Below are 72,089 nucleotides of genomic sequence, written 5' to 3' on the forward strand. Positions count from 1 at the left end.
GTTAAGACTTGCCCAGGCTCACACAGCTAATGAGTGTTATGTGTCTGAGATCAAATTTGAACACAGGTCCTCTTGAATCCAGGCACCATCTAGTTGCCCCTGAGATTGGTTTTAATGAAGAAGTTTTAATGAAGAAGTTTTAAGCAGCAATAAAAAGATAAGGCAAGTGAAAACTCTGCGTAAATTGTGATATTATACCTCCATCTAGGCACCATCCATCTCTGGGCCACTAGTAAATGTTTGTCACACAAGAGGCAGAAAGCATCCTTTAATTGTTTAGCCTCTTCAAATCCATACTGTCTTCCATATATCATCTTATGTGACTCCCTGTGTATAAATTGACATACTTCTCCCTACCCCCTCCCAGGCATTTTTCTGCATGTGTTGTTGTTTGTCCTTCTCTCTCAATGAGGACCAATGACATCATGGATGATGCAAGATGTAATGATGATATAATGAGGTAGCAGAGAGGCAGTGTGGTATAGCAGGTAGTGGGCCAGCCTCGGAACATAGGAAGATACAGATTCAAGTTCTCCCTCTGACATTAGCTTTGTGATCATTAACAAATTACTGCACCACTCAGGACTCTGGGAGTCCCTATAAGGCCAATCGCCAATTGATGTGGAGAGTTCCCTAAGCTAATGAAATCGTAGGTCCAAACTCCCCCCAAAAAACTGAGGTGACAATATGTGGCTTTGGAAAGGTCACCAAACTTGGAATGATAGGATATGAATATGAATGTCGCCTCTGCCTCCTACTGCACTGTAACACTGAATAAGTAGCTTAGCCTCGCTGGGCCTTAGTTTCCCAATCTGTAAAATGGGGAAGTTGAACTTAACTGACCTCTAAGTTCCCTTCCAGATCTAGCTTTATGATCATTTAACCTATTAAGGTCTACTCTTTACTTTTGCTTTAGTTAAGAAGAGAGACATTGCACTCAGGTGAACAGAGTTATTTTGGAGTCAATAGGCCTGGGTTCAAATACATCCTTTCATGATTACTACCTGTGTGATTTTGGGCATGTCACTTACTTTCCTTGTCCCTCAGTTTCACCATCTGTATGAGGGGTCTGGGGCAGGGAGGGCTTGAACTAAATGGTTTCTGAGATCCATTGCAACTTTAAATCTTTGTTCCTAGACAAAAACCAATGGGCCATTAAAATGAAGTGCATATTTTGACCCAAGGAATTTCTTACAAATCCCTGGACTGCATTTCACAGTAACATTGTATTAATATGTGTGGAGTTATTAGTCCTGGCTCTGACACTAGCTACACCTACTTGAGCAAAGAGCACATCAGGACCTCAGTTTCATCTTTTGCAAAATGAGGGAATCAGACAAAAGGATTTCTCCTTCCAGACTCTTCTAGCTCTAACTTTCTTTGTCCTATGATTAATCGAGCAGTGAATGCTTTATGTAGTTGATTTTCCCAGAACGAAAACCACTTAAATACTTATAAAGCCTGAACACATTTAGACTTTTGAAATCAAATGTGCAGTGTGAAATGCCATCTTATAAAGTTTTTTCAGTGCAATGTGGTTGAGCTGGAAGGTAAGATGTAAAGGTTTAATATCTGAAATACCCTCATCCAAAGGAGTTTCATAACGAAGATTTACTTTTGCATTTGTTCATCAGAAAGCAAATAAGAGCAGCCTTCTCTCCCCTCTGCACCCCTGTCAAGCAGACTCAGTGAGAAGAAAGACAGGACATTAGAGCAGATTACTTTACATTCATTTTAATAATGTCATATAAATAAAGACAGAAAACCCATTATGTTGCATTGGCAGCACACACTCATTCTCAAAGGTTACCTCAAGCACAGTCGCGTTTTCAAGGACATCCTGCGGCAGTACTTTGGCAACCTCATTGGTGAGGCGTTGCCGAGACGATCTTGCGCATTCCTCTGTGTTTATCTGTCTTGCCTTCCCCTGCCTTGCTGACCTCACATCTCTAGATAGAAAAGACAAACGTTCTGGAGCTGCTTTGGAGGGCTCTGTCGCCTGGTATAAAATAGACCACTTTGAAATGCGACAATTTTGCAAGAACAGGAATAACAGAATAAAAAATATCCACAAAACTAATAGAACAAACCTTCCCCTCAGTCTCAGGGGGGGAAATAGAGAGAGAAGCCCAGTGGGGGTAGGAAGACTGGCCCAGGTGTCCCTGTCCTGTATTAAATCCTCAATAAGGGTTGGGGAGAGAGTGAAAAAGAGGTGACCCTATTATGCCAGCAGACAATCCTTTCTTTGAAAAAGAAGAAATGGATGCACTCTGATGATCGAGGTGAACTGAACTTGATATAACCTGAAATTGACTTTTTAACCCAGATTCTGAATCCAAACATTAGCAGTGCTTGGGAAAATATAGGATTACAAATACAGCAGGAGATCTGAGCAAATATGGTAAGAGCAAGAGAAAAAACTTTCAGGCCTTATAGGTCAGGGGCAATAAATTTTAAAGAATCTTTATTGGGACCTGACATTGAGATCCCTTAATCCATTCTCATTGATCATGCCCACAAAGGATCGTTTCTTTTTCTGTGGCACCTGTCACCAGAAACCAGTCATAAACCTACAAGGAAAGGATGGATCTTTCCTTTTAGTTTACCTTGCTTTTCTCTACCTAGAGGCACACATCCTCTCTCCCCATGACTAATTTTGTCCCATGCCTACACCCAATGCCTTTCTATGATCTGTACTTTTTCAATATGTCTCACTCACTCCCAAAACTTAACTGTTTCAGCAAGGATACTTGATTTTAAATTGTTTTGGTCCATGCGGAAGTTAGGTGGATAGAGCACTGGCCCCTGGATTCAGGTAGACCTGAGTTCAAATGTGGCCTTAGACACATAACACTTACTAGCTGTGTGACCCTGGGCAAGTCACTTAACCCCATAGTGTAACCAAAAAACAACAAAAAAAATTCTTTTGGCTCATCTGCCAAGGAACATTTATTAAGCAGGGATCAGGTCACAGGACTGTGTTAAGAGTGGGAAATACAAAGAAAAACAAAATGAGTCTGCCTTCAAGGAGCTCACATTCTAATGTGGAAGAGAACTTACAAACATCCATGTATGTAAAAGGTACATTGATTATAATTAGAGGTTATCCCAGAGGGAAGACCTAGAATTAAGGAGGGATCAGAAAAGGTTTTGTTGTTGTTGTTTTGTTTTGTTTTGCTTTCTTTTTGCCGAAGTGGGATTTTAGCTGATGTTTGAAGGAAGCCAGGGAAGCTACCCATCTATTAGGCATGGAAAGACAGGAAGTTCATATGACTTTTCTTTTTTCCACATGTGTGGAGTTTTGTCTTTTGTTAATTATGAATGTAACATAGCTTCAAAAAACAGGATTTTTTTTTCCCAATTCTCTTCTGGGTTGAAAAAAAATATTGATACTGATATAAAATGTATCAAATCACTGAATTTGAACCTGGCTCACAAGTTTCCATAGGCCTAGCACCTCAGAGAAATAAGGACTAGCCTAATGAAGGTCAATCAATGAAGCGGCTTCAACACATTTCGTTTTCCTTGGGGCTTGATTAATAAACCCTGTATTAGTAAGAACTATTCCAGACTTTCTTTGTTTTGTTATGGTGGTATGAGCCCAGTGCTAGGTATATGAAAGGCACTCATTATAAACTTGTTGAATGGAATTTTTCCCCCCAAAAAAACTTTCAAATTTGTGACTTGAGAGGCATAAGGAAGGGAAGAAGAGATAGTGATATCTCAGGGTATTTCTGCTAGTAGGCACCTCTGTTCTTTTAGTTCAGCCACAAGAGAAAAGGAAGGAAGGAAACACGAATTTGTTAAGTACCTTACTATATTCTCCACATTGTGCTAAGGAGATTTGGAGAAGCAGTTGGCCCAAGAAAACGAGATAAATAAAAGGAATTCTGGAGGCTGATGAGAAGGTTTATATACCAAAAATTGCATTGTTATTTATGTTGGTTTATTTTTAAAGTTTATCTGAAAAGTTGCTTTTAGCCAAGCTACTCTTTTGCACCACTGAAATTATGGAATATAGTCCCAGTTCCCTAACTTAATTTGGTATTTGCTCAAAATTTTGAATGTACCATTGGTTGAATGGGAGGAAAATTGTCAGGAACCAATTACAGAGAAAGCTCTAGGCACTCCACTCAACCTCTTCAGAATAATAGAGATAAGGAAGGCTAAAGGGACCTTCTCTTGCAGCAGAATCTTGTGCTCCTCTGCCCCAAATTACTTTTAGCAGAGTAGTTACTTCTTGGTCATACCACTTTAAGACTTAAAAAATCTTTTATTAGAAGCAATGGATTCATTGACCAAAAGAGTGAATTCTAACTTGCTAGTAAGGCATGGATTTAATATCAACTACCATATTGGTGCAAAGATTAAAAAAAAATTCCTTACAAACACATGTGAATGGCAAAAGTCATATGACCCTCTCAAGACGTTCAGTGTCTTCAAATCATTTAAATCACAATCCAATACCTAAAATACTTCTGAATTTCTACCCTCAAAAAATATATATATATTCATTTATTTATAAATTCTACATATGTACTACTATACTAATAATCATAAGCATCACAAAATTCACTCCAAAATAGAAATAATAAAAAGACAAAATAATATCTGATCGATGCTAGAATAAACAGGATGCCACTGGGGTTTATTGAATAGGGAAGTGACACGGCCCATTTTAAACTTGAAGAAAATCACCTTGACAGATGTGTGGAGCATAGGCTGGATTGGAGAGAGACCTGAGAAAGGGAGCAGGTAGCTATGGCCATGAATATCATAGAATATATCCCTATGTTGGGGAGGAGATAAGACAAGTTGATCTCTAAGACCAACTCCAATGCTTACATTCTATGATTCTATCAGATTTTCTTACCTCATTAAAAAACAGTACCCAGCAAATGGAATGTAGAATAAGAAAAGTTTGATCACACCAAGGAGTCAGGTGTGTCTAGGTGATATCCAGCATCAAATGGAACACCAGAATAGAGCGTAATATTAACTCAAGAGGGTTGATATCAGGAGTTGCATAAGGCTATAGGGTAAACAGAGAGACATGTTAAGGAAAAGTTAAAATTCCACTAAAAACATCTTAATTTTACCTTTGATAAATATAGCCCATGTGCTTATCATACAATCAGTATGAGAGATTCTCATAGTTAGAAGAAACTTCAGAAACCATCTAGCACAGTCTGAACAAAAATCTTAGCAAGATGATGAATCTGCTAATTCCAAAGGCATCCTATTCCAGTTTACCTTCAGCTAGGCAGCTAAGTGGCTCAGTAGCTAGAGTGCTGACCTGAAAGGCAAGACCTGAGTTCAAATCCAGCCGCAGACATTCATTTGCTTTGTGACCCTTAATCTCTCTGCAGTTTTCTCCTCTATAAGATGGGGACAATCATAGCACCTATATCCCAGAGTTATGAGGATAAAATGAGAGAGTATTTGTAAAATGCTTTGCAAATGTTAAAATGTTTTTAAATTGTTGTCTATTATCATTATCATTATTATGATTATTTCTATTATTATTATTATTATTACTACTACTACTGCTACAGGGCAACTAGATGGCACAGTGGCCTAGAGTCAGGATGGCTCATCTTCTTGAGTTCAGATCTGACCTCAGACACTTAGTAGCCTTGTGACTCTGGTCAAGTCACTTAATGCTGTTTGCCTCAGCTGTAAATTGAGCTGGAGAAGAAAATAGCAAACCACTCCAGTATCTTTGCCAAGAAAACCCAAAATGGGGCCACAAAGAGTCAGACACAACTAAAATGACCGAACAATAACAACAACATTACTACTGCCAGAGCTCTAATTCATAGGATGTTTTTCTTCACATCAGCCAAATTTTGCCTCATTGGCACTAATTCTGCCCTCTGGAACCAAGGAGACTCCTTCTCTTTCACATGAGAGCCCTTCAAATACTTGAAGACAGTGATCACATCCCTGTCCAGGTTACACATCCCCATATACAGCAATTTTCATTTCACTATGTATTTTTCTTACAATAATACAGTGAGGCAGGTAGTACAAGCAATATCTCATCAATTTCAAAGAGGAGAAAAACAATGCTAACATGTTAATGAACTTGCTCATGTCCACAGAACCGTTTAATGTCAGAGTTAGGACTGAAGCCCAGCTCTTTGGCTTCTGAATCCCAAGCACACTCTACTAGACAACATTGTCTTTCCTCAGGAAGTAGAAGTAGGCTGTGCTACTTTTGCCAAATGAACTGTCCACATTTTGCATCACAAAAAAAAAAAAGACATCAATCCCAAGTATTCTCAGGCCAGAGCAATCACCATGACAAACAACCTTAGAGCAAACAGTTCATTCTGGGCCAAAGCCCCAGAGGAGAACAATTCAAAATCAATCACAGTCTTTAAAATGAGTCATTCCCATAAAGACCACAGCAGTTTCTCTTCAAGAATGCTGTCATGGTACTTTCCATAATTTTAAAATGTTACTTGCAGATCATAATAATTTCTTAGAGCCTCTCAACTTCTAACTTCATTTTTGCGTTTTGTTCCTTCTCACTTGTAAATGGGCTTGCTTTAGAATCCCACTAGGTTGCGGGCTTTTTAAATTCTGCTTTTCCTAGCAATTCTTGAGAGAGTTTTTTTATTATTAAAAAAAGAAAAATGCATTAAAGCTTTTGTTCTTTATGGTTTTTCAAAAGAACATGAGCTCAGCAAGCAGATTTAGTTTTAAAAGTAACTTATCAACATTGACAGCCCTCCTTTAAGAGCAGCTGTTGCCTCATAGAAATACCACTGAATTTAGCAGCAATTCTGCTTACACAGAATATGGTGTATTTAGCACCCTCCCCTTAATTACTAAAGACATTTGCATGAAAGCCCAAGCTTTGTTTGACAACTTCACCTCCTTATTTCTTATTGGTTTTTAAATATAAGTTCCTAAAGGTGTCATTCGATAGGGAGTCAGTAATGATGAGTTTGGCTTGTGAAGGAAGAGGCAGCTCCTTTTCATCTCATGTTTCAGTCTAACAGCCAATTTTTGACTTTTAGAATTGCTCTTTCTTTTCTTTTATAGAGTTGGCTGGTTGTCAAAACTAGTTCTTTTGCTATCCTAATTATAAGATGCAAGGTCATGCAAGTCTTGGCTCTGACAGTAGAAATGAATTTATATGGTAAGATACTATTCCTCATTCTTTTAATGTTTGGGATGCTAAGGAGAATTTGCATATATGTATTTTGCATCTTTGTAAAATGCCATCATACACTGTTACAGCTGACATTTGTCATGAGATGGTAGGCATAGATTTTTGTGTTCCGTTGGTGTTGATATAAAGAAGAGTGGATAGCAGAAGAGAGATGGAAAAAAAGAAGGAATTTTTTAGTGAGATGAAAGAAAATATTGATGCAATAACCTGCAAAATACCTGCCCCAGTCTTTCAAGGTAATCGTTTATAGTGGAAACTTGCTTCTGATAAACTATTCACTTTCTATATATGTCTCAAAAGACTACCCTCCCGATTTCCGTGAGTTGACTATTCAAGTGAATAATGTTTGTATTCATCAAATGATTATTTCAAAGCTTCACTGAATTTCTCATTTCCTGTATGTGAACATGAGAAGAGAAATACACAACTGATTTTTCCCCTTTTACTTCATTTACTTCATTCCACCTTTACCACTCAACTAAAACTACCCTGTCCAAGTTTACCAACAATTTCTTAATTGCTAAATCTGATGCTTACATATATGAGGCACTGGGGATACGAAATATTCCACCATTATTCTTCTGACCTTTCTGCAGTATCTGATGTCACCTCACCACCACCATTGTCCCCTCTTCCTTCAACCAAGTTTGTCTCTTATCTTTTGGTTTTGGGGACATTATTCTCTATTGTTTCTTCTGCTGCCTCTGCGACAACTCCCCATTCTCCTTTACTGGCTTACCATCGATGCCCCAACCCCTAAGCATGTTTGTCCACCAAGGCTCTGTGCTGGATACTCATATCCTTTCCTTTCACCTTCTTTACTGATAATTCCATCAGTTCCAGCACCTAGCACATTGTCTTGCCTATAGGCACTTAATAAATAAGTGTAATTATCCTCTCTATGCAGATAGAGCATGTCCAAAAAAGTCATGACAACCTCTGCCAGCAGAGGTGGTCAATAAGGGCAAAGCAAAAGATGGGGCTGAACTAGTTGGCCCATCCCAGAAAATGATGTGGTCTTTGAGAATGTGCAAAGTAAGAGTCATATCTGGGGCTCCCATTGAAAAGAATGCTCAGCCACTTAGAAAAATAAATCGTCCATTTTTGAGAATTTCTGAGCCTCCTCATTGGCTATTGCATATTTTTGAAAAACATATTAGATACAAACCTCAAGGTTACCTAAGATTATATAGTACATGAATGCTCATTATCATTCAATGTCTATTCAAGCATGGATATTACATCAGAAAAGCAACAAGGAAGGGAAAGATCACCCTGAATATACAAGCCAACAAAGTGCTATATGTGGTCCTTTATATGAAAAGATATTTCTACTGCCCCACTATCAACAAAAGACTAGATTTTGAGCTGCTTCTCCAGCAGGAGTAAAAGATTTAAACTAATCCACTGACACTTCAATCAATCAACAAGTAAATATTAAGTATTGACTGCCTAGCATTGTGTTGAATGCTTTAGGGGAGACAAAGAAATAACATACCCAAAAGGAGTATATGACCTTGAAAAAAAATTAATATAAAAAATTGTCTTCTCTCCCCCCTCTAAACTGTAACGACTTGTACTTCTCTTAATGCATTCATATTCCACTTCATCTTTTAGTTATGTTCCATATCTATACATATTATGTATATTTATATACATATATATGTGTATATGTGTGTATGTGATTTAACTCCTATTAGATCAAAATTTCCTTGGGAACAGGAAACAGATCATAATCATCTTTTTAAAAATTTTCAACAATGTAGGATGCAATAATAGCTGTTAAATAGATATTTAATCATATTATTAGAATACTAGAGTTGAAAGTTGCCCTAAGTATACCACAACTATCATGTTCATTTCTAGGCAACATCTTTTCAAGAAGAACATTGACAAACTGAAGGATGTCCACAGCAGATATAGTTCTCCCCATTCTGACTATTTCTTACCTTTATATTAAGGTCACCAAGAATTTGGATATATTTTGATTTGACTTAGATGGTCTTATCGAGTTCTCCATAGGATTTCTTTACTACTTCTTCCTTAGCAACTGATTTTGCTACACAATGTGCAGTAATTTTCATGATGGTCCTCTTTTGTGAATACTTATCACTCTTGCCTTAATACGTGATAATCAAATACTCCGTGAAATAATGTTTCTTGCCCTACTTGAAACCTTTATAGCATGGAAAAACCTGCCAGAGTTTGCTTTCTGTGGCATAATTTCAATAAGTCAGGGTTCTTTCCATGCTACAATGAAGCATAGGAGAAGGTCCATGAGGTCCATGAGGAAGAACTCCATGAATGTGTTTTCATCAAACACATTCACCACTATGATGGAGGAAATGTAGTATATAGTCCAGATGGAAGAGGAATCCACTGTGGACGATGAAGTTCTGCCCATGATACTGTATGTTAATTACATTTGGCTCTTCCAGAGAATCCTAGAAAAGATCTATAATCACTTAAATGATTTTAGCCTGGAGAAGAAATATCAAATGGATGAAAAATGTCTATCACTGAGCTTTCAACACATAATTGCATTAATACTCTATAGAGCTTATATGGTAATGTGTACATCTGAGACAAATAGCATAGATAGACAATGAGTTGTGCCCGGAGCTAAATAAGACAGCAAAGACCCTTCTTTTCAATATTAACATTTTAGTGGTGTCGCTTTTGGCAACGGGATATAGAACACCACTGCTTCTAAAGAACACAGACAGAAGCATGTGGTGGCTGAGAGCAAGATGTAACAAATAATCAAGAAGGAACTCTGAAGAAAAACAGGAGTAAAGAACATTATCAATGAAATGTAAGAGAGGAAGAAAAGAAGCACTAGTCATGGAGCAAGAGTACAGGATGATAGGTGGATAGGTAGTCTTTCACTAGTATCCTCATGACTTTAAAAGCAAGGAAGGCCTCCCAGTATGTCAGGTGGATATCCTGTGGTGAACTTTTGGAAGGAGTTGGACAAGAGTAGCACAGAAGAGTCAGCCTTGGATAAGTTGTGATTTGCATCATTGGAGGGAATGTATTTGAATAAGGTGGGGCTAGATTATGGAGTCCCTTCTAGGTCAGGTAAAGCAATTCCCCAGTGGATGAGTGGTCAAAGGATATAAATAAACAGTTCACCAAAGGTTTATAAACTATTAATTGTCACATAAAAGACTGCTCTGATTTATTAATATGAGAAATGAAAATTAAAGCATCTCAGAGGTTTCACCTCAGATTCAGAATATCAGTAAAAATAACAAAGAAATCAACCATGGTAGCAAAAAGCCAGGAAAAAAAAATGGATAGATTGGGAAATGACTAAACAAATTGTCATATAGGCAATGAAATGTAATGGTATATTATTAAGTCTTAAGAGATATATATGAGACAATTCAGAGAAACATGAAAGGATCTCTTTGAAATGATACAGAATAAAATAAGAAGAACCAGAAGAACAATATACATGATGAACATCGTAATATAAATGAAGAAAAATAAAAACAAATCTAAATCATGTGTAATTATGTACATCTACTTTAGCTTAGTAGAAGAAATGAGGAAACGCACCAAGCTTATTGGAATGGCAGGAAATTTTAAGTAGGAAATGTTTCATATGCTATCAGCCACATACGTGTATGTTTTGGCTGGTTTTGTTTACCTGATTTTCTTTGTCACAAGGGCAAGGATCATTGGAAGGAGGATGAAGGGGGCTGTGGACATATATCCAAATGTGATTGTGTGTAAAACATAAAAATAAAAAGTCATCAACAAAACTTTGAAAACATAAAGAGAAAAGAAAAAGAAATTCAGGTAAGAATTGTGATTTGATACAAAGGGCAGCCATTCTATGTTCTTGAGAACATAATGTAAATGGTGTGTTGAAGTCATTAGATTGGCTGGGGTGTGCAGGATGGGCTGAAAGGAGGAGAGACCAACAAGCAAACTTGCAGTAATGACCGTGCAAGTCTTACCAAGACAATATGGTGACAGTGTGACTAAAGAGGAAGAAAGCAGAGACCTTTCACTGGAATTCAATTTGATTCTATTCAACAAAGAATTATTTAGCACTTCCATACACAAAGCACTGTGCTCTGAGCCTAGATTAAAAACCCAAAGTCAAAACAATCTCTCCTTTCAACGAATCTATATTCTCATGAGGGACAGAGATTTATCAACTTGGAGCATCAAGAAATGTCCCAATTAGAAAGAGCCACGTAGGATATGTTTTGAAAGAAGTAAGGTAATTTACGACATCCTGTCTACCATTTCTACTAATGACTTGTATAAAGACATAGAATAATTATGTTGCTTTTCTTTGTCATAAGGAATGGTTCAAACAGTCTAATGACGTAGAGTGTTCCACACCACCCCACTCCTCCCCTCTAAAATGGCTGTGATGTAAAGACAAAAGTCATCAATAAAACATAATTTTTAAAAGAATGATTATGCAATTAGCAAATAGCACAAAACTGTATCTGATGACTAATATGGTAAATGCCAGAATAATGATTTGATAAGATTTCAATGAGTTGAAAAATGAGACAAAATTTCAGTATATAAATGGGAAGTATTATATTAAAGTTGAAAAAAGAATAACACATATATAAGATGCAAGAGTCCTGGATTCATAGCAGTTCACTTCAAAAACAAATGGACTTAATGGTATGGCTGCTTAAAAAGCTAATATGATCATGGGCCTCTTTAGTAGAGGTGTAATGGACGTATAAAGGAAGGCAATATTCATATTGTACTCTTTGCTGGTCAGACCACATGAGGAATATCGTATAAGGTTTTAGTGCATTATTTTAAGGGGGAACTGACAAACTAGACTACGCGAAGAAGAGACAATGAAGATGATAAAAAGACTTAGAAACCATGCTGTACGACAATCCATTAAGGGAACAGAGATATTTAGTCCAGAGAAGAGAAGACTTATGTGGGACATAAAAACTGCTTCTAATATTTTAAGGCCCATAATGCAGAAGAGGGAATAAATTTCTCTGGTGCTTATCTGTAGGGAAAACCAGGACTAATGGTAGAAGCTGCAGGAGGCAGATTTTGTTTAAGTATAAGGAAGAACTTTATAATAGAGCTGTGTGACAATAGAATGGGTTGCCTGAAAAAGTGTTCTATCCCACTCTGGACGTATTAGAAGAGGCTAAATGGTCATCTGCCAAGAATGTACTAAATTCCTATAATATTGATTCCTACAATATTGATTAATTTTGTAGATAAGTTCAAAGGTCCTTCTGAACTCTAATAGTCTAATAGGGAAGACAGTACACAAACAACTACATACCAACAAGACATATACAGGATAAATTGGAAATAATCAACAAAGGGGAGACACTAGCATTAAAGGGGATTGAGAAAGCTTTCTCTTAGAAGGTGGTTTTAGCAGGAACTTGAAGGAAGCCAGGAGCCAGAGATGAAGAGGGAGAAAATTCCAGGCTTGGAAACAGCCAGTGAAAATGCCCAGAGTAAAGAAGTGGAGTATCTTGTTTGAGGAACAGCAAAGAGACAGGCCAGTGTCACTGGATTACAGAGTACATAAGCATGAGTAAAATATAAAACTGGAAAGGTAAGAGGGAGACAGGTCATGAAGAACTTTGAGTTACAATAGAGATTTTTTTTTATTTGTTCCTGGAGGCAATAGGAAGCAAATGGAGCTTCTTGCATGGTCAGGACATGGTCAGACTTGTCCTTTAGAAAGACTAATTTGATAGTTGAGTAGAGGAGGAACTAGAGCGAGTTGAGACTTGAGGAAGGCTGACCAGAAGACTATTGCAATAATAATAATAATAGCTGGCATTTATATAGTGCTTTAATGTTTGCAGAACATTTTACAAATGTTATCTCATTTTATCTTCACAACAAATCTTGTCAGGTAGATGCTATGTTATCCCATTTTTACAGATGAGGAAACGGAGGCTGGAGAGTTTAAATGACTTTCCTAGGGTCACACTGCTAGTAAGTCTTTGAGGCAGAATTAGAACTCAGATCATAATGACTTCAAGTCCAGCGCTCATCCATTGCACCACCTCATTGCAAAAGTCCAGGTTTAAAAAAAAAAAGCAATTCACTCACTCCATAGCAATCATTAAACACAAAAGAAGGCTAACAGGATAACAACTTGTCCAAGGACCATTTCTCTCTTCACTCCATCAAATACAAGATGAGAACAAGATAGTAACAGTGACAATATTAATAGTTGGCATTTATCACTTCATTCTTCTTTTCCCTTTCCTTAGCCCTGTGTAGATCCACAATTCTGTGCTTATGCTACTCTGGAGCCTGACTAGAAGTCAAATGGAAAAGAAGAGCTGAATAAGGATAAGCAGCCCCAGACTCAGTCTCAGAGCCATCTATTTACAGTCACTAGATGAGTTTACTCCCTTGTGCTCACAGAGATCAGCTAAGTGTCCCAGTGTGTAACACGTGCTACTCCAGCCAGCAAAGCTAAGCAGCTACAGGTATGGTTGTCCAGCAGAGATTCTGCACAAGTCAATATCTCACTGCAAGAACAATGAAATCTCCAATTCTATTTCTCATTCTGGGAACCAGACGGCCAGCAGGAATCCTGTATGCTCTCTTTATACATATCAGTCAGCATGTGCTTTCCATTAGATAACTACTCCCTAGACTATTAGGTATGATTTAATGCCTCTAGTGTGACTGTGCTATACATTAATTGATAATGCCCTAGAAGTTTAGATATAGGTTAGTGCCTTCTTCATCGACTACACTGAGCGTGCATCCAAAGGACTTAGTCTAGTTCAAGGTCACCAATCCAAGACCCAAAAGTCTAGAGCAATTCCAAAATGGCAACTTGGTTTCAGCATCTTTCTGTGGATTCCAGTTTACATAGAAAAGTCCTGGGATTTCTAGATCAGAGCAATTTTTCTAAGATCATCTTCAGGTAACTTAAAAATCACTGGGTAACCTCAGAAACACCCTATAATCATAGGGGCTGTCCCAAATAGAAATCAGCACAGATACAAAGAAAATCTTAACTATAAAAAGTTGTACACCTAAACAATTCACATCATTCAGAGTACCATTTTTCTGTGTCTATATAATGATATAGATTACTCTTTAAGGTTTTTACCAACATTATTAGTTGTAAAAATTAATAGCTCGTAGAATCAGGCCTGGAAGGGATCTAAGTAGGTGTGTCCTCAGAGACCAGCTAGGCCATTTTGAGAAAAATAAGGAAACTGAGACCCTCAGAGATTAAGTGTCTTGCCCAAGGTCATACAGGTATAAAAGTGGGAATGCCATAATTGGAACCAAAATTCTGACTTCAAATCCAGCATTCTTCCCATTTGCCATATTGTTTCTCATATTTAGTATTTATTATTATTTACTAACTTTTACACCAGGGCTTTCTTTGTACAATCTCTATTCTCTAATTTGATTCCACTATATAATTTTCCCCACCTCCCCCCCAAAAAAACCTTGAAGTTATAACATACTCAGAGAGATACAGTGACCTGCTCTAAATCATATAGCTATTAAGTTCCAGAGCCCAAATTCAATCCTAGGTTTTATAACTCCAAATCCAGGACTCATTCCACTCCACTCACTATGTACTTTTTCAGCTATAGTTTAAAAAAAAAAAGCCCTCAAATTCATAGGGTTTGAGAAGTGGCCAATTTGCTAAGCTCCAGCTAGAAATGACTCCATATATGACCACTGATTGGCCCCAATAACTGGTTTAGTCAGCTTCTTTGAGATAAAGAATGAAACACTCCCCTATCATAATCATTTTAGCAAATGCAAGGTTAGCAAACTTTCCTAACCACAATTACATTGTGATTGATGAGAGGTCACAGTCCAGGCCACCTGTTAATTGACTCCCCTTCAGATTCTCTTCCCACTCAAGTCTCTGCCAATCTGCCCAGCAACAACAATCAGACATGAGGGGAGAACCCAGAGCTCCAGACCTCCCTTCTGGTTGAGTGTTCCCTTGTGACAGGCTTTTGAATCTGAGTATACATCACACCCTAGGTCCACATCACTGCCTGTGCTTAAGCCTGTGGGGCTGAAGGGCTATGGAGCTATACCTTTGTGTGCCTGTAAGTAATAAACTACCTGACTTGTGATCCAGATGTTTGTATTTCTTCTTAGTACCTCTCCAAGGTATTTTCACATAGGAGAAATGTACTATCTCAATACAAAGTTCAAATCCAATAGCTTGCCCTGGACTCAGTGTGCAAAATTGCTGTTAATGTTAGTGAAATATCAGGGAATGTGCAGAAAGCATGTTAAGGATTTCATTCATATTTATCCTTGAACTTATAAGTAATATTTACTATGTAACCTTTATTCAATATAACAAAATTATGCTGTCCTATGCTGCCCAGTCTCTGAGAATTTCAAAACTTTGCAGACAGTTTTCCATCTCCACTGTGGAAGAGAAGGGAGCAAACAAGCATTTATATGGCACCTACTATGTTCCAGGCATTGTGTAGTACATTTTACAAATGTTATCCCACTTGATCCTTACAATAATTTTGGGAGGTATTTTTGTCAGGTGTGTTTCGGGGTTTTCTTGGCAAAGATATTAGAATAATTTGCCATTGCCTTTTCCAACTTGTTTTACAGATGAGGAAACTGAGGAAAACAAGGTTAAGTGACTCACCCAGGGTCACACAGCTAGTAAGTGTGTGAGGTCGGATTTTAACTCAGGTTTTCCTGACTCTACTGTGCCACAAGCTACCAATGGAATTCAAAATATGAAGGAAATGAACTAAAACCACCACTTACATATTTAGGTAAGCTAAAAGGAAGAAAATCTTGCTAAACACTGGAGTGAGTTGCTAAGAAGCCTTCAAAAATTAACAAGGTCCTAATATGTCTGGGAAAATTCACCTATCAGTTTGTTTTTTTTCTGAAATCTTTCTGTGTATATAACTACGTATTAGGTATTAGGGACTAAATATAATCTTGGCTAAAGAGAGTCAAAGGCTACACGATCTTTCAAAGTTCCTTCCAAATCTAACATCCAATGATTTTGTGAAAATCTGTTATAAAGAGTACAATGATAAAGGGTATAAAAGTGTGACAGAGATTGGAGAAAAACAAAGTGAAGTCTTTTAAATACTTTACTCCAACTAGGGCTGCTGCCCAGATTGTCCCTGCTTCCAGAGCCAATGCAAACAGAATCCCTGGTCTGGAGAGGCCGCCATGTCTACTTGAGGTAACATCTCACCTACACAACCAAATGAAAATTCAGATTTCTTCAACCCTTCAATTGGACCCCTTTCAGAGAAGGTCAAAGTGCACAAAAGAGAGCTTTTGACCCAAATAGGACTTTCACCTTCATTTGTTGGGAAATCATTGCAGAATGGATGAGTTGACTCCCAGATTCTTCTAGTACATTCTGAGGGATTCCTAAAAACTCTGGAGCAAGCAGTTATTCTATAGAGATAGTATAAAGGTCCAAATGTTTCACCTAGTGAATTCAATCTGTAACTGAAAACCATAAAAAGTCATTTCTTTGTTCTGACAGAACAACTCCATGTACTCTGAGAATGGAGGGTCCAAACCCCATGTAGCAGACTGCCTGCCCAAACCTGCTCCACAGCATCATCATTTCCTCTGACTGTTTCAAAGAGGTTAAGAGGAAAGGGAGAGAGAAGAGAGATTGAAGGAGGAGCCATGGTATAGCTAATAAGGATGAAGCCGATAAAAGTGACATTCCCAAAGTTATTTAGCAAGTTGTTGGTAATACTAGAAATATAATTGTGATTTTTTTTTTTAGTCCTGGGCCACAGTTCTGTGTACTGGATCATACTGTCCCTTTTAATGTACTATAATTAAAGCATCACCCATAGATTTATGCTCATTTTCACTTGAAGAATACAAACAAGAGATCTGGGTTTTCTCTCTACTTTCCATACATTCAAGCTGGATGTAATAAGCTTTCCTTTTCACTTGTTTCACAAGGTACATCCTAGAATTATGTAATAAAGTTGGAAAGGGTTTGTAAATCTAGGGGGAAAGTTTTCATTAAAAGGGCTCTTTAAAGCCAACATAGAGTTGAAAGAATCAAGACTTATTGTTTGTTGTTGTTGTTGTTGTTGTTGTTTTCTTTCCCCCAAAAAAAGGCTGCAAGGACACTGCAGGGACCCTTTCCAGTTCCTGAGGCTCTAAGCACCAAATATCCATTCAAATCACACCATTTATTATTGTTTTCCAAAGTGTATGTTTCTGCAATAGTTTTTATAGCTCTTTCCCAGAAAGTAAGTGCTATCTTGAACACAATTTGCCTTCACTTGAAATGTTCCTAATAGAGCCACCAGACATTTCATAGCCACAGAAAATACGACCTTGTATTAAAGGCTTTGGGGGCAGGAAGACATGGTGCAATCACAGCCTTTCAAAGGCAATAGCAGCAGTACTTTAATGAGTAGTCTCCATCCATGTCTCAGAACCCTTTTTTCCATGTCAGAAGGGAGGGTGAGGTCACAAATATTGTGGGAAAGGCCATAAAGTTAAAAGGGAACATAGAAAACAGAAAATGCCTACCTCCATAGTTTGTCAGAAGATATGGAAAGGGTGAATCACATAAGTGGTTCTGTGCTAAGAGACAGAAGGCCTTCTGGGAAGTCTCAACTTCAGAATTTCAGTGGGAGAGAACATGGTGATTAAGAATTAAAATATTGGCTTTACACCATAACCTCATATATTGGGAATTAGAAGGGACATCTGAAGTTATTTAGTTCAACTCCTTTATTTTACAGAAATGGAAACTTGGGACCTTAGAGGTTAAATGACTTGCCCAGAATCACATAAAAGACAGTTGAACCCTGGCCCTATGGCTCAAAAGATTCCTCCTCCCACACCACACTATCTCCTTATAGGCAAGTCAATCACTCTGTTTCCTTTGTCTCCTTACATATAAAATGGATATAGTAATAAGGTGAATAGATTATTATAAAACACTAGTTAAAAACAATAAGAAATGCAACAGATTAAATCTAGAGCATAGGATGAAATTTTCAAAGTTTTCAGGCCTAGACAAGGCAGAAAGTACAGTGACATACAAAAGACCCCTGAAAGAAAATATGTATCATTTCTTCCAAATTCTAAATAGCTCTAGTCAAACATAGGTCTAACCTACTACAGTAAGTCAATTTCAATTTAGTAGCTCATAGAGTCAGAGACATAGGATGTTAGATCTCAAAATAACCTTAAAGATCATCTGGTGATTTACTGCTTGTTAGACAAGCAAACTAGAGCCTTCAAGTTTTATTTTTAGTGAGCCCAGGGTACTACGACCTTTGGGAAAGTTGTTTTTCTCTTTGAACTTCTACTTCTCCATCTAAGAAAGAAAAATAATGATAATCTCATACTTAGAGCCTCACCTGTTCCATAGGGGCAAGAGGAGAACTCCAATGAGAGTTAGAGTTGGGTTTTGTTTGTTTAGAAGAGTTTTCCAGCTTTTGATGAAAAATGTTTTCATCTAAACCCAATTTTAGCAGAATTATAGAGTTATGAGGGACTTTAAAGATCACCATTATTCTCCCAGGCACCCATGCTTGTAACTTCAGTCATCTTTGGCTGTTCTCTTATTTCTGTCACATATTCAATTTGTTGTCAAGTTTGTTAATTCCACCTGGTCAATATTTCTCACATCTGTTTCGCTCTTTATTCCCACTGCCACAATTCTAGGTGAGTCTTCATTATTTCTCTCACCTAGACTATGGCAATACTCTCCTAATAAGTCCCTTCATCTCTAATCATGTCCTCCTCCAATCTATTCACTTCAATATCCACATTCCTATTACTGATATGATAATGTAGTTACAGTGCTAAAAAAAAAATCAAATAAAACCTTAAATGGCTCCTAATCGGCATCTGAATAGAAAACAAACTCTTTATCATGCAATTTAAGGCTTTCCAGAAGCTAGCGCCATTCTGTGTTTCTAGCATTATCCCACTAACTATTCTCACATACTCTGTGGTGCAGAAAAGCTTATTGGACCATTCATCATTCCTTGAACATGCCTCACATTTTTCTTATCTTCCACTTTCATTCAGTCCCTATAACTGAAATGTCCCACATCTCCCTACCTCTACTTTTTGACATCTTAGTCCTCTGACAAGAGCCAGTTTAAATGTCACCTGATGAAATATATTTCATTCTCTAAGCTAAAAGTGATCTTTCCATCTGTTTTTACCATAGGATCATAGATTTAAAGTTATGAGGGAACTTTGAGTCCACCCAACTCTTTCATTTCACAGATGAAGAAACAAAGAGAGAGAGAAGTTAAGTAATTTGCCCATGGTCACGTAGCTAGTAAATGATAGGATTTGAAGAATCTATGCCCAACACTTTCTTCAGTGTGCCAATAGCTACCTCCAATCGCATTTTATATACATATGCACTTGTGTTGTTCTAACTTTTATCACAGCTATTTTTTTTCTTCATACAGGTTTTAGCTTTTCTACTAAACTGTTTTAGGAGCAAGGACAATTTCCACTTTATCAGTATATTTGGGCCCACTATCTAAGAGGACATTCCATATAATGAGCCCTCAATAATAAATGTTAATTAATGGATTCATTGGTTGATTCAATGCTGTTTCAAGGGAAGAGAGAGGTCAAGAAAATTTCCTCAAGCCCACACCTTAGGAAATCCATTCTGGTGTCTGGCTAATCCTGGAATTCTGGAGTATTTCTGGGGGATGTGAAGCACTTTGTGGTATTAACCTATTTACTGAGATTCTCTAGTGTAAGATACAAATGTTTACAAGCTTCATTAGGACACAAGCAAAGTCCAGTTTGAAGAACATGACGACCACTGAGAGGGAACAAGTTATGGAGAGGACTATCTGGACAACAGTCACACAATCCAGTGAGGGAAGACTGTTGGAAAATTCAATGAAATAGGGTAGTGAGTTAGCTGTTCTAGCAACTCTAAATTGTGACTTTTTTTTCCAGATCCCTTCTAAAAAGCATTACAACCATGGTGTGAGAAAATTTCAGAAAAATTGAGAGGAAAAAATCCACTGGCTATTTAAGATATTTTTATTTTATGCTGACGAGGTACCAGAGACAGATATAGACCTTGGATGACCTGAGAGAGAAATAAACAGATCTCAGGTACCTGGGAGGTTACTTAAACAGACAGATAATTCAGAATCAGATTTTCTTTTTTGACATACCTGCTGCATCCATCAATCTATAGATCACCAAAAAGACAGAAGAAAGAGAAAATGCCAAGAAGAGGAGGGGGGGAAACTATATTAAAATTTTAGTGGGTGGTGAGATTCATGCCCAATTGAAGCTATTTACTTCTTTCTTTGCTTAATCAAGGAATAATAACCTATTACTTTCCTTTTATGAAATTCTCCCCATGAAAATAATTCCACTAGGAGCCTTGTACAAAATAAGTGGGGATAAAATATTTGTTGGCATCATCTATTACTCTTTTTGCCTCTCTATCATGACCTACAATTTAATTATGCATGTTTTAAATGTATCAAGTCTATTAGATCATAAATATTACCAAAGGTTTGCTTTCAGGAATTCCACAAGTCCCCAAAATGACATTCCTATCAGAGTGAAATTCATTTACAGGCAATGGGAGAGTAGTACTGAAGGAACAGCCCTGTTGAAAGACACAGCCTTTTGTCCAAAGGGATTAATCTCAAAGAGTGTACAGTAGAAAGGCAAGGTCCAAAGTTGCTAGAAGGGGTTGTCAAGAAATTATTCACCTGGTAAATGCAATGAAGAGAGATTTGTTTATTTATTTATTTATTTTTGGTGAGGCAATTGGGGTTAAGTGACTTGCCCAAGGTCACACAGTAAGTGTCAAGTGTTTCAGTCTACATTTGAACTCAGGGCCTTCTGACTCCAAGGCCGGAGCTCTATCCACAGCACCACCTAGCTGACCTTCTTTTTATTTTTATTTTTTTTAATTTTTGGGCAATGAAGAGACATATGTAATCAGAATGACTGATTTTGAATTTGGGTTCTGCTACACATTATATGTGTGATCTTGGATAAGCTATTTGAACTCTATGAGTTTTTCATCTATAAAATATTTGGGTATAATAATCCCTAATAAACCTTCTAACTCTAAATACTATGAGCCTATAAACTAGGGACTAGTAAATTCTGAGAAGTCGGTGGTAAATCAGAAAAGAATCTCTGCAGAGCTTATAGGGTCATGGGAGAGTCAAGACAAATCAATTTGAATTTATTAAGTGTTTACTATGTGCCAAGCCCTGTGCTAAATGCTGAAGAGATAAAGGCAAAAACAGTTCCTGCCCTCAAGGAGCTCATAATCTAATTTGTGGAGAAAACATGCAAACAACTAGGTAAAGATAAGATATACTGGGTATAAATTAGAGATGGTCTGTGTAGGAAAGAATGGTTTGTTCATTCAGCTGCCTACTACCTGGTGCTTGTTTGAATACATGCCCTGATCTCAAAGGCTCTTTTTCTTTAAATGTCCTGAAACAAAAGCTAAATATTACCACCAGTCACATGCAATGGGCTGCTCATGGGTTTTTGAGAATTACAGAATCTGAGTTCAAAGAGAACTAGATGACTAAAAGGACATTTTATCCAGCCACTGGTAATCTGACATGTGTTAGAGAACTTCCAGGTGGGTGAACCTACCACTTCCTGAAGCAGTCCATTCCTCTTGTGAATAGCTCTAGTTTATATTTTTCCTCAAATCAAGCCCAAACTTGTTCTTTGGAAATTTCATTCATTACTCCTAGTTTTGCCTTCTGGAGAAGATAAAAACTATTCTTACCATCCTTTCATATTATAGCTCTTCATATATATTTGAGGACAGATATCACATCTCCCTAAATCTTCTCTACTCTGTGCATGGCCCCATTTCTTTCAAACAAGCCTCAATATGGCAAACATCTCAAGACCCTTCATCATCTGGTTATTCATCTCTTGAATTTTTCTAGTTTACCCACGTCCTTCCTTAACTATAGCACCTAGAAGTGAATATAATAAGCTAGACGATGTCTGATCAGGGCAGAATAAAACCAGACTATCACATCTCTGTGTCACTTTTTTTTTTTGAGGCAACTGGGGTTAAGTGACTTACCCAGAGTCACACTGCTAATAAGTGTGATGTGTCTGAGGCCAGATTTGAACTCAGGTCCTCCTGAATCTAGGGCGGGTGCTCTGTCCACTGTGCTCTCTAGCTGCCCCTCTATGACACTCTTAATCTAAAATTAAATTGACTTTTTTTGGCTACCATATCACATTGTTGACTCATGTTGAACTTACTCATGATGTCCTCTGTTTTTCATCCATCTTGCTATTACTGCAACAGCTTCCAAAAGGAACCAAATGAATCTAAAATTAATTTTAGTTTTCAAAGAATATAACTAAAATTAATCACAGAAAAAAATGAACAGGAAAGGATGTTATCAAAAGGTTTCCTTTTTAGACTGTGAAATGAAAATAAATATACTAACAGTCTTTCCAATAACATTGCCAAATTTTAAAATTCAATTTGAACACCAAAATGTAACTGGGGGGGGGAGCAATCTTATTCCATCACTGTAGACTAAATAAGCCATTCTAGGTATGGTATTTGACAAAATAGAAGCTTAAAAGGAAAATGGTGATTAGAAATAGAGGAAAGCCTATGTGATAACATCAGAGATGTTTTGCCACGGATATTGAGACTTCTAATGGCATAAGGTATGGGCTCAGAATTTCAGTTGATCAATATGCCTCACTAATTTGATTGAAATGATCAAATATTATAAAATATGAAGTTTAAGGCTAAAATCTAAGTCTCTTTCTCCTCAAGTAATATGCATAAAGCAATACAATTTTTGATGCATCTTCTAATTTATACATTTTCCAAATTCACATGGACATGAAAATAAAGAACTTATTTGATGTCGAATTCAGGCCAAAAACTAGATAATAAAAACAAACATCTAAGGTATAATACAAATATACTTCTACCTCCAACCAGCCCCATAAAGGGGATATATACATATGTGTGAGGGTGAGTGTATTGTAGGGTATGTGGGTGAGGGTATGTGTAGATATAGTACACACAAATATAGGGTATCCTGATGGGGTGCTTAGGTGCTTGTGTTTGTACCCATACCCCAATTTCTCCCTAGCCTCAGAAACACTGTCTCTGACAACCACTTCCCAGCCCAAGGGCACTGTGCCTAGCACTTATTCATGCATGGGCCTCAGCACGACCTTTATCTCTCTCCCTGGTACAGCTACACAGAGCTGGGCTGCTCAGGCCCCAGCCCTCAGATCATGTCTCTGAAAGTCTCCCAATTCCTTAGTAGTTCCTGTCTTGTAAGAAAGCTTTCCCTTGTTGCAGAGCATTCTCTCATTAAGACAGAGGGAGAGGGGTGCCTTGCCCAGCCCAAGGACTCTTCCTTCTGCCAGACTCCAAAGATCCATACCTCTATCATCTCCCTCCCTGTCCACTATACTCCCTGTAGCTTCCCATCCACAGCCCCCAAAGACACCTGCACCTTTGGATTACCTCCTCAATGTTCCTGGCATTCTTTTCCCATGCTCTTTTCCATACAAACCCTAGCTGCATTCTCAGTCTCTCACAGGATCCTTAAGAATCCTTGTCCGCTGAAAAGTATAACAATAAACTTTGCCACCTTGGCTTAAAGAATGCTTGAGTCTGTGAATTCATTCCAGACGACCTGTCCTGTACTCCAGTCTTTGAGGAGTCACAACCTCTCAACCTCTTACACCGCAACAGCCCCATGGTTTCTACGATACTTTACAGATCAAAATTTAAAGGAGGGAAATCTTATTCCATTACTCCAGATAATCTGAACATGCTTTCTATTTTGATGCATGCCTTCATTCTCAATCACGCCACAATTTTACAACAGAAAGCAATGTTTATTGCAAAAAGGCCTAAACCACTAAACTCATTTCCACCGCTGAGAAAGAATTAGAGCTCAATTTACTCTATAGGGAAGGTAAATGCAATACGGCTACTGCAACCTTCCCACTATATTTATTCTAATTTATTGGGGGAGGGTGGAGACTACTATTTTGAAGGTGAAGAAATCTAGGCCAAATGTTAAATCAGAGGAATGTAAAAGGTAACACACATTTCATTGTCTCAGAAAGGGGAAAAAATGATTTTGTAAAAGCTTTTTCTCAAATAGCTTGAGTATTATACAGTGAGATGAGTGTTACAAGACTTTAAAATGCACACATAATCAAGGGTAATAATGAATATTTCAACAGGCACACTGTTTGAAGTTTTAATTAAAATTAGTGGTGCTATTGATATTGTAATGTCTCATAGTAACATACAGGCAAGTAATCACCTGCCTCCTGAGTGGACTGAAATACACATGCAATTAATTACAGAGGATGTTGCTGCTAGAACCACCTTGGGATTGCTGAGATTTAAAGCAAGAGGCTGCCTATAACTACAGTAAGAACACAACTCCACTAGCACTGGCAGCAGATTAACTATTTTAGTTCACCCAAATGTCACATCCCTCTAGTTTGCCTGGCACCCAAAAACTTACACCAAGCTTTACTCATCTTCTCTAGCATCACAAATATCTTTTCTACTCCTCAAAGGTAAAGATTTCCTTTCCTATAGAATTGTTGTTACTTGTTTCTTTGTCTATTCATACTTTCTTCAGCACTTCAAGAATCTATGATTTTATCCATCTGAGTAGATGATTTTGTCCACTGCCACCAACGTAGATCAGACCTCCTTTACGGCTCAGAGGACAGGATACATGAAGTAATAAAGGGAAAAATCATCTACACCTGGTGTTCATCCTAGTGATGAATCTCTCAGAACTGTTAGGATAACATTCTAGGACCGGCCAGTAGTGCCATTCCACTGACATAATCTTTAGGAACCTAGAGTCATCTCTGTGTTATGATGAGACATTGGAGTAGAACATTCATGTACATAGAGAATGATAGGGTTCAAAGGAAAACTTCCTGGTGAATGACAACACTCTCCCATATAAGACTTATAATGGACAGAATTTAATTGAAACTAAAAAAAACATTTCATTGGTGGTTCAATGTGGCATCCATCTTAAGCTTTGGCTCATACAGTCATAAGTCATTCAAAGAAAATTTATTTACTGCTCCAAATGAAAAGTAATCATGAATCAGAGAACGGAAACAATCCATACAATACTACAATCTAGAAAGAAAGATTTAGCATGATCTGCCAGAAAGAGAACTAGATTCAGAGTCCCAACTTCCCTATTAATATTGATGGTACCACCACCTTCTCAGTTACTAACTCCTCACTTTTACCCCCTATATCCAAACAGTTGTCAAGGCCTTTGTAACATCTCCCATATACACTCCCTTCTCCCCTTTCACACTACCACAGTGCTGATATGGTCCCTCATCACCTCAGGCCTGGATTGTTGCAATGGCCTTTTTGTTACCCCATCTCAAGTTTCTCCCCACTCCAGCTTATCTGTCCATTCAGCTTCCAGGTTGATCTTCCTAAAAAGCATATCTGACCATGTCACCCCCATCTCAGTAAATTCCAATGACTACTTGTCACTTCCAAGATATAAATATAAATAATAAAGATAAAATTCCCAGATTGACTTTTAAAGCCTTTTATAACGTGCCCCCTTCCAACCTTTCCAGTCTTCTTATACTTTATACTCTCCACTTCTAACTCTCTGTTCAGTGACACTGTCCTTGTTTTTCCTCACTTAAGACACTCCATCTCTCTACACTGTGAATTTTTGTTGACTGTTCCCCATTCCTGCAACTCTCTCCCTCCTCATCTTTGTCTCCTCATTTCCCCAGCTTCCTTCAAGTCCCAGCTAAAATCCCAACTTCTTCAAGAAGCCTCTTTCAGAGGCAGCTAGGTGGTGAGGTGGATAGAGCACTCACCCTGGAGTCAGGTGGACCTGAGTTCAGATCTGACCTCAGATACTTGACACTTACTAGCTGTGTGACCCTGAGCAAGTCACTTAACCCCCACTGCCTCAAAAGAAAAAAAAAGCCTCTTTCAATCTTACTTAATGCTGGTGCCCTCCATCTGTTGATTGTCTCCAATTTATTTGTATCCTGTACATATCTTGATTATACATAGGTTTTTTGGCATGTTTTTTCCCCATTATACTGTGAACTCCTTGAGAGCAAAAACTGTCTTTTGCCTTTCTTTGTATTCGTAGCCCTTAGCATAACGCCTGCCACAAATTGTTGTTGTGTTTGTCCTTCATTCTCTAAGAGAACCATGACATCAGAGAAATGATGATGTGACTTGGAACTGACTTTGATTTGAGTGAGGGAGGGCTGTGCAAGGTCACCAGCTCACTTTCTCCTCCAGAGCCATCTGGATCCAGTGGGCCAATTATTCTTCAGGATGACTGGAGATGGCCCAGGATACAATGGGAGATCCTAGCCTTTTTTAAGCTAAGGTCTTTTCAGGTTTTCACTTTGAACGCCCATTCAGTGAATAGGCCCCTTTCAGAAGTGAGTCAAGGAACAGACCCTTTAATAAAAAAAAAAAAAATCAAACTGGGAGGGGAAGACTATCAGGGTTGCTGGCCAAAAGAGAAACAGTTACTATTTACATTCACTCTGAGCAAGGAGGGCCCAAAAAATAGCCATTAAATGGTGCTTGGGATCTATTCTTGTCCAATCTATAAGCTCCAGAGTGAATTGGGTTTAAGGTTTGCTCTTTGAAAGAGAAATCTAGGCAGTAAACCCCAGGGCTGCCACAAAGTAGAAACTTAATAAATGCTAACAACTAGTTGACTGAGTCAGATGATGAGGGTTTGCAATCTAATCACCGCAAACCCAGGCAAAATGAGTTATGCCCCCTCTAGTTTATCGAGTAGGACATCAGAATTTCAACCTTCATTCCTACCTATAATGTAAGCTCTAAAAATGACATTGTAGCCTATTGCATTTTTTCTTTATATCTCCAGTGCCCAGCATAGTGACTGGCATATTTTTTTAAGCATGAATGGCTTCACCTGTTCCTTTGCTTGGTTCATGAATCACAAAGTATCTTTCATTATACAAACACTTCTCAAGTGACCCAATATATTCATACATGCCCCTGCCTCTTCAACTGTAGGCCACATTTCCAAATGTATGTGTCCTAAAGACCTATAAGACCATATTCCCAATTTCAATTCAGACTAGTCATTGCCATAAAATCAGAACTTTAAACACATTTACCCAACTCAGAAAATTTGTTCTTTCAATGTTCTTAATTGCTTGACATATTTCACCACTGAAGCACTCCTCCTCCTCCTCCTGTTATGATTCATACTAATGACTTACATTTTTACAGAAATGTACAATTCACAAAATGCTTTTATATATATATATGTTACTTAGTTGAGCTGCACAAAACCTCTTTGAGGTAAGCAGGACAAATTGTTATCCCAATTTTTCAGATGAAGGTACTCAAGGTGATGGGGTGCTTTGGTGCTTGTGTTTGGGTGCTTGTGCTTGTACTTGTACCTCAATTTCTCCCTAGCCTCAGAAACACTATCCCTGACAGTTTCTCCCCAGCCCAAGGACACTGTGCCTAGCAGCTCTTCATTCATGGGCCTCAGCACGACCCTTATCTCTCTCCCTGGTACAGCTACACAGAGCTGGGCTGCTCAGGCCCCAGCCCTCAGATCATGTCTCTGGAAGTCTCCCAATTCCTTAGTAAGTTCCTGTCTTGTGAGAAAGCTTTCCCTTGTTGCAGAGCATTCTCTCATCAAGACAGAGGGAGAGAGGTGCCTTGCCCAGCCCAAGGAGTTTTGTCCTTGATCAGCCCAAGGACTCTTCCTTCTGCCAGACTCCAAAGATCCATACCTCTGTCATCTCCCTCCCTGTCTGCTATACTCCCTGTACTTTCCATCCATAGCCCCCAAAGATACCTGCACCTTTGGATTACCTCCTCAGTATTCCTGGCATTCTTTTCCCATGCTCTTTTCCATATAAACCCTAGCTGCATTCTCAGTCTCTCGCAGGATCCTTAAGAATCCTTGCCTGCTGAAAAGCGTAACAATAAATCTTTGTTTACTATTACTATAATGCACATATTAAGTGGCAGAAATGGAGATCTCACTCAGAGCTAATGATTTTCCATGTCTAGTACTTTTCACTGTAACATGAAACCTATATCTGTATATCAGTATATATATATATGGGACAGAAAATAGAAATAGACAATGAGTTTGACCCAAAATTAAGCAAGAAGAGAATAGGCTAGATTTCATTTTGGACATTGCAAAGTTCTTATAATGATCATAAGCTATTTCCAAAAATAAACACTTGTCTTTTTAATACCACCATTTTATTAGCATTGTTTTCTGGCTATAAGACATGGAACACAACTATCTTTATAGAGCTAAAATTTAATATCACAGAGAGGACAAGGGAAAGTCATTGTGGTTTGTCCTTCATTCTCAAAGAGGTCCATGACATCAGGAAGATGTTGCCATGACTTGCAAGTGAATTGGATTTAAGTGAAGTCACCAGCCTCACTTTCTCCTCCAGAGCCATTTGGGTGCAATGGCTAGATATAGATCAGGACAATGGAGATGGCCCAGGATGCAATTAGAGATCTTGACCTCTTTAAGTTAAGGTCTTTCTGAGTTCTCACTTTGACTGAGGCAATACCCATTCAGTGATTAAGACTGTTTAGGAAGTGGCCACTCTAATCAAATATATATGTATGTATGTATGTGTGTGTGTGTGTGTGTGTGTATATATATATATATATATATATATATATATATATATATATATATATATATATGTATGTATGTGTGTGTGTGTATATATGTATGTATGTATGTGTGTGTGTGTATATGTATGTATGTATATATGTATGTATGTATGTATGTATGTATGTATGTATATATCAAAGTGGGTGGGGAAAAACCTTAGGGTTTCTGAACAAAAGAGAAACAATTACTGTTTATATTCACTTATATTCACTCAGGGCCCAAAAAATAAGGTGGTGCTTGGGCAGGGACATATTGTTGGCCAATCAATGAGAATCAGAGTAAATTGGGTTTAAAGCGTGGTCTTTAAGAAAGAAATCGCCCGGAAGTACTGGGGTGTCCAACATGGAGATGGACCAGCGGTGCCCTCAGTAGCCCGGCCTAGGCAGGTGCCATGGCCCTGATTGAGGGGGTGGGGGACGAAGTGACTGTCCATTTTGGGGCACTCCTCTGTCTCCTGGTGCTGGGTCTGGCCTGGATCTCTACACATACCTCAGAACAAGGTGATCTGCTGCCCCAGCACTCAGGGTCCCCCTCCCCAACACAGCCCAGAGAGGCTGCAGTATCCACAATCAGCAACAGCCAGGATGCTTCAGGATCTGAGGCCCCCACACTGAGCCACGGAGTACCAAATTTACAGTCAGAGCTTGGCACAGTATCCCCAGAAGCACCATCTCCCAGCTCTCAGCCAGGACCCTCGGTGCTTAGGCCGAAGTTCCTCAACGACTCTGGGCAGGTGGCTAGAGCCTGGCCCCAGGATACCATTGGCTCCTTGAAAAGGACCCAGTTTTCCAGGCCAGGAACACCAAGTTCGACTCATCTACCAAGGGCAGCTTCTAGGAGACAATGCCCAGACACTGGCTCACTTCACCTACCCCCCAACTGTGTTCTCCACTGCCACATGACCGCCAGCGCAGGTCCCCAACACCTCTGCTGCCCATGGGGGTCGGAGACCCGCCCCTCGGGGTTGGGAGTGGTCAATCTGGTGCTCCCCTGCTGCTTCTCATGTTGACGCTGCTTTGGTACTGCCAGATCCAGTACCGACCCTTCTTTCCCCCAACCCCCACCCTGGGCCTGGCCGGTCTCACCCTGCTGGTCAGTCTCTTGGCCTTAGCAATATACCGCCGCTAGTGCCTGCCCGAGCCCAGGGCCAAAGCCATCCCGGAACCCATTCTCCCACGCACAGCGGGAAGGTAAATTTTGATGGCTGAAACCTACCTTGACATCTTGGGGTTTACTGGCTAGATTTCTTTCTTCCTTCCTTCCTTTCTTTCTTTCTTTCTTTCTTTCTTTCTTTCTTTCTTTCTTTCTTTCTTTCTGTCTGTCTGTCTGTCTGTCTGTCTGTCTTTCTGTCTGTCTGTCTTTCTTTCTCTTTCTTCTCTTTCTGAATTCACATTTTTGTTTAATAGAATGCAAAGAACCAGAGCGGCGGCACGGGCCTGTCCAGCGAGCCCGGGCCGGCTGCAGCACAGCCACTCTGGGGGTCATTGGCAACTCTCACGGCGCACGGGCAGGCTGGGCGTTCAGGGGGCCCAAGGGCTTCGGCATGCCCTCCACCCCTAGGCAGGGACAACAGCTGCCGGGCTGGCAGGTTGGGGGTGGGCACCGGTGATCCCGAGAGCCAGGCGAGAGCAGTGCTGGTCACACCGGGAGGGCTCCGAGGGCCCCCGCAGCTCTCTCTCTGCAGAGCCGGTCTCCAGGGCAAGGGAAAGAGGCAGAACAATTAAAATGACATTAATCTTATCCTATTCCCATATTGTCTCTATATTTTGAGAACATTTTTTTCCATATAGCTTGGACACTATGAGTTTTCAGTATGGCAAAATCTCTTTGAAGCATTATTCTTAAGATTTTAAAGATCAATTTCATGTCCAGACAGTTGTGGAGAACAGCTTTCACAGTTGGTCTGTGATAATGGTCTGGTTCCAGGATGGTTTATTTCATAGGTCCTCAATTATGTTTTGAGGTCTTTCTTTATATCGTGAGGAGTTGTCTGTCAGTTCATGAAAGTATCAAGCTTCTGCTGAATAATTTTAATGATAAGGTTATGTCTCAATAGTTATTCAGTAAGTGTTAAATTTGTAGAGCTTATAGTGGTATGTTGCAAAGTTTCTACCATTCTCTTGAATAATCTACATTATTAATGATCTACATTAGTGATTATTAAGTTTGAGATCCTTTAGAATAACCATTCTGCAATTTATGGTGTCAATGACTTGTTCCAGAACTGCCATCATGTCCATTCCATTTCCACAAACAAATCCATAACATATTGTTGGCTTTCATGCAGATCTCTTGGAGAGGCCATTGTGTCCATTTTGGGATCTTAGCCATTTCATTTTGGAAGAAAAACAACTTTCATTTATATTCCACAAATCCAGTGGCAACTTCTATCTATCTGAAGTAATGGCATCTTGTCCCACAAATATTTTCTAAGTTTTTATCATATTTTAAAATGTGCTGTGATAAGTTCTGCCAGTCTTGTTTCTCCTTTTCGATGGAGAATCTTTCCACAACTCCCTAAGGGGTGACATGTCCTCTGTTTTCTTATTATTTTTGTCTTTGTTTTGTTTTTGTTAAGATATTTTCCCAAACTACTATTGTCCATTTTACAATTTCAAAAGTGTCTGTAAAGATTAGTATATTGCATGGGTGTTGGTTGTTTTAAATGTATTATTATTCAAAATATTATTAGCATTGCTTTTGTTCTTGGGACAGGTTCTGGGGTAGTTCCAAGGAACATCCTTAACAAGATATGAGCATATTTATGGGGCTTAGCCCCTAGGAAAACTCTATGGTGGTAGCAGGAGTATATAATGTAAAAAGGAGTAGATACAACGGTTTCAGGAATAAGTTGAATTTTCCCATAAAGTTGGAATTCTCTAATAGTGCTGTGAAGCACAAGGCCTGTGCCAATCCAAATTGAGGATAACATGCATAATCCATATCATTTAAGTACCCAGAGCCTCATCTTGTCATCTATAAAAAAAAGGGGGCTACTGTAGACCAAATGTGTATTAGAGTCAACTAACACCGATTTGTGAGAGTCTTATATTTAAATTTCCAGCATGAATATTTATACCATGGAAGTAGGCAAATGTTACCAATCAGGGTTTGACTTATAGTTTTATTGATTGCCTAGAGTTCGACTTTAAAGTGTTGTGCATGCATGTTTTGTTTTCTAGGACTCTGTTTATTAAGCATTTATCAGCACAACATGGTATAGAAAGTCTCTACTTTTAACATGCCATAAATTCTCTGACTCTAGAGTCATTATAAGTCTGATCTGGAATGCTAAAGGTTGGGGAAGCAACAGTGAGATAAACTATCTTAATGGAATCATAGACAATTTTTGAACATAGTTGAAAGATTCTGAGGGGACCCTGAGTCAGGATGAGGTGAACCACAGGCAAGTGGTTCTAGACCTGGAGTCAGGAAGACCTGAGCTCAAAGCTGATCTCACTGTGTGACCTTGAGCAAGTCACTTGATCTTTGCCTCAATTTCCTGAACTATAAAGTGAAGATAATAGCACCTAGCTCACAGGGATCTTGTGAGCATCAAATGAAATAATGTTTGTAAAGCATTTAGCAGAGTTCGGCACAAAGTAGGCAGTATATGTTATTATTCAGTCACTCTTTCAATTATTTCCAATACTTCATGGCCCTTTTGGGGTTTTCTTGGCAAAGATACTGGAGTGGTTTGCCATTTCCTTCTCCAGCTTATTTTTCAGATGAGGAAACTGAGGCAAACAGTGACTTGCCCAGGATCACACAGCTAGGAAGTGTCTGAGGCCAGATTTAAACTCAGGAAGATGAGGGGCAGCTAGGTGGCGCAGTGAGTAGAGCTCTGGCCTTGGAGTCAGAAGGACCTGAGTTCAAATCCAGCCTCACACACTTAACACTTACTAGCTGTGTGACCCTGGGCAGGTCACTTAACCCCAATTGCCTCACCAAAAAGCAAATAAATGAATGAATGAATGAATGAATGAAAAATAAATGAATAAATAAATAAATAAATAAATGAAATGAATGAGCAAGCAAACTCAGGAAGATGAGTCTTCCTGACTCCAGGCCTGGCACTCTATTCGCTGTGCCATCTAGCTGTCCCTTGGCACTATGTAAATGCTAACTATTATGCTTATTATTATGAATGTCCTTAATAGTCCCTAAAATTGCAGAATTTTAGAGATGTAAGTGTACATGGAAACTCATAAAATCTATGGGGTTGTGTGTGTGTGTGTGTGTGTGTGTGAGGAAATTGAGACCTAACCACATGAAATAATTTGCCCAAGGTCAGCTGCCTAATTACTAACTCATGGTTTGTTCCATTCCGTTGTGCTACCTTTCCATATTAGCTATGAATTCAGGAGAGAAGAGGGCTCAATGCACTGGGTACACTTACACAAGCACAGCATTTTCACCTCATTGGTTTTTTTGTTTGTTTTGTTTTGTTTTTTAATGATGATTATAACTTATTTGCCTGCTCATTTAAGGTCTCTTCATTTCCCTTCCACTCATTTTTTCTACCTGCTTAGCACTGGTCCATGTTTGTACTATGCTTTGCTCTAAATACAAATGCCTATTCTCAAGTGAACACACCACTTCCCATTGTTTAAAAACAAAACAGGGTCAGGCTCCTGCAGTGCTCAATAAATGTTAATTAAATTGAATCATCAGACCCAGCACTGTGCACTAGCTTAGAGTCTGAGTTAAGTATAAGCTAGGTATGAATCTGCTCCCAAGCAAAGCTTCTTTGCATCTTAAAAAAAAAAGGCACAAGGCACCTGCCATGCATGTTTGCCAACAACACCTGTCTGAATAAGGACAATGGGTATGGTATAGCAACCAAGAAAGTGAACAGAAAGAGCTGACCACAACTTTTTGCAATGCCAAAAAAAGGAAGGCAGGCCAAGCTGCAGTGCTGTCCAATCACCTTTTACAATTGGTAGGTACCAATTGAATTCTGCTAGCGCATTGAATTCTGCTGTCAGTTAATTAAAATGGTAGCAACATCATCTAATGTTTAAATAGCAAGACAAGCCACCATCACTGAATCGGGAACACAGTTAAACACTTAAGCATTGAGGCTGTATCAATGACCTGTTCATCTTTTGAAAAGCAGGACATATGTAGGAGATTAGATAATAACTATACTTCCCAAAAAGTCCTTTCTTGGAAAAAGGCATTGAGTAGTATGACACCATTATGAGATGATTCTGACAGCATGATGTCAAAGAGTATGAAATGAGGTCACAGAGGCATGGGAAACTAAGAACTGAAAGAAAAATGGTTGTCTGTGATTCAATTTCCTTATATGATCAAAGCTTGAAAAGATGTACAGAGTTACTCTTCTTACTGATGGCTGAGCACTTGTGCCTAATTCAGCAAGGAAGTCTCTTGACACATTGAAATGACAACATAATTGCCTTGTTAGCTGCTAAGTAAAAAGAGGGAAAACTCAGTGGATCTTTAAAAAAGTCATTCTGTCACTGACCCAATCTCTCTTCAATGCTCCAAGTGACATCATGTAACTCTTGGACTTCCCCAAAAGGAAGCAAAGGAAAGTTCAACCTATCCCTCAGGCTGGATGCCATGCAAACACAAGGACATAACAGCTAAAGTCTTTTTTTTTTTTTTATCTCTTTTAGGCAAGCCTGATCCTGGGTTTTAGAATGACTCTTTTGTGTTTGGATCTTTCCTGATCATCAGTCCCAAAATGGTAGTGTCTAGGCTTATAGGTCCAATTATGAATTTGAAATTTGAGGTCCTTTGGTAAAAGCTAAGTGATGGCAAAGGGATTTCCAGGCAATTATTCCGGTGTTCTTGGAACAGATGATTACCAGTAAGAGAATAAATCCATCCTGTGGCCCAGCTTGCCAGAAGACATCTACCATATGGAAGACAGTGAAGCTCTAAGGTGAACTGTCTACTTTGCAGTCCCATAAATGATTTGATGGTCAGTTTTAATTAAACCTCCTGGGAAAACTAATTAATTATAAGTTAAGTTACTTAATCCTGTTTTAAGTCTATCAATGTACTCTTTTTGGGCTTGAGTATGTCTTTTGTGTGTAGGAAATAAATACCTGTCCCATACCTAATTCAAATTGTACATTGAGTACCTTTCTACTCTAGTATGGGACACCCGTACTCTGGAATACATCCTTAGATAATAATGAGCCAGCACTCATAAGATTCTGAGCTCACACAGACTGAATGCAATTCCAGAGACCTGACCCTAAGACAGTTAGTTTCACTCCTGATTATTGTTCCCATCTGGAGGTGCTCCAGAAGAATTTTCTCATTTATACATGGTATAGCTTTTGTCTAGGTCTCCTCAAATGTGGATAATAGGGTCCATAGATAACTTTATAAGAATTAAAAGTGCCAGATGTTGAGGCAGCTAGGTGGCAGTGGATAGAGCACCAGACCTGGAGTCAGGAGGACCTGAGTTCAAATGTGACCTGTGATACTTGACACTTACTAGCTGTGTGATCCTGGGCAAGCCACTTAACCCTGATTTCCTTGCAAAAAAAAAAAAAGTACCAAATGCATTTGGCATACAGAACAGCTTTTATTTCACAAAAAAAAAAAAAACACGCACAAGATACAAGGACACTGAGATACAAAAACATATAAAACATTCAGGCTATCAGCACCCTTTTTATAGATGGACCTACCTCCAGAAGGGAACCAAATTTAGATTTTTCCACAGGGCAACCCTTTGACATTCCAGCGACTCCCTCTTCCTCACAGAGTCTTATAATTTGTTGTTGTTATTCAGTCATGTTCAACTCTTCATGACCCCATGGACCATACTGTCTATGGGGTTTTCTTGGCAAAAACACTGCAGTGGTTTGCCATCTCCTTTTCCAGTAGATCAAGGCAAACAGAGGTTAAGTGACTTGCCCAGGAGTACATAGCTAGTAAATGTCTGAGGCTGACTCCAGACTCAGCACTCTACTCACTGAGCCATCTAGCTACCTCTAGTTTTTCCAAGACCTAAAGTAATTCTCTGTGGTTTAGATTCTTTCTCTAAGGGGAAAAAAAAACATACCTTGGTTATTACTGATTTCCCATGAGATCTATGCTGTTTAAGTAACTCACAGGCTTTATTCTCCATACTGAGCAAGAACTCTTTGGACCATCTTCTTCTCTCAGAAGCATGCTGCGTCAGGAAATGCTTTTATCTCTCTAGAACATCTAATTACCAAATCCTGGAATTTAAGAACTCTCTAACTCAAAATTACTCACAAGGTAATTCCCAAAGTTGGTGCTGCGCAAGATATCTACCTTCTTTGGCTAGAAGGGTAGATAACTGAATTGTGTTACAAAAATTATGTTAAAAAAAATCCTTCTCCTCTACAGAGAAGGTTGGGTATCAGAATCACTGTCCCTAATTTGTATTTCAGTGTATTTCTGTCTCTGACATGAATTTCTACCAAAGTACAACTGCTCCAAAGATTAGGAAACTGTAATATAAGAACAAATTCTAACCCCGCCACCCCCCCAAGCCAGAACAGCCATCTGCTTTGTTGAACTCCAGTCTGGAAGTCTGAGGGGCTTTTAGGGTGTGAAGAGAGAGGGAGAGGGAGAGATACAGAGAAAAACAGATAGAAAAAGAGAAAGACAGAAACAGAAAAGGACAGAGAGACTGCAACAGAGACAGACAGATGGAATGGGGCAGAGGGAGGTAAAAAGAGGCAGATAAAGAGAGAGAAGGAAAAGAGAAAGAAGCACTGAGATGGAGAGATAGAGAGAAACAGAGAAAAAGATGGAAGTGGAGAAAGATAACAAAGTCAATCTGATCCAACTGATTATTTTGATATACTACTTATAGAGATGGCTTCTTCAACAAGTGTGACCCTTTCATTCAGAGCCAAACAATCTCATAAATTTCCTGTGTTCTAGGGAGGTGCCCTTTGACTATATCCAAACAAAGGGCCATGCCCTGTAACCTTATCAGACTGATTCAGATAATCATCAAATTGATCAGGGGCTCCACTGATCAACTCCCTTGCACTTGAAATATGTGTGGCAGGCAGAAAAGGTCATCAAGTCTACCCTCACATGTAGTAGTAGGATATTGTCTTTATATGCAAAGGTCCATTCCTATTTTGTAGTATTGGGAAGACAAGTTCTTAAAGAAGTGGTATAAGTTGTTGTTGTTCAGTCATTTCAGTTGTGTCTGACTCCGTGTGACCCAATCTGGGGTCTTCTTGACAAATATACTGGAGGGGTTTGCCATTTCCTTCTCCAACTCCTTTGGCAAATGAAGAACTAAGGCAAACAGAGTTGTGACTTGCCCAAGGTCACACAGCTAGAAAGTGTCTGAGGCCAAATTTGAACTCAGGAAGATGAGTCTTCCTGATTTGAAGCCCAGTGCACTGTATCACATAGCTGCCCCAAGTGGTATAAGCGCCAAATTACAAATAATTAGATCTCAGGGGCAATGCATTGTGGCCTGCAAGTTGACTTATGCAGGCCCTCTCTAGATAACAGAAGAGGAGAGCCTGGGATTGACTGGTTAGCATCCGTTTAGCCAGAAGTCACTCCAGAACTTAGGAAATCAATCAGCAGAAATGATGGAACAGAAAAGAAGACATATTATGGTGAGAAAAAAAAGAAAGGAAGGAGGAAAGAGAGAGAGAGAGAGAGAAAGAAATGGATTTGCAGTGAAAAGACTTAGGTTTATTAACTTGTCCACTTCCTAAGCTATGTGACCTTAGACAAACATCCTTCACCTCATAGTTTCCTAATCTATAAAATGATAGGCTTCTCTGAGATGATTTCTGAGGCCTCTTCAAGCTCTAGGTCTATGAAGAGACAAAAGGCATGAGAAGATCCAGTTTGTGAGCCAAGATCATTACAATGAGGCATTCAAGTTTCTTGGGTGGACTTTTTTCCATTAACCCAGTGCCTCCTTTTGACGCATTGACCCATCTCACATTAGAGTATTAATTTCTACCTGTAGAAGGAAGGGTATGATCAAGCCTGTGTTATTATTTTTTTTCATCATTATTTTATTGTTTAATGCCATTGTAATTGTGATTCTTGCTTTGGGAGAATCCTTTATTAATTATTAATCCTTTGTTAAGCAGAAGACACTTTTTTTTATTAAATATGACTTATTGTAATCATTTTTGTACCTAGGTAGTGTTACGCATAGAGGGCTGAAGTTGTAGTCAGGAAGACTTGCCTCAGACATTTATTAGCTGTGTAACTTTAGGAATTTACTCTCTCACCTCCTCATTTTCCTCATCTATAAAATAGGAATAATAATAGCATCTAACTTACAGAGTTGTTTGGGAGGATCAAATGAGAAAATGAAAAGTTTGAAGTGCTATGTTAGTTATTATTATTGAGCTAATCATTTTCTTTGGAGCACAGATGCTTATAGATCTCTAAAATTTTATGTCAAAAGTTTGAGAGGTTGTTGAGCAGCTAAGTGGCACAGCAGATAGAGCACTAGCTTGGAATGCGGAACATTTTTCTTCCTGAGTTCAAATCCAGCTTCAGACACTTACTAGATGTGTGACCCTGAGCAAGTCACTTAACTATGTTTGCCTCAGTTTCCTCATCTGTAAAATGAGCTGGAGAAGGAAATGGCAAACCACTCCAGTATCTTTGTCAAGAAGACCCCAAAAGAGGTCACAAAGAGTTGGACACAACTAAAATGACTAAAAAACAACTAAGAAGCTGTTGAAGTTTTTTTTCTTTTCTTCTAATTTCTGAAAAGAAATTGCCCTCCCCCAATATTATAGATAACAGTGGCTCCTGTCAAGTTTATTCTTGACATATTTTAGTAACCCATCGGGACAAATTGCCCATCCTGAAATAATTTAATGCAATTGATAACATATCATGCTTGAGTTAGTTACAACAGGTGCCTGACTACATTTGAGGCTACTGAGGGACAGAGACCAATCATAAATACAGGAAAGAATGTTCATGAATTAGGCTTGTGTGCCCTGGCCACTTAGAAGTTATGCTTCACAAGTTGAAGCATTTGATGCCTGGCCAATTAACTAGGATAGATTTTGAAGAGCTTTTGTAGAGGGAGGGGCTTTACTGTTAAGGATTGATATAAGAGCTTTCTTACAATACGTGGTGGAGTAATTCAGGTTCAAATTTCAGTAAATCCCAGTGACTCCCTATCATGTTCAGGATCAAATAAAAAGTCCTCTGCTTGGTCTTTAAAGCACTTCATAACCTGGCTGCTTCCTACCTTTCTAGTCTTTTTTTTATTTTTCATCTTTACTCTCATGTACTCTAAGATCTAGTGATATTGGCCTCCTTGGATTTCCTCTGACAAGATACTGTTATCTCCTGACTATCTGGGCCTTTGTACTTTGTACTGGCTGTCCCCCATTGTTGGAATATCTGCCTTCTCACCTCTGTTTCTTGGTTTCCCTGGTTTCCTTCAAGACAAAATTCAAATCCCACCTTCTGGATGCGACTCTTCTCAAAATTTAATGTCTTCCCTCTGAAATTATCTTATATATTTTGCATGAACAAAATTGTTTTTAGTTTGTCTTTCCCATTAGAATGTGCGCTCCTTAAGGATAGGGACTGTTTTGCTTTTCCTTATGTCCCTCAAGGTCATCATTTTGTCTCACATATAATAAGCACTTCAAAAATGTTAGCTAAAAAAAAAAGTTAGCTGACTTGAATTGACTGCCCACAACATGGGCAACATGTGTTGCCCAATCCTTCCTTTAATCCCTCCCCACTCCCCCAAATAAAACTGAGGTGAATACTGGAGTGATACATAAGGATAAGAAGTGGGGGGGTTGTTAAAATCTACCTTTTTTAGGTTTGCTGTCATCTTTTTATTTTTTTGTGTTTGATATAAATTTATTTTTAGTTTTCAACATTTACTTCCACAAGATTTTGAATTGTAAATTTTCACCCCATCTTACCCCTCCTCCCACCCCAAGACAGCGTGCATTCTGAATACCCCTTCCCTTAGTCGGCCCTCTCTTCTATTTCTCCCCACCCCTTCTCTTATCCCCTTCCTCTTCTGTTTTCCTATAGGGCAGAATAGACTTCTGTACCCAATTTCCTGTATTTCTTATGTCCAAGTTGCATGTGAAAACATTTTTTTTAAACATGTGTTTTTAAAACTTTGCGTTCCAGATTTTCTCCCTTCCTCACTCCCCACCCACCCTCATTGAAAAGGCAAGCAATTCAATATAGGTTATACATGTGCAGTTATGCAAAACACTTCTATAGTAGACATGTTGTGAAAAACTAACTCTATTTCCCTTAATCCTGTCCTGCCCCCTCCATTTATTCTATTCTTTGTTTTGACCATCTCCCTCCTCAGAAGTATTTGCTTCTGATTACCCCCTTTCCCAATCTGCCCTCCTCTCTATCATCCCCCTGCTCTCTTGTCCCCTTCCCCCCCATTTTCCTGTAGGGTAAGACAAATTTCCATACCCAATTGAATGTGTATGTTATTCCCTCCTTGAGCCAAATCCTATGAAAATAAGATTCACTCATTCCCTCTCACCTTCCCACGTTTCCCGTCCTCTGTAAGAGCCTTTTCTTTTCTGTTTTTTTTTGTGAGATAATTTACCCCGTTCTACCTCTCCCTTTCTTCTCCTAGTATAATCTTCTCTCATCTCTTAATTTTATTCTACAGATACAACCCCTCAAACTTCAACTCACCCTGTGCCCTCTATCTATCTATCTATCTATCTATCTATCTATCTATCTATCTATCTATCTATCAATCTGTCTGTCTATCTATATACATACATATAGTTTTCCTCCCTCTAACTACCCTAATACTGACAAAGGTCTCATGAGTTATAAATATCATCTTTCCATGCAGGAATGTAAGCAGCTCAACCTTAATAAGTCTCTTATGATTTCTCTTTCCTGTTTACCTCTTCATGTTCCTCTTTAATCTTATATTTGAAAGTCAAATTTTCTATTCAGGTCTGGTATTTTCATCAAGAATGCCTGAAAGTCCTCTATTTCACTGAAAGACCATTTTTTCCCCTGAAGGATTATACTCAGCTTTGCTGGGTAGGTGATTCTTGGTTGTAATCCTGTCTCCTTTGCCCTCCACAATATTGTATTCCATGCCCTGTGGTCCTTTAAGGTAGAAGCTGCTAAATCTTGTGTTATCCTGATTGTGTTTCCACAATACTTGAATTGTTTCTTTCTGGCAATTTGTAATATTTTCTCCTTGACCTGGGAACTCTGGAATTTGGATACAATATTCCTAGGAGTTTTCCTTTGGAGATCTCTTTCAGGAGGAGATCTGTGGATTCTTTCAATTTCTCTTTTGCCCTCTGGTTCTAAAATATCAGGGCAGTTTTCCTTGATAATTTCTTGAAAGATGATGTCTAGGCTCTTTTTTTGATCATGGCTTTCAGATAGTCCAATAACTTTTAAATTCTCTCTCCTGGATCTATTTTCCAGGTCAGTTGTTTTTCCAATGAGATATTTCACATTGTCTTCCATTTTTTTCATTCTTTTGATTTGTTTTACAGTGTCTTAATTTCTCATAAAGTCACTAGCTTCCAATTGCTCTATTCTAATTTTTAAGGAAGTATATTCTTCAGTAATCTTTTGGACTTCCTTTTCCATTTGGCCAATTTTTCTTTTTAGGGCATTCTTCTCCTCATTAGCTTTTTGGACCTCTTTTGCCATTTGGGTTAGGCTATTTTTTAAGGTGTTATTTTCTTCAGTATTTTTTTGGATCTCCTTTAGCAAGCTGTTGACTTGTTTTTCATGATTTTTCTTGCATCATTCTCATTTCTCTTCCCAGTTTTTCCTCTACTTCTCTATTTTATTCCAAAATTTTCTTGACCACTCATCTCTGCTTTATGTTGGAGGCCAAGCCAGACTATAGCAATGATTCAGCAGCCTTAGAGGTTAAATATATTTCTTTTTTGTTTTGTTTTGTTTTGTTTTGTTTTTACCTCACCTGCCCAAAATTTCAAGGCTAAATTAACTGATAATGTTTATGATATACAATTCCAGTGCCTTCAAGTATCTACTCATGGCTTCAGAATGTTATATTAGCCTTTCAAACTAACAGAATATGTTGGCTGCAGATCTTTCATTACTGATAAAGCTTAGGGAAGAGAGTTTTCTTCCTGAATGCAGTAGTCAAATGCTTGTTCATTACACAAAAACAGAATCTTAAAAAGGTGGCCCAATTCCACAAGAAACCCACACCTAGAATACTATTGGCATGTCCGTGCCTGTTTGTAAAGAGCACAAACCAGCAAAGAAGGTAAATGTCTGCATTTCTCATATAAGCGTTAAACCTCTCTAACTGTGGAACTGAAGAGACATAAATTCTATCTCTGAGAAGTCCCAGTTTATCAGAAATTTGATTTTTTTTTAAAGGCCCAAGACCCAGTCAGCACCATGCTGACAAAACAAGGATTCCTGTCTGAAGCTTCTTTTTGATGAGGTAGTAGAGTGTGCCACCCACATTTCTTTTTTCATAAAGATGTAATCCAGGACTTAGATAACACAGTTTGTCACATGGAAAAAATAGAGATTCTTTGTTAAGTAGTAAATTAGTGAGAAGTAAGCACTTGTGAGAAGTAAGCACTTGTGGGAATTTACCACTAGTTCAATGTTGCAGCTGTGCAAAAAGAGAAAATGTGGCAGGGAGTAGAGGATATAGATTCTGGCAAAAATAGGCATCTCTTTTGTATTATGGGATGACTTACTTTGACAGACTTGGCTTTTCACAGCAATGCAAGAATCTAAGACAATTCCAAAAGATTCATGATGGAAATTGCTTTCCACACTCAGAGAAAGAATTATGGAGTCTGAATGCAGATGGAAGCATACTACTTTCACTTTTTTTTCCTTTTTTTTCCCTTTTGGTCTGTGTTTTCTTTCATAAGATGACTAGTATGGAAATATAATTTGCATGATTGTACATGTATCACCTATTTCAAATTGTTTATTATCTCAGGGACAGGGAGAGGTGAGGGAGGGAAAAAATATGGAACTCAGATTTTTTAAATGAATGTTAAAAGTTGTCTTTACATGTAATTGGGGGGGAAATACTATTTAAAAAAATTCATTCCCACTGAACAAAAAACCCTATCTTTCCTGTTTCCATCTGAGCTATCTTCTGTACAATTTTAATATGCTTCAATGATTCTCATTTATTTTCTTCTTTTTTTAGCATCATATCACTATTTTATCTTCCCTTCCCCCCACCAAAAAAAAATTGCCTCTAATGAAAAAAAAGATGAACACAACCACTGTTAACAAATAAGCTTATTCAAGGAACAAGACCAAGAAGTAACAGAGCTCACTTCTGTCCTGCCACTAAATAATTCAATTATGAAACAACTCACTCCTTTTACAAGGAGTAAATCTGATTCAGATCACCTAAGGGATAAAAGTAAAAGACTTCAGGAGAAGAAAAAAAGTTTCAGCTTAGAAAACCCATTAGGGATGAAAGCAAAAATGAAAGAAGACTTCTGTGCTGATGTTTTTGCAGGGTTTTTTGACATTTTTTTTTTTAGAGAGAAAAGAAAGAGGGAATGGGCTTTAAGTGGTTATGGTAGTGAAGTCAATAAAGATAAAAAAATCTCTCCTCCATCCATTAAGGAAAAGCCCTCACCTAAGTCTATTCCAAGCTCAAAATAAACTGAAAATTAAAGAAAAGGCCTCTACTTATTTTCACTATTCTTATAAAGCTTCACCAAAGACAGATCACAAGACAGGAGAATGTCAGCGTCTGCGGTGAAGGTGTAGGTCAGAGGGAAGGATAAATCTGGCTTAAAGAAAGACCCCCTTCCTTCCCCCACCCCCTTCCTTAATTTGACTTCTGGAACTCAACTCCTCAGGCCTAAGCCTGAGGTGGTGAAGACCTACACCAGAGGAGAGAAGGGGGTATATAAAGGATGCTGCAAAGACAGAATCAACAAAACTTGGCAACAAAGTGGATATAAGAGAGTGGGAGAAAGAGAGTGAGAAGTCAAAGAAGACACCTAAGTTGTAAACCTGAGTGACTAAAAGGATGGTGGTACTTCAAAGAGTAATATGGAAAAAATAATGAAATGTTTTGGATATATTGAGTTTAAGAGTAAACAAAAATGAGTAAACAGGTTTTATTGTTTATTCAAAAATGACTGAATATAATGACAACATCCAAAACAACAAAAAATGAAGGACTTTCATGATATCAAGGATGACCAAGACACAAACCTGCCAGATCACATTCTGCACCTAGGATCATCCCCACTCTCTGTCAGGAGATAGGTTGCATGTTTCGTCATCAGTTTTGGAGGGCTATTACTGGTCATTGCATTGACCGGGGTTGGTCTGTCCTGTTTAACTAAGATGCCTGTGCCAGTTGCTTGACTGAAAAGATCCTTGCCTGCTCCAGAGATTCTGGGTTGATTTCTCTATTCTCTTAAATTGACCGATATAACTTTTCCACCATGTTCTCTATCTTTCTTTGATCTGTATCACCTTAGGTAAGATGCAGTCATTAATTGTCTTCTTAGAAAAAGTCTCTCTCACTAGCTTGAGAACAGAGCCACAGCACCCCCCTCACAGTTCAATATAGGATAGAGCTTCTTGTGGCAACAATGATAGCTAAGGTCTAGTTAAGTATTAATCGAGTCAAGGTTTAAACAGGAAGGTACCTGCCCTGAACCCAGGGTTTTAGATTTCTTTAAATCGTGCCCTCTTATATTACTTACCTGTTATTAGTAATTAAGGAATTTGAATGTGGCACTTACAGTCCCACCCTTCACGAGTCAGAGATACTCATTGTTCATTCTTTGTACTATTCACATCTTAAGGCAAAGAGATGGGAAATGCAGGGCTAAGTAGCTTCAGAGTATACGTAAACAGAAAAAAACATTGTCCAACATGTCATATGATTGAGGAACATTTAAAAGGAGGGATATTTAAAGATTCTCTCTCTCTCTCTCTCTCTCTCTCTCTCTCTCTCTCTCTCTCTCTCTCTCTCTCTCTCTCTCTCTCTCTCTCTCTCCCTCTTTCTCTCTCTCTCCTCCTGCTTCTCTTCTCCTTCTTCTCTCCTTCTCTCCCTCCCTTATGGGGTATTCTCCTTTATCAAAGGCTCTCTGATTCTTGAGAGATCCTTAGGGTAAAAAATAAGAATATGCAAACTACCAGTGTGACTGGCAGTCTGGGTGTCAGGAACAATGGAAAAGGACAAAAAAGAACCAGGACTTTGAAAAGGAAATCATCACAGGAGTAGCAGGTGATGGGAGACAATACTGTAAGTCAAGAGAAAGAACCCATTTCCATGGGACATTGAAACCAGGATGCTAAAAGTATCAGTGGGAAAATAGGGGTCAGGGGTGAGAAGGGTAGTGGTGTGAAGAGTGGGAAGAAGCTAAAATTTCAGACCTTACTAGGAACAGTGGCTTAGCCACCACTTCAGAGTTTTAAAGCTGACATTGTTCATTTCATTTTCATGGTATTTAAGTTTTCATTTAACAAATATGTCAGTTGAGACAATCCTATAAGCCTTTGCCCTAAAGATGGGCAACATAAAGGGGAATGTAATAGGACTGGTCAAAATATAAAGCAAGAGAATTATGAATTATAATATAACTAAATCATACCTTTATAGAAGAACATAGAAATAATAAAATGATAATAGCTAACAATTATAGAGGGTTTACTTTGTGGCAGTCACTGTGCTAAACACTTAAAATTATTATTTGATCCTCACAACAATCCTGGAAGGTAGCTGCCATAATTATTTGCATTTTATAGATGGAAAAATTGAGGCAAACAAAGTTGAGACTTGCCCAGGATCATAGAACTAGTAAATGTCTAAAACTGAATTTGAACTCAGGTATTCCTGACCCCAGGCCCAGCACTCTATTTACTCTGGCACCTAGCTAGGAAGACAGTGATAGGAAAACAATGGTCATACACAAGAATCAGGCAGCCCCTGTCCATTCATGTTCTGAAAGATGAAAAAGTACTCCAGATTTAGGACTGGAGTTCCACCTCATGTATACTCAGTTTCTTGACCTGGTAGCTCAGTGCTTGAAATGCCATCTAGTGACCTGATTAGATAAAGTAACCAAGCAGTTATTCAGCGATGTAAAGCTATGTGTTCTGTATGTGTATGAACTTGGGGGGGGGGGAGCGGGGAAGGGGAGAGAGAAGTGGAGAAGATGATGAAGGGAGAGAGGGAATGTCACACTTTACAGATGCTATTTTTTGATAGTTATATTTTGATTGAAAGTGATTACTTAATCTGCAAGTATATACTTTATGATTGTTCTCAATTGTCCATTTCTAAGATAAAAGCCTGTGCAGCCATATCCAGAGAAACATTTTTTTTCCTAGTTTAAGTTACTAGAAATTAAGGCATGGTGGCTTGGACCAAGCCCTTTACAGTCAAAGGAGACATGCAGGAGAATCCCATGTAAATTCAACCCTGCTGAATGGTAGTAAACATCATCTTTGTCTCAAATATCTCATTCCCCAACTTTCATTTTGCTCAATGTTTTTAAAACACATTTGAGTCAAATAAAGTCATACATAAGTTGTAATCAGTCAGTCAATAAGCATTTGTTAAGTGACTCTTATGTGTCAGGCACTGTCCCAAATACTGAGGATAGAAAGAAAGACAAAAAAAACATAGCTCAAAGATCTCACATTTTTATTGAGGAGACAACATGTAAAGAACTATGTATTGACCTCATTCATAGGGTAAATGAGAGGTAATTTCAGAGGAAAGGCATTAGCATGGGGGTTTGTGGGAGGAATGACTTCTTGCAGAATGTGGGATTTGAACAGAGTTTGAATATAATTCTGAATGAAAAAATAAATGGACATTTAATGAACTGAAAGATTTTCAGGTATTTGTAGCAAAAAGGCCAGAAATTGACGAAAAAGTTCAAACAAAAGATACAGAAGAAATCTAAGGAAATCATTAAAGACTAGTTATAAAGTACTGATAAAGGTTAAACTTATGATATGTGAAAATGTTATCAATAATCTTAAAACTGTTATCATTACAAAGATAGTTTAAAAGAAAGATTGTGGCTGAGTTGTGTATGATGGGGTGATTCTAAAAATCAAAATTGGATAGGAAAAGGTAAAAAAAGAGCAATTATCTGAGAAAAACTGTTTGTGAAAAGAAGAACTAATACAGAGGAAACAGGTGGAGGTGAAGGACTGGTAATATTGGAAACTTAGTCTGATCTGGGTTGAAAAGAAAAAAAGTGTATTATATCTGAAGAGGTTTAGAAGTATTCTGAACTTCTAGAGAAATGAGAAAACTGGGGGATAGTGTGAGGACTTTTTAAAGGGTGTGTAGGATAATATTAGGAGGGTGGGGGAGAAAATAAGGGAGGGAATTTTAGAGAGGAGGGTAAAATAAGGAAAAGGAGGGTGAGGGGAAAAGATAAGGTAACAGGGATGGGGTAAAAAGAGAGGCTGAGAGGGAAAATTGTGAGTAAAACTAAGAGGGAGGGAAATTCACAAATAGTAATTAGAACTTTGTCAAATCTATAAGAAAATGAATCATTCCTCAACTGATAAATGGTCAAAGAATATGAACAGGTTGTTTTCCAATGAAGAAAACTAAACAATTTATAGTCATATTAAAAATGCTCTAAATCATTATTGATTAGAGAAATGGAGATTAAAACAACCTTGAGAAATCATTTTCCACCTACCAGATCAGCTAAAATGATAGCAGGGGAAGGTGACAAATGTTGGAGAGGATGTGGAATTTGGGACATTAATTCATTGTTTGTGGAACTGTAAAATGATCCAGCCATTTGAAGAGCAATCTAGAATTATGCCCAAAGGATTATTAAACTACCTATACCCTTTGACCCAGAAATCCTACTACTTGTTCTATTTCCTAAGATGATTAGCAAAATAGGTAAAGAAGTTATATATTCTAAAATGTTTATAGCAGCTCTAATTGTGGTGGCCAAGAACTGGAAATTGCATGGATACCCATCAGCTAGGGAATGGCTGAACAAGTTGTATATGATTGTGATGGAATGCTACTGTGCTATAAGAAATAATGAGTTCAATGACTTTAGAAAAACATGGAAAAATTTGAATGAAATAATGAAGAGTGGAATGAGCAGAACCAAGATAAAATTGTATATAGTAATAGCAATATTAGTTTAAGAATGACTTTGAGTGAGTAAGTTAGTCTGTTATAAATACCAAAATTAACTATAAAGGATGGATGAAGAAAGCCTCTATCTGCATCCAGAAAAAGAACTGATGAAAAGAAGTATGTATAGAATATATATATATATATATATATATATATATGCTTATTTGTCTCTACTGGCAGCCATCTCTAAGGTAGGGACCCGGGGAGGATGGATGGGAAGGGAGAAAAAAATTTTACATGATAATTTTGTCATACATTTGAAAGGAACAGCAAGTTGTGCATAGTAAACTTGCAGTTTCATGTACAATCGTCTTTTTATTGTACTATGTTATGAAAATGCTTGTTTTATCCCATAAATTAAAAAATAAAATTAAAATAAAAGAAAGAAAGAAGCCAACTAAGCCAAGAGACCTAGGGAAGGAGGGAGAACATTCCAAGCATGGGAGATAGCCAATCAAAATCAAGAATTGGATTGTCATGGGAACAAAAACAAATCAGTCCCCAGATCATAAAATATGAAAAGGAAAGGAAAGGAAAGTGTTAGAAGGCTGGAAATATAGGAGAGGGCCATGTTGTGAAGGCTTTTAAAAGCCAACAGGATTTATGTTTGGTTCTTGAGTTAGCAAGGAAATTACTGGAGGTTATTGAGTAAGGGAACAGCATGGTCAGAGCTGCATTTTAGGAAGATCACTTTGGCAGCTGAGTTGGGAGAGACTGGAGGCAGAGATAGAAATTAGAAAGCCATTGCAATAGTACTAGAGATAGGTAATAAGGACAGCACCATGGTAGCAACAGCGTGAGTAGAGAGAACGGGACATGTATAAGAGTATTGCAAAGTTATCAATGACAAGATTTGACAATAGAGTAGGTATATAGGGTTAGCATGAGTGAGTAGTCAAGTATGACAGCTAGGTTTGGAGCTTGGGTGATGAAAAGTATCTCTCAACAACCATAGGGAAGTTTAGAAGAGGGAAATGTTTATGGGGGTGAGTAATGAGTTTTGTTTTGGGCAAGTTGAGTTTAAGACATCTATTTTGAGATGTCCAATAAGCAATTGGTAATGACAAACTAGAGTTCAAGAAAGAGGTTTGGGCTGGTTAAATAGAACTGTGAATCATCTGAAAAGAGATGATAATTGAATCCATGCTTGCTGATGAGATCACAAGTGATTTAGTGAAGGAAAACAAAAGGGCAAAGAGAGATCCAGCAAAATGTACTGAGGAGTTGTCAGACAGGTAGGAGGAGAAAGAAGAGGGAACAAGGTCACAAAAAAATCCCTACAGAAGAAAACGTATTGAGGAAAAAAGGGTGATCAACAGAGCCAAAGGCTGCAAAGAGTTCAAGGAGGATGAGATTGAGAAAAGGTCATTGGATTTGGCAATTAAGAGATCCCTGGTAACTCTGGAGAAGGCAGTTTCCATTGAATGATAAGGTCAGAAGCCAGAGGAAATTGGAGGAAGAGGAAATAGCAGCATTGACCAACTGGAACTGACTGGTTGGGTCCCCCAGGAGCAGCTACTATTACTCACAGATTGTTGTTCATCCTTCTTTCTTGAAGAGGACCAATGGCATCAAGAGGATGAAATCATAATTTGCAAGTGAATTGGATTTAAATGAGGCAGAACTGTACAAAGTCATCTGCCTCACTCTCTTCTTCAGAGTCATCAGAGTGGTGAGACATAAGTCAAAACAACTGATGATGGCCCGAATGAAAGAGGATGAAGAATAGGGTCATTTGCAAAGGAAAAGTTATAATCATAAAAGATTATGATACAATAAAGAAATCTTATAATTCAGGAACATGGAAATGGAATACTTACAGGCAGTGGCAAGATCAAAGTTATAATCATTGGTCATAAGAAATTAGTAAATTGAGGAAATGGGAAGTTAGAGGGATTGAGGGACCACAAATGTGTGTGTGTGTGTGTGTGTGTGTGTGTGTGTGTGTGTATGTTGAAATCATGTACCCTAAGGGAAAGATTTAGGGTAGAGGGAATAACTATGAGCCAGGCCCTGCACAATTTATATCACCTTTTAAGATGCAATGTATCAATAACTATGGGTTAGGAAATTCTAGTACCCAAACCTATATACTTCCAATACACAGTCATCCAGAAAGATATATCATCCAGTTATGAATAGTTACATAATGCACAAGTCAGACATAGATGACTGCTGACCTCCAGGACCTTGTTATAGTGAAAAAGAAATTAATGTTTTGAAATATCATGAAATTTTGTTTAAATACATTTTCAGAAAATTATGTACCAATAAGCTTAACTTTTAAAACACCAAGCTCTTTCAGAAAGAATATTTGCACTCAGTGAGTGATATAATGGAAATGATGTAATGTCACAAACTTTTGTGTTAGCTGATGTAAAAATGTGCTACAAGTTTTCTTTTTCTCTTAGCTTTTGCTTTGGAAGAGCAAGCATTTAGGTACTTCTAGAAATCATTTTCAGTACTAAAAAAGATTACTAGTCTGAAAATGTTGATGCCTTTCTCACTACAAACGGAATCCCATGATGCGCAAAAGACCCTAGAAAATGAGGAAAACTTTCTGCAATAGCTTCTGATACAAGGCTAGGCAGAGGTATTAGAGTAAGGGGAATAATCTTATTTTGAAGGATCAGTATCATGAAGGGTATCACCTCAAAATGAACATATTTACTTAAAGATTCTACTCAAGTAGTAGTAGAAAACCAGAAGTAAACTAAAAAAAATGACTGATGAATTTGTAATAAAAGAAATCCAATTATAATTAGATGTTATGGTTCTTTTGCAATCCTTTTATAATTGCATTTGGTATTTAGCCAAAATGGCTAGAAATATTAGTCGGTGTTTATGTTCATCTGTGTTAATAGTTGTATTTTAGGAAGATTTAAGTAAGCTTTAATGGAAATACACTCTCAATGCTTTCTTTTAATTAATTTGGCCTATGGGAAGCCTAGACACTCAGACCGTAAGCAATGGTCTTTCCTATTATCAGGCATAGAAGGAAATGAATAGATGGATGAATGAATGGAAAAAAAGACATTTGTTAAATATTTGCTGTATGCTGGATGGTATACAAAATGCCAGAGACACAAATATAAAAAATTAAGAGAGCGCTTGATCCTAGGGAGCTTATATTCTAGTAGAGAAAAACAACAAATATAGGGAAGTGGTTGCCAGGGAGGGGCATTTTGATCTGAGTAGTAACAAAGATGATGAGGAGAATCATAGGGCAATTAAATGATGTGCTTTTCTGGGAATATGTTGAATTGATTACTATTACTCCTACCAACTTAGATATATGGTGTGCATACTCACATTCTCTTCATTTCTTCCTCCATTTCTATTTCCTCTATTCCTTCTTTTCTTCTACTTCTCCCTTTATCCATCTCTCCTACTTTCCTTCCTATTAAATTAACCAAAAATTGAAATAATCTTCTGACATTTCTTAGCTCTGTTCCATTGGATAAGTTCTTAACCTCTTTAAGCCTCAGTTTTCTAATATGTAAAGTGAGGGTTATAATTCTGATGCTACCTCCCTTACAAGGATGTTGTGAAGAAATCATTTTGTACCGTTTTAAAATTAAACCATAAAAACATAAATTTCAGCCTAAAATTTGATACATTCCCCCTATTATAATAACAATCATACAAAAGAAAAAGTTCCAAATTAGAAAAGCAAAATATTATGTTGATTGAGTCACATTTTATGCCCATATTTTGATTTCATGTTCTTCATACATCTACATGCCTAAAAACCACCAGAATTTCTTTACCACTGCAAAGAACTTGCTCTGCAGATATGAGAATTCACTAAGGGATTACATTTGCTTCTAGATAGGATGGCCTAGAAAGGAATTCCTGTCAAATTAGAATCTCCTCTTGGCAATGGAGCAAAGAGCTAAGTGCGAAATCTGGAGAAGCTACTATCTGCGGTTTTGTCTGCTGCCCTTCTTGGAGCTGGACACTGAGACCAAAAAGAGCATCTTTTTTTGTTTGTTTGTTTTAGTTGGGGTTTTTTTTTTTTGAGGCAATTGGGGTTAAGTGACTTGCCCAAGGTCACACAGCTAGTGTCAAGTGTTTGATCTGAGGCCGGATTTGAGCTCAGGTCCTCCTGACTTCGTCTGTCCACTGCACCACCTAGTTGCCCCCAAGAAGAGCATCTTGATAGACTTTGGAAAGTTGAAAGTAGCCTCTTCATATAAGCGAGTTACTGGGGATAGGTTCAGATTCAAAGTCTTCCCATATTTTGTCTTTGAATCCCCAGCACCTACTACAATGCTTGAAAAATACTAGGTGATTAATAAGTGCCTGTTGAATTGAACTGAATTAGTTACTGAAGAAAAGGAGAAAAAAGACCATCTGATTATATCTTTCACTTTCTTAAAATGTAAGCTTCATGGGGGCAGAAACTGTGTCTTTTTATAGTCCCCTCTACATATGATGGTACATATTAAAATTCATTCATGAGCAGTATTTTACATAGATATAATCACAGGAATTCTCTCTAATTTTTCCTCTAATTGTAAAATGTCATTTTCTTGATTTTTCCCAATTATTAATTTCAAATAATAACCTATTTAATGAAAGATGCATGTCTGTTGAACTGAACTGACTTGATTACAGGTTCCATATGTTTTATTGCTTAACATTTCACCTCTCTGTAGGAAGGATAAATAACTGCTGCGTTTGGGTTAAAAGAACAAGATATTTGCAATTCTATTATTTTACAAACAACAAGGTAGTATACTTGGCCTTAGTGACAACCTGCAATATTTCCTCCATTCCTTAAATTAGCATTGTGCCAGGGAAAGCACTATTGTATATTAAACATACAAGATCAGCTGCACTGTCAGACACCAACAGGGTTTGCAATAAATTTGAATATCTGGCTGCAATGGTATTGCTCCTTGTACCAGCCTAGGTAGAAGTCAAAGCCAAATGCAGCTGTTCATGGACACCCAATCCAAATAATTCAGACCCATTCAGTACATTGCAGTTTGTATTGTATGCTCATTTATTAGCCTTCACCTTTATCTAATTGGAAATGGAGTTATCTATTATGAATTCCTGCCTATGGTATTTCCTAGCTGTGTGGCTGTGGGCGAGTCACTGAACTTCTGTAAGCCTCAGCTTCTTCATCTGTAGAATGGGAATTATAATGTTGGTACTATCTACCTTACATTAGTATTATAATGAAAATGATTGTAAACCTTAAAATATTATATAAATATGAGTTAATGATGTCATTACTGTTTGGGAAGAGTGGGTTTATGGTATGCATCTGCACTTTCGTTGGTGTGAGAAACTTCCTTGTGAAAACTCCTTCCACCAGTTCAGACAGATAAATCATTTATAATTTACAATCTTAAAGAATTGCTTCTAAGCACTGAAAGTCTAAGGGATGTGCCCAGGGCCATATAAGAAGTGTGTGTAGGAGGCAAGGATTGAACCCAGGCCCTGCTGACTCTAAAGCCAGTCCTCTATCTACTGTGCCACCCTGACTCTCACTATAATTTTTGTTAGCTTTATGTTATTAACAGTGGAACCTCACAATAGCAATTTATTTATCAGGCAGAATGGAGGGAAGGAAAGAGCGGGTTTTACTCCAGACCTCATCCAAAAGATGTAAGTTACTGAAATGCCCAAAGTATCTTGTTGGAAGGCGTTCTCATCTGTAAGGTGGTCCCCTAAGGCTTGGATCCTGAGAACAGTGCTCTAATGAGGAATCATTATGGTAGTAATGTTTTAAGAAGCAGATAGGGTTAAACCAAATAATTTAGCATACCTGATGCTTATAGAACTCAAGGAGAGATGGCAAAAATAGAAGATGCTCACAGAAAAAAAAAACATTCACTTTGATGCTACAGCTGCCAACTGCTAATTCTTTGATTGCACTTTTCAGTCTACACTGAACAGAATCACAAAGAGTACTAATGGTGATGATAAGGCCTCACACAGCCAACAAATACCAGAGTCAGACATTTTAGTAACTTTCTGAAACTCATTCAAATGCGATTGAAGTTTACAGAAGCAATGGCATTTTAATATTACTGATAACAAGACACACCTTTGAAGCTTTCGGCAAATGTCAGTGTGAATGAAGTGTGTGATAAGACAAAGCAGATGAATCAACTACAGTATGTTCCCTTTTAAGTGGAAAAACCCATAATTCCATGCAATATTTCCCCAGAACAAAAAGATGCCTAACATGGGGGATGGAGGAGGAAATAATAGAAAAAGAAGGGGAAATTCCCCATCTCCAAAAGTCAAGGACGGGACAAAATAATAATAAAAATTCAATTGAGTGAGACTAACTCTGTAATAACTCCAGGAATAGAAAGGTCAGAAACTTCACTGCATACATATAGCTAAACCTGAATGCCAGAAGTCTGTGATCCTTCATAAAGTTTTCTACTCAAGGTTGGTTGATAGCTAAATTTTTGGCCATTAAAGAAAGATACCTAAGTGATACTTCCCATTGCCTTTCCTTATTATGTTTCCCTATGCTGTCATTTAAATGACACAGTAAAGGTACCTTTATTTTTGCCTCAAGATCATCTTTGAATTTGGCCAGAAGTGCTACATATTTTTTTTTCTAAACCATTTTCATATATATCCAGAATGCTTATTTGGCAGCATATAAACCCAAGATTAAAGATGTGTCTAAAACCATCATGCAGACTGCAATACCAACAACTACTCTGAAATCATGACTAAAAATGAATGGACCAAATACAGACTTTGTAGTTATGAGGGGCACTGACTCATCCCATTAAAGCAAACTCTGGTTGACAATTTCATTCCATTACTTTCAAGAGAACCGAATTTGTGGTAGCCACTCAGTAATAGAAAGAACACAGTCAGAATAAGAAAGAAACAAAGTTGAAACTTTCCCTTTTTATAAGTTACTGGTTTTTATAAAACAAAATTTGAGTGTAAGGTAAGAACCATGTTCTCTAGATCACTTTGATCTACGCTTTGTTGGAGGTGCTGATCACTTTTGAGGTCTGCCAAGTTAGGGGCAGAGCTGCTTTAGACTGTGATGAAGAGGAGAGGATAGGTTAGCTGTGTTGGGGAAGAGAGGGGGATGCTACCTGTCTAGATGCTAGATGCTAGTAGGACTAGTAGTCCTATTACATTATGCACTTTTTTCATCCCCGTTCCTCACTCTCAACACAGAATTTTTTGAGCACATATTATATGCATAGGACTTTATTAAGCACCAGTGAAAAGGGCAAAACAAATATAAAGGCATGACCCCTAACTTCTAGAAGGGAGGAAGCTTGGTGGCACAATGAATAGAGTAGTGGGTTTGAAGTCAAGAAAACCTGAGTTCAAATCCAGCCTCAGACACTTAGTGACTATGTGACCCTGGGCAAGTCACTTAGCCTCTGTCTGCCTCAGTCTTCTCAACTGTGAAAGGGGGATAATTATAACATCTACCTCCCAGTTTTTTTGAGGACAAAATGAGAAAATATTTGTTAAGTGCCCAGGACAATGTCTGGCATATATTAGGTACTTAACAAATATTTGTTACCTTCCTTCTTTACAAGGAAGATATGATTAGGGGCTTGAATTAGTAATAATTAAACAATAATAGCAATTGTAAAGCATAACACAGATAAAGAGAGTAATGTGAGTGCTTTGACGAGTTCACAGAGAAAGAGGTAAACGTTGGTCAGTTTTTTTGTGGGTTTTTGTTTTGTAAGTCTAGTTTTTACAACACTTGGACAACCAGAAAAAAAAAATCCTGTGGCCAGTTTTGCCAAAGTGATCAAGGCAATTGGTTGCCCCCACCTTTAAGGTCTGTATCAGTAGAAATGTAGCAGTCTCTTTAGCCCAAACACAATGAATGCACAATCTTGGGTACCTTGATTCCATGTTTATTTAGTGATACCCACAAAGGGACTCTCTGCAAGCTGACTGGTCCCAATAAATATTTAATGTGGCTGCTCCTTTGCCCTCTACTTCCACAAATGATCCAGTTCAGTTGACTCAAGGGGCCCATCTTCTAGGCCTGTGGAATCACTCACAGACCAATGGCACTTGTATACATCTGTAAAAAGGGTGGAAGTTTCAAGAATGACTTAGTCTTATAGTTGAGGGGACTTCTAACCCTGAAATTCTACCTTCATTATCACCCCTCCCCTTCAAGATTCATGACGTAAGGCCTAGAATTATCTCTCTTGGTTGAGGAGTTGAAAAGAGACCTGGCTCAGCCCTTGGCTAGCTTTGCAGTTGATTACATATAGCACACAAATGGGACCTGTAGCTACATGGGCTTTTTAAATACCCTCATTTTATACTTACGTATAACTCTACTGGATAGGCCTCTTCAGTAGCAAGACTTTTCTATGAAGTTTAGAAATACAAGAAAAAAGCAAAGTGTTGCAATGTATTCTTTTAAATAATGTGCAAACAGTTCTGTCTTTACTTTGGGTCTTCTATTTTTTGTTACACATAAGCTAAACTCCTACCTAAGACAAACAATCACCAACTTGGCCTATAATTAATTCCTCCTTCTTTCCTTCCTCTACAAATAGTCAAGGAAAGTTTCATTTTTACCGACTTCCTCTAAAGCACATAGCCTTAGAATAATTTCTGATGTTAACATAAACAAATATTAGAACATAAACTGCCCCTCTCACAGCTTTGATCTCAGCCCAACCCAGCCCAACCCATCTGTATATTTGGGTTTTCCATTTCAAACTTTAGTATAGACATTATTTTGTTACAAGCTGCTTTGTGTGTCTAGAATACAGAATGCAATTAATTATTGCTTTTTGCCCATGGTAGATGAATCGTAACTATAGATTGAGTAGATATCTTTCTCCAATCTGTCAAATAAGTGTCACTTTTTTGTTGTTCAGGTGTTTGTCACATTTGACTCTTCATGACCTCATTTGGAGTTTTCTTGATGATGATAGTGAAGTTGTTTACCATTTCCTTCTCTAGCCCATTTTGCAGATGAGAAACTCAGGCAGACACAGTTAAGTGACCTCCCGAGCTGTTAAGTAAGTGTCTGATGCTAGATTTGAACTTACAAAGATAAGTTTTCCAGATTCCAAGCCCAGTGTTCTATCTACTGCATCACCTAGCTTCCCTAAGTGTCACTTACATAGACTCACTTTTTAACGCATTTATAACAATGACCTTTAATAAAGATGTCCTGTGTAATTCTTGAATTTTGGAAATATGGACTATTTATTATATAATCAGATCTCTCTTATAAACAACTCTCTAGAAAGTTATACATGTCTTTCTTCTTGTTACTACCAATTGTCTTTCTTAGACTTCATCTTCTTTAACATTCGTGGCATTTAACACTGTGGACCATCCCATCCTTATTGATACCCTCTCTTCCTTTGGTGTCTCCAATACTGCTCTCTCAAATAACTGTGGTTTCTTTTTTTGGCTAGGCAATGGGGTTAAGTGACTTGCCCAAGGTTACACAGCTAGTAAGTGTCAAGTGCCTGAGGCCAAATTTGAACTCAGGTCCTCTTGACTCCAGGGCTGGTTGTCTATCTACTATGCCACCTAGCTGCTCCTTAGGGTTTCTTGCTTCTTCTCAAATAACTCCTCTGTCACTTATTATGACTACTTACCCATCTTCCTCCCACCCTTTAAACACAGATTTTTCCATGAAGTTTTCTCTTTGGCCCTTTTCTCTTCTCATTCCCTTTGTCACCTCATCTACTTCAATGGTTTTGATTATCACTCAGAGCTCCAGTCCAGTATTTCTAACTGCATGTTGGCTAGTTCCTTCCACCTGGATATATTTCCAAAAACCTATAATTCAACAAGTTAAAAACTGAATTCATCATCTCCCTTCCAAACCTATCCTTCCACTCATTATCTCTATGTAAATAGAATCACTGTGTTCCAAGAGTTCTAGGCTCATAACATTGGAGTCATCTTTAACTCTTCCCTTATAAATATATACATATCATATTTTAGCTATTAAATAATTATCTAATATAAAATATATTATAATACAATATAATATGTTTTAATATAATTATTATTTAATAAGTAATATTATATATATACATACACACATATACACATATATATGTATATATGTATGTATATATATATCATGTAGGAGGTAATCCAGTCTTCCTGGCCTAACTCTAGCTCTTTTACAACTTAAAGTGTGTCCTACATCCCATTTTTCTTTCAGAGAGCTAGTTGTTAAACATTTACCAACACACCCCTGAACATAATATGAGAAAAGTTATATTAGATGTATTTTGGGTGTTTTGCAACATGGAATAGCACACGAGGTAATTTCTTCTGTTAGTTAGAAACCTTTCATTCGACTGTGATTTTAAAGTTGGGATTTCAGTGGGACTTTGAAGAAGAACAGGTAATGTACACCTAGAGTAACTGTCAAATTCACTCACATCAAAGGAAGATAACATCGTGATAGGAAAACTGAAAAAAACTAATTCCAGAGAGACAAATTAAGTTAGATAATCCATAGTAACATGGTTAAAATTGTGTTAATAATCATTGAGTTAAGAAGCATTAAGAATGAAGTAATAAAGAAATAATAAAGAAAATCAAAATCAACCCTAGTAATAAGGTTTGGAAGTGATTTTTAAGAATAGAAGCAAGTGAAGAGTCCAGATAGAGGATGTTTAGGGCCGCCTAGATTAAGGATGGGGGGGGGAGCATTGTAAATACAGAAGCTTCAGATATGAAATAACATAAAGAATTAAAGAAATCAATATTGGGAAATGACATCTACATTCTTCTCACCTATGCCTACCCCAAAAAATGTACCCCTCAGTTGTTTGTCTTTCCCTTAAAGGGACTAGTTGATGCTAACCACATCCTCGGGGATATACTCTCTCCAATCTTCCCAATCTCCCAAGCCTTTACTAGACTGATGCCAACTGGTATCAGGTCCCTGAACATACCTGGAGGGTATGTGCCACTACTACCCTTTTCTTTTGCCTAGGGAAGAAAACACTGTGTTGGTACAAAATGGGTGCCCAGATTCAGAGTTTCCAGAGTCATTATCCAAGGCCAGAGTACATAATATTCAGGGGCAGCTAGGTGGCACAGTGGATAGAGCACCAGCCTTGGAGTCAGGAGGATCTGAGTTCAAATGTGACCTCAGACACTTGACACTTACTAGTTGTGTGACCCTGGGCAAGACACTTAATCCCATTGCCTGGCAAAAAAAAAAAAATTAGAGTACATAATACTCAATTATCTTAGCTCAGCTAATAGTTACCAAGGACACAGGGGTAGAAATATAATGAGATTAGAGAAAGGAAGAAAGGAAAAGTTTTACATTGGAGGAGGAAAGAAAGCTTTCTTCCTAAATATCTGAAAGGCTCATGAGTCTGGTGGGGTACGGAGAGCCCATCAGGACAAAGTAAAGTGCTGTCACTGGAGTTGACCATGCTCCCATGTCTGGAATCTACCTAGCAATATCAATGCAGGCAATTCATTCAACCATTCCCTGCCCCCGTTCCATGTCCATTCTAAATGATTTAGCAGTAGCTTGGTTTGAATCAGGGAGTTATCACATTGGCAAATATACCTTTTGAGACGTCAAAAAATGCATCGGTATTTTTGGTGAGTGGAATTGCCAGGCACTTAAGGCGATACAAACCTCAGAAATATATGGTCACCTGTTCCTTGATTTCAAGAAGATACCTAATGATATACAGTTCAATTTTGCTTCCCATTCTGCTTTTAAAAAAATTAAAGGAGCATTTCACTTTCCATTTATAAAGTGATGCTTCTTATCTTTCAGTAAAGATAAGGGAGTGCTAATGGCGTTAGTGACAATTTATAGGTTAAATGGGGCTATATGAAGATTGAATATTACTATACTCTAAGACAGAAACTATGCTGTCTACATTTTCCATAAAATGCTCAGCATAATACCATCAAGATAATGGTGCTCAATAAATAGTAAGTGATGAACATACACATAAAAATTTTAAAGCTGAGTAGAAAGTGAAGAAATTAGTAAAAAAAAAAAACAGCACTTTAAGATAAATTCAGTAAGGTGTAATCAAGACATCAATAGCATCAGGGATATATACAATAATTTTTAGGCCAGACAGTATTCACTCCTCTTTCCTTCTCCATTTGCAGGGATGACTTCCTATCCCCTTCTATCAAGTCCTTTCTTCCTTTTCCTACTGTCCAAATCAATAGGCTGAAAGAAAACAAGCTTCAGACTGCAAGAGAATCAGTTCCCTGATCCAAAGAATCTCGGAGTTGGGAAGAACCTCAGAAGCCATTTGGTCCAACCATACCTGATTCAGACCTCCTCCACAATAAACCTGACAAGTGCTCTTCCACTTTATGGGTTTTTTTAATCTTCCTCCCCAAATCCAAGCAACTTTCTAACTTTCCTGTATCTGCTGAGGGCATCATCATCATATATTATGCAGTTTCAAAACCTGAATATAATAGGATCATAGATTAGAGTTAATGGGACCTTAGAAAATCATTAAGTCCAACCCCTTCATTATACAAATGAAGACACTGAGGCATACAGAGGTAAAGTGTATTATCCAGAGTCACACAACTAATAAGTGTCTGAGATAGTGTTTCAGGCCAAGTTCCTAACTCCAAGTCCAACATCTTATTAACTACACCCATGCGACCTCTCATCTTTGATTTATTCTTTACTCACCCCACCAACATATCCACCCAGTAATCATGGCCTCCACAACATCTCTCAAGACTATCCCCTTCTCTCCACTTTTACCACCCTAGTTCAGAAGACCCTCTTCTCATCTTGCCTGGACTATTGTAACACCCTCAGAATTGGTTTCCCTGCTTAAAGTCTCTCCTAATTTCAATCCATCCTGCATACAACTCCCCAAGTAATTTTCCTAAAGCATGCATTTCATTATGTCAATCTCCCACTAAAAAAGCTCATGTTTCCCTATTATCCTAATAGACGTATGATCCGTTTCTCCCTTTCACATAATCAATGGTCCAGCCAACCTTCCCCGCTGGCTCTTCTTCACACAGGATATTTCACCTCCTGCTTCTATGATTTTGGACAGTTATCTTCCATACTTGGAATTTAGTACCCTCCTCATCCCTTAGAATTCCTAGTTTCCTTCTAAGCTCATCTCCAGCACCATCTCCTACCTAAGGCCTTTCCTGATCTCCAAAGCTAATAGAGTCTCTTCATCACCACTACAAATTATCCCATATTAAATTCATTTGTTTACTATTTACTTATATAGGGTGTCCCAAAACTTAGTATAGTTCTAAGTTAATAAAACTATTAAGTGTTTAAAATTCACTGAGACTTTTGGGATACTCTGTATATATACATGTTATTTCTTCCAATACAACATAAGCTATTTGGATTCAGAGCTATTTTACCTTTATTGTCATGTGCACAGTATCTACAAAATAGACACTTAATTTGTGTGGTGAATAGATGCTGAATTTGCTTGAAAACTTTTGGCTAGGTAAAACCCCTACTTTCAAAGAACACCCATTCCACTTTCAGACAGCTCTTGTTATTAGAAGCTTTTCCCTATATCAAGTCAAAATTGGCTTTTTTTTTTTAAAGTTTCCATCCATTATTCATAGTTTTTACCTTCTACAATTGGAAAACACAAGTCTAACTTTCTACACTGGCAGGTCTTCAAATTCAGATTATTCCAAAAATCTTAGTTCAGCTTAACCTTGAAACTGTTCTTACGTTTCCTCCAGGCTAGACAACACAAGTCCCTTCCATCAATCCTCAGTTTGAGGTTTTTCATCATTCTAGTCACCCTTCTCAGGATATTCTCCAGCCTGTTAATCTGTTTCCTAAAATATGACTCCCTGAATTGAACACAACCCTCCAGGTGTGGTTGGACCAGGGCAGAATATAGAGGGGCTATCACTACCCAAGTCCTAAACACTGTTTCTCTCAGTGCTACCTAAAATTGAATTAGTTTTTTGGTTGCTGTATCATCCTATAGACTCCAATTAACCTTATGGTCCTTGAAAACCTTGGATACATAAGCTCAATACTCACAGAATTTACAATTTAATTAGAAATTCAATATATGACATTTTGATGAATACAGGATATCATCAGTGTGGCTAATCCCACCACCAGTGCAGATCACAGCCCCTCTATACCTTCTCCACATATACCTTCTCTACCCAACAAGGCGAAGGCATTCTTCTCTAGTTCTTTTATGATTTTAAGGGAGGCAGTGAAGAACTTGGACTTTCCATCTGTTATCCTTGACCCTTAGCATATAATTGCTCTAACTTCTCCCCAATCAGTAAACATTTATTAAATGCCTACTATGTACTTAAACATATATTAAATACCTACTATGTACTTAAATATTTATGAAACACCTACCAGGTACTGTACTACTTGGTACAAAAAGAGGGAAAAAATAGTCTTTGATCTCAGAAAGTTTACAGCCTAATGAGGAAGATAACATGCAAACAAATATATACAGAGCAAGCTGTATACAAGTTAAATAGAAAGTAATTAAGTTGTCTAGCTCTCTGTGATACCAGTGATATTATTTACATTTCTCATAAGTAATTCATTGTCAGGAATATGCTATAGCCTTGAAGGGATGGAAATTCTAAGTGAAAATTTCTGAAGAAGGGGGAAAGTAACAGGTAAACAAACAATAGTTGGGGAAATACTGCAGATTAGAGAGGTGCCATTAAGGGGACAAGAGTTGGAGGGAGAAAATAAGACCAAGGGTACAAATAGAGGGGTTTGCCTTAGTGAGAAGGGTCACCTCTTTATCAAAGACCAGAGTAAAGGAGATAATGAGAGGTGATGTTAGGGAGTTTTGAAACAGAAATATTTCACAATAAATAGGCATACTAAGTAACCCCTACCTTAAAGGTAGAATAAATTTAAAAGTCAAAAGCTTATGGAAATTATTGTTGATAATTCAAAATAAATAATTTTAAATTTTTGAAAAATATTAAAAAGGTAGAATAAAGGAGACAACATATGTAAAGAGTTTAAGTTTCTCCCAAAAAAGAGACTTTCAAGGTATACTTACCATAACATTTGTAACATAAATTAATAAAGTCCATTGTCTAAAAGAAATCTTTTTTTATATTTTCAAATTTCTTTTAAAAATTATTTTATTAGATTTTCAAGTTCAGTTGAATCATTCTTATTTTCCCCTCAGAAATCTTTGCTTATACCATGCTGTTCCCCTTTCTTGCTGTGTTTTCTTCTCTCACCTTCTCTCTACATGATGCCCCAGGAGTGCCCTTCTTTCTCTTTTCTGTCAGTCATATACTACTCTTCTGTCAAGGCTTAACTCAGTATTCTTCATGAACATTTTCCTATCTTGATAATCCATAGTGGTCATTCTGTTCTCTGAATTCCTATAAGCAACTACACACTTCTCCACCTCTTGAAATCTTGCTACTTCCCAACATTCACCATAAACTGCTCTCTCCAAAGGCACTAGGGTTCACTTCATTATTAAATCTGATGTCCTATCATCAGTCTTCATCCTTCTTGAGCTCTCTGCTGGTTACCATCTTGTCCTTGGGTTTTCATGTCACTAGTCTTCTGGTTCTACCTGTTCGACCTCTAGAGTTTCAGTTTCTTTTACTAGATTATTATTTATTTTCTCTCCCTAACCATGAGTAGCATCCAAGACTTTCTCCTGGGCTGTCTTCTCTTTCTCTATATACTCTCTCTTTTGTTAACCTTATTAGTTCATGTGAGTTTAAGGAAATGAATCTTGAATAGACATATCTGGCCCTTACTTCTCCTTTGAGATCCAGGCATGCCTCATCACCTTCCTACTAGACAGACTTAAGTATTTATCCTACAGGCAGCTTAAATTCCAATATGGAACTCATTACCTTCCCTCCTTCCCCTAAAAAAAAAATCTATCCATTCCATAAAGCTTCAATTTTTCTACTGAGGGCTTACCCAGAGTCATATCTAAGAGGAAGATGACCCACTGAAAGTAAATTGCATTCCTAAGGTCACCAGACACCAAACCCTCTTATTCCCCAGGTCTCTGTGCCGTATTTCTAAAAGTCTTAGAAAATCCAGACTAATAGGGGACCTTGGAGACCATTTCTGCTAGAAGGGAGGCTGAGGCTAGTAGATCTCTTGAGCTCGGTTCTGGGCTGTAGTGGACTGAGCTGATCAGGTGTCCATTCTAAGTGGCATCAATATAATGAGCCTCCAGGAATGAGAGAGGTCGGGGGGGGAACTAAAACAGAGAAATGGAAGCTCACATACTAATCAGAGGGAAATCAGGCCTGTGAGTGGCTACTGTACTTCCAGACTGAGACAGGGAGACCACCCAGTCTTTTAAAAATAAAAATTAGGGGCAGCTAGGTGGCGCAGTGTATAAAGCTCTGGCCTCAGAGTCAGAAGAACCTGAGTTCAAATGTGACCTCAGACACTTGACACTTACTAGCTGTGTGACCGTGGGCAAGTCATTTAACCGCGATGGCCTTACACACACATACACAAAAAAATTAATGGTACAGAGTCATAGATTGAATATAAAAGTGGCCCCTAGCTGGCCCTCATAGCAAATTAAAGAAAATTAAGGAGACAGACACCCTCCCAGCCAATCAAATACACCTCTTTTGCCATATCACCTCAGATACTACCTCCTCCCAGAAACCTGTAGAGGACCGGCTTTGGGGAGTTGGAGGGCTTAGGCCAGCCTGGGTCTTACCTGCAGCTTGTACTAAGCCTGACAGCTGTGAAACTCAGGATGTCGGCTCACCACCCCCCTGTTCTGTCTCTTGAGAACAGGATGCAGGAAGGGAGGAAACGGGTGGGGTACAGGACAGGTCGTAGGAAAGAATGTAACAGACAAGGTACAAGGAAGTACGGAAATCACCTAATTAGATTTGTACTGTTCATGAATAACAATGTTACTATTGCTTGATCCAGTACTATATAAGCCTGAGCCCTCAGATCAATAAACAGAGTTTGTTCTTCACTGCTCTCACCTGGCCTGTGATTCTTTCTCTCTTCACACTCTGCCAGCATCAGACCACAGCCAGGGACGCAGGCGCTCCTGGCAGAAACCTTTTCTGATATCAACAGTTGTTAGCACCTTGAAATCACTTTGTGATATATATCTCACGTCCTCGGTGCCTAGCATAGTGCCTTGGATATAGTAGAAAAACATGATTTTTGATCGATTTGATTAAATATTGAAAAATATTGAAAAAGTAAATGTGACCTACATTTCTACTTTTGTCTTAGCACCAGTTTTCCACTTTCATGTTAAAAATGAAATATCCAGCTACCTTTCTAATACCACTACCTGATACTACTTTAGTTAAACCTCATCTGTTGCAATGAAGCGATCAGTTCATTTGCTCAAACTCATTTCATAACAGATGGCCTGTAGTCTTGCTTTGTAAAGTTTCTCTTCCCCTTGTGAGAAGCCCATCACAACAATGTCCCCACACTCCCAGAATTTTTGAGTGTATAACTTCAATTCTAACCATGTCTCAAGGTCTAACATTCTACCAGAGGTGGTAGCTCCTCCATTTGTCACTGTCAAGCAGGCTAATTTCTTTAAGATCCATCTACTGTTGTTCTGTTCTGAGGTTTCTCTGGACTCACTGACTTGTTAATGCAAAAGGCATGCAGGGACTCAACTTCAGGGACATCTACTATAGCTCATTACCCTGAATCTCCCACTGTTTCATCTGTCCAAGTGAGAAGGAACAGACCCTGGTAAGAGTATTTGATGGAGAAAGAAGTTTCCAAATATTACTGTGATCTTTGCAGATATGCCCACAGGGATGATCGTGATAAGCAGATACCTTGCTTCACTGACATGGCAACATTGAATTTGAAATATTAATTTGCATTATATGAAACACTTCATACTACTTCCTGTTAAGTGGCCCAAATCATCTCATCATGAACAAAGAGAATCACAACATGAGCACAGAATGAGAAAGAATTCTTTCAGTGACTCTCCGTCGAGATTTCTTTATCGCTGCAGTCGTGGGGCTAGTATTAAAAAAAAAAATCACACCTGAGGTTTTCAATGTATTTCATGTGAATTTAATTCAGGCACCTTAGATCAGCTAAGACAGGCTAGGAGAGAGTGTGTGGTCAAAAACAAAAAACAAAAGTGAATTAAGTTCAAACCAATCCCAGACATGCATGTTTTCTCCTGCAGCAATTTTCTAGGTATTGATCAGGATCAAGAATTTTTCACTGCAGAACAAATTCGGTCTAAGATTTAGTCTGGCTCTTTGAAAGGTTATCAAGGAAATAATATTTAATGCAGGTTTATGATGGGGAATTGAGCTATTTAGAGGTTATAAAAGGACAATAATGAAAACAGTGGTCTGTAACATCAAGGTCATAAGCCACAATTCATCAGATCCTCACTGTCATCCTCAATGCCCATGCTAGAAATCATCTTATAATTGAGTGTCTTACAATACAGCCCTTTGGGTGCTTTCAACACACAAAGCAAAGCATCAGGCTCACATGTGCTGCCTTCATAGACACCTCAAGTACAAATGCCACCTGAAGACATGGAATATCAACCTTTTCCAGTTTTCCCACAACGTGCTTCCCCCTGCCTCCTTTGGTAAATAAATGAAGTCATTTAGCCTGCTCAGGCTAGCAGTCTTGAATGTTCTATAGTAGAAGCGTGTGAATGAAGAAGGAGACAAGGTACTTTCAAATAGGCCTTTCCAGGTAGATACTGAGCCTGGTTCTACTTAGAAAACCTTACTCGTAAACATTCACCCCCTGCTTCAGTTAAACTAATCTACAACTAGCCTTGCATATACCTTTACTCTTGTCCTCTCCCCTCCCCAATATCTATCTAAATTCTGTGCAAATTCTTTAAAGCTTTATTCAAATCCCATTGTTTTCCCCAGCTACACACACCCACAGTTGTCTCTCCTTTTTTTCCTGAAATTCTTTAATTTTAATACATTCGTATTTTGTATCATTACTTGAAAACTAGGCAACAGAATAATTTTTTGACCATAGGAAAACCATTTGCTCTTGTAATGGAGCTATAATCTGCATCAAGGATGCTGTGGGTAAGGCAGAGGACTCATATTATTGAAATCACTGATCCTTTGAGGGATTAAGGTATAATATATTCACAAAATATTTTTATTTAATCATTGCTTATGTTGCTTTGCACTATAGCTCTGAAACTAAACTGAAATTTTCTTGAGGTCAGAGAACATGTCTTATGTGTCTTTGGTATCTCCCCTAATGTTTAACAAAGTAATAGGAAAAAGAAAGTTAGCAATAAATAATTGATTGGTGGCCATCTTATTTGGATGGGCTCTAAATTTGACATACCTTGCATTGAATTTTTCTTCATAGAAATTAGTGTTATAGGCAGCACAATTGGAAAACAACCCTACCTATTCATTTTTCCTTTTAAATTCAATTCACCTCCATTGGAAAAATTATTTATTAAGTGCTTACTGAAAAACAGGGTATAGTCTACCAACTTTGGTTCTTCAAAAAAGTATCAAAAGCTGGGAAACCAAAAATTCATGTAGAGTCAAATGTCAAGCTTCTATTTATTTAAATTAAGAGTTCAAAGAAGCTATAAAGCCATTGATTAGTTAGAAAATGGAAGGTGAGTCTCTAAAAATATCTTAACCACCTTGACCTTATACATGTTATGTATAATTTGGAACATGGGTAATATAACCTCTTTAATGAAAAATAACAGAATTAATCCAAAAACTAAATAGCAGAGTACAAAATAAACCTACGTATCATTAGCATTTCTGTGCAATACTAACACAAGCTGGAAAGAAATTATAGAGAAATTCCTTTCAAAAGAGATATAAATTCTAGGAGTTAACCTACCAGAATAAGCTCAGGACTTAAATAAATATAGTTACAAAACATTCTTTGCAAATAATAGTAATAATAATAATAAATGACAGATAATTGAATAGGTATTAATTGCTCACAGTTGGGCTAAACCAATCAATCAATAAACATGTATTAAACAACTACTATGTGTGAGTCATTTTGTTAAGCACTGGGGATACAAAAAAGGCAAAAGACAGCCCCTGCCCTCAAGGAGCTTTAATGAGGAAGACACATTGTACAAATATACACAAACCAAGCTATATACAGGAAAAATAAGAAATGATTAACAAAAAGAAAGCACTGGAATTAAAAGGGGTTGAGAAAGGCTTCCTGTAAAAGATAAGATTTTAGTTGGAGATTAAAGGAAGCTGGGAAAATCAACAGGTAGAGAGCAGTCTGGGCCCAGAGGTAACCAGAGAAAATGCCAGAGCCAAGAAATGGATTATCTTGTTCAGGGAAAAGCCAGGAGGCTGGAGTCACTGGCTCAAAGAGTACTTGTCCAGGAGTAGGGTATAGGACTGGAAAAGTAGGAGAGGGCTAGATTATAAAGCACTTTGAATACCAAACAGAGCATTTTCTATTTGATCATGGAGGCAATAGGGAGCTATCAAAGTTTATTGAGAAGGAGATTGACATGGTTAGACCTGCGCTTTTTAGGAAAATCACTTTTGTAGCTGAATGGAGAGTGAATTAGAGAAACCTGAGGCAGGCAGACTCATCAGTAGGCTGTGGTAATAGTACAGGTGTGTGATAATAATGGCCTGCTTTAGTGTAGTGTCAGTGTCAGAAGAGGGGGCTGAGATGAGAGATATTGCAGACATGAAATCAATAGTCCTTGGCAGCAGATTGTATATGGGTGGGGTGAGAAGTCAAGGATGACTGGTAGTCTCCCAATCCCAAGGGACTGGGAGAATGGTGTTGCCTTTTGTTGTTGCTGTCATTCCTCCTTCATTCTCAAAGAGGACCAATGACATCAGGAGAGTGGTGACTTGTGAGGGAATGTAAGTACTGCCCTCTCTAGTAATAGAGAAGGTAAGGGAGGGGAGGGCTAAGGGGGAGAGATAATCAGTTCTGTGTTGGATACGTAGAGTTTAAGATGTCTACTGGACATCCAGTTTGAGATGTCTGAAAGGCAGTTGGAGATGAAAGCTTGAAGGTGAGCATAAAGATTGGGCCAGCATAAGTAGATTTGAGATTCACCAACATAGAGATGGTGATTAAATCCTTGCTTATAAGATCACCAAAGGAATTAGTAGAGAAGAAGAGAAGAGGGCTCAAGGGAGAACCCTGAGGGACACCTGTGGTTAGAGGAGATCATCTGGAGGAGATCCAGGAAAAGATATAGAGAATTACTAAGATAGGAAGGAGGAGACCCAGGAAAGAGTGATATCCTAAAAACCCAGAGAAAAGAAAACATCAAGGAGGAGAGAATAATCAACAGTGTCAAAGACTGCAGAAAGGTTAAGGAGAATGAGCACGGAGAAAGGCCATTGGATTTTGGCAACTAAGAGATCATTAGTAACTTTGGAGAGAGTCGTTTCAGTGGAGTGATAAAGTCAGATTATGAAGGTTTAAGAAGAAAGTGAGAGGAGAAAAACAGGAGGCATTTACTGTAGATAACCTTTTTGAGGAGCTTAGCTATAAAGGGCAGAAGAGACATGCAAGACAATGACTAGCAGAGATGGAAGGATCAGTGTGAGGGTTTGTTTTTTCAGGATGTGGAAGACCCGGGCATCTTTATAAGCAGTAGGGAATGCAGAGAGGGAGAGATTGAAAATAAGTGAAAGAGTGGGGATGACAGAGGGGGCAATCTGTTGGAGGGGATGTAATGGAATAGGATCCAGTGGGTTAGTCTTGGTAAGGAGTAAGGCCACTTCATCATGTAAGAAAGTAATGAAGGAGAAGAAGGCCAAAAGGCCACTATTCACCAATATAATGAAAATGATGATACTAACCAAATTAATTTACTGGTGTTGTGCTGGGCTAGCAAACTTTCAGAAATATTTAGAATTAAAGAAAACAATAAATTTCATTTGGAGAAACAAAAACTCTAAATAATGAAAAAATATTAGGTATTTAAAAGTCCTAGCATTACCAGAAGTCAAACTAGATCATAAAACACTAATCTATATGGCACTGGTTAGGAGATAGAAAAGTAGATCAGCGGAATAGATTAGAGAAACAAGACCCAGAAGCAATTGAACAATGTTGAGTAAACCTAGGAAAATCAACAACTGAGAAAAGTAATCCCAGTCTGATAAGAATTGCTAGGATAACTGAAAAGTACCTTGGCTGAAATTAGTTCAGAACAGGATCTTACACCATATACCACATTAAGCTCCAAATGGATATAATGCCTATATGTATATAAGGCCATTAAATTTTGGAGAAAATTAGAGAAGGTATCTTTTGCAATGGGGGGAGGGGAGGAGGGGATTCTTAACCAAAGAAAGAGATAGGGAAGATCATAAAAGATAAAATAGTTGCAATTACATAAAAACCAGAAGCTTATATATGAACAAAATCAATACTTCCAGAATAAGAATAGAAATTGCCTTGGGATAGTCTTTAAATTAACTTGAACAAAGATAAATGAGGTTGATTTCCCTTCTCTGGAAGGGAAAAGGTTCTGATTTATTATTGTTTATCTCTTAACATCTGGTCACAAAAGGTAATTCTCAGATTTTTTTTGACCTATGACAAAATGGTTTGCATCAGTTGGTACACCTAGTAGCAATGGTGATGACTGTGCTGATGGACAAGGAGCAAACTCAGAAGTAAGGAAAAGGCCAGGACTTATTGTACGAGCTTTCTAACTGGTATCTCTGGTGCCAGTTCCTCCCCTCTCCAGTCTATGTTTAACGTCGCTGCCAAAATAATCTTGCTAAAGTCACTTTCCTACTCAGAGACCTCCAGCAGCTTAAACAAAATACAAACTACTTAGCACAGCATTTAAGGTACTAAACCTGTCTCCAACCTACCTGTCCAGCTTTCTTTCACAGTACTCCCTTTCACACACTCTATTTCAGCTAACCCAGACTACTATTTCCTGAACCTGACCTACCTTCTCCCATCTCTTTGTAATCATGCAGCCTATCTCTCATTCTTGGGAAGCATTCTGTGCTCATATCTGACTATTAAAATGTGTCTTTTCCTTCAAGGTCAAGTTCAAGTATGACCTCTTTAATGGAGCCTTCCCTGCCCTGCTTTCTGAGCCGAACAAACTTTTCCCTTTTTTTCCTAAAATATTTTTATCTGGATATCACATTCAACCATGCATTATACTCAGTTGCATAGATCTGCAAAGATATTTAAAATCCCTGATAGATTGTAAACTCTTTTATGGGAAAGGCTGCCAATTTTTTCTTCTTTGGCATTCCAGATTCCTGCAAAATGCTTTGCACATTGTAGGCACTTAGTACATATTAATTGAAAGAATTAATTTTCCCCTTTCCCTTCTTAATTCTAAGATGTGGAAGAAAGAATACTTCATTTTGGTGGGCAGGTGTTCCAAGGTTCTCAAAGGCTATGCCAGTGATAAGGAATTTCAAAGCAGGTTTTGCCTTGGAAAGATTTCAAGTAAGGTTTGAGCAATGGACTGTATTTATTTTCCCACACAGCATGGCTAAGCACTGAACTTGAAGTCAGGCTTTAAATCCTGCCTCTGATACTTATTAGTTGTATGACCATGTAAAAGCCATTTAACCCCTTTCAGCCTCAGCATTCTTAATTACAAAATGGGGATAATACTTATGGTACCTATGCACAGAAATTTTGTGAAGATCAAATGAGATCCTTTTGTAAGCCTTAAAATTCTACATAAATGTCAGGTGATATGATTAATATAGCAAGGTTCGTCACAAGTAGGCTGGCCACAAAAAAATGAATTGTCTATAATAACCTTTGAAATAAAACATAATAATTAAAATGCTTCTGTCTTCTGCCACCTTTCCATGTTTTCAGTGAGGGTGGGAGGCGAAGAGAAAAGAGGAGGGAGGGGACAATGGTACTAAGAATCATGCTGGATTTAGATAATCTAAACGGAAATACTGATAATCTGAATGTGGGATCCTTATCCAAAAACCAACATTCCTGAGGAACTGAGCTACATTGATATTGAAATTCTTCTTATAAATGACACCAAAAGATAAAAGGTTGCAGTTAAATGTAAGAATGTCTCAGAGGTTCTTCTTGGGTATGCGA

General features: G+C 38.1%; 1 long non-coding RNA gene and 1 pseudogene across 1 annotated transcript; one reads left to right on the forward strand and one right to left on the reverse strand.

Annotated features, from left to right (window-relative positions):
* Positions 1-1,829: 1,829 nt before the first annotated feature.
* LOC110210852 (uncharacterized) lies at positions 1,830-24,979 on the reverse strand. Its single transcript, XR_002325194.2, has 3 exons — positions 24,823-24,979; positions 4,874-5,032; positions 1,830-1,949 (listed from the first exon to the last, which is right to left on the reverse strand). It is a non-coding gene; the product is annotated as an uncharacterized LOC110210852 (long non-coding RNA).
* Positions 24,980-29,308: 4,329 nt separating this feature from the next.
* Positions 29,309-30,088, forward strand: LOC110210845 (transmembrane and ubiquitin-like domain-containing protein 1 pseudogene; annotated as a pseudogene).
* Positions 30,089-72,089: the final 42,001 nt, after the last annotated feature.

Source organism: Phascolarctos cinereus, unplaced genomic scaffold (genome assembly GCF_003287225.1).
Source record: "Phascolarctos cinereus isolate Bilbo 61053 unplaced genomic scaffold, phaCin_HiC Scaffold_726;HRSCAF=1367, whole genome shotgun sequence".
NCBI lineage: Eukaryota > Metazoa > Chordata > Mammalia > Diprotodontia > Phascolarctidae > Phascolarctos > Phascolarctos cinereus.